Genomic DNA, 72,089 nt, shown 5'->3' on the forward strand with positions numbered 1-72,089 from the left:
AATACTGCTTGATCAAGGGGAAGCTGTGTAGTGGAGAGTTATTTAATCGGAATCAGTTTTCCTTTCAGTTTCAAAACCTTTTGTTGTGGCTGAGGTTCTGTCCATGGTTGTCCTGTAAATAGTTTCTGTTGCTCAGTTAGGAGGTGAACTCTTTTTCTTTTGACAAAAAGACTAAAGGCTTTCTCCCAACACCAAAAGGACAGGGTTGACTTTAAATATGCTCACCATGTTCAATCAGCCAAACTTTTCAATATCCTTTTCCATCAATAATAGTAGTTCATACCCATAAAGCACTGGCTTGTGGTGGGTTTACTTGTTATGAAGGGTAATAATATTAAAATCCAATATTAACAGTTTTTTTAGTAAAAAGTCTATCTTTATAAATATAATAAAGAATTAAAATAGAAGCACTGCTTCTGGTAAGTACATTATTTTTGTAGAATTTGTCCTGAGCTACTTGGTGTTAACTGAAGTGACCCACTGAGGTTATGTAAATTATCTATCATGCCCTAATTTAAGTTGGTTCTGACCTGTGGGTTTTACATATCTCTCCACAGCCTCCTGCTGTGTTTATTCTACTCTTTCTAACACCAGAAGGTGTTCTGTCAGTTTAGCTCTTTGACTCCAAAATGTGATTGAGCTTAAAAACCAGAATGAATTCAGACATTCATTTTTTGAAAGCCTTTATTAAAGGAAATAAAAACACTGCAAATTATCTCAGATTTATACTGGAAGTTAAACTATATTGTCTTGCATACCTGAAAAATGTTCCTATTCTATAAGGTTCCAAATGCTTCAGTAAAGTGGGAAGATTTTAACATTGAATTCTTTCTCTTCCCTCAAAGTGGGAAGCATTGTACACTTTTAATTCTGAGGATTGGAGTTGAGGAAAATTCCATCAAAATCAGGAGGAACCTCTCATGTTTTTGGTTTTGAGTGGGGTTTTTGGTGTGTGTTTGTTTTCTCCAGACAGACATTGACTGTGGCTGCTTGTAGCTTAAATGAATGTTTCTTACTGCTATTCTTAAGTACTCAGTTTTGCTGGGCAAGACCTTGGAGCTGCTTTCTAAATTTTGCAGTAGGATATGAACTAGACAGGCAGTGGGTAGGAAACCAAGAAGGAATCCATTTTTAGTATTAAACAAATTGTAAGCAGAAAAATACATTCATGTGGGCCCCTGGATAGTGTTGGGTGACACAGCTGTCTGGTTTACTCAGCAATCTTAGTCATCTGCAGGGGAATAGGAGGCACCTTAACCAAATGCCTGCAGGATTCTGCCTTCCATAAAGGGGAAACCTACAGAGTTTCCTCCTTCATTAGATTTAAAGCCAGGGATAAAGAGAACCCCAAAGAGAAAAACCCAGAAAAAGCTCCTCAGTTGTATGTTTTTTAGCAAAACTCCCTGCTGCTCTGCCAGAAAAGAAATGATTTTCACTTCAGCAGACTACAATATTCAAGAGGAGACATCAAAGTTGCATGTAGCTGGCTGTTTCACATGCTGCTTTCTCAGTATTTCTCACTCAAATTAATAAAGTCTGCTGCTGGTTTACACAGAAGATCTGTAAAAGAAGCAAGTTTTGAGGGCTTCATGTTGTTAAATGTGCTCTTCAGGTTACTAGCTGGTGGGAAAAAAATCTTTTAGCTAACCATATATTAGTTTCTCATGTTGTAGGAATGCTGGGGCTTTTCCTATGCTACCTGCTGAAAATGTGATTTAACATTGCAAAAATCAAAATAAATATTGCTTAATCTCTTACCAATAATTTAGTTTACTGGAAGATGGACTGGGAAGGTATCTTTAACTATTCAAGGCATTTGGGCACAGACTTCTGCCCTGGAAGGAGTTTTCATCAGAAGGCTCAAGAGACCACCTTTGCAGCTGGGGGCATGCCAAAGGCTGGGGAATGCAGCATGGCTTACCCTCTTCCTTTTCTTCTTTCTTCCAGTCATTTTAGGATTAGTCACTGCTGGATCTGAGCCTCAGTGAGAGACAGCATATGGAACAATGGCTGTCTGGTAAACATGGACTGGAGGTGGGAGTTAAAGGCAGTGGAGTCCATCTTTCCTATTCAGGAAAAAGGATTTCTGGGTCTTAAATGAAGAAGAGAGTCAAGACACTCTTGCTAAGGTGAAAACAGGTCATGCAGCTTTTGTGAGACAGTAGTAAGAGTGAGAGAAAGGTGCCTTGCAGGCAGTTGATAGTATGTAGGTTGTGAACCATCTGTGTTTTAAATAACTAATTCACCAAGCTGAATCACTATCTCCCCTTCCATTCCTGACTCTTCTGCACTGGCTGTATTTCTTTTGTCATCCTTAATCTTTTATTGTCTAACTGTATGAACAACAGGGGAAAGGACCCTTGTCGCTCCAACAGTTGGGATTCCTCTGCATTGAATGAAAAGGACAGTTGGCAGTGTTGTAGAAAAGTAACTGCACCAGGGACAAGGTAGTGCTAGATATTTTATCAGAGTAATACCAAGACCAGGAGCGTTCACAGTTCCTGCCCAACATGCTTTTTAAAGCTTTTGTGTTTTTGAGATGCTTTTCATCCCTTTATTCACTTGGCCATCAAAATAAGTGAAGAAAAGTTCTACTTATTACTAATCGTGCTTAGTAATTGTTACTAATTACTAAGCTTGCAGTCTGGGTAGTAAGGCTCTCTTTGGTATCTTGATAATAAATGTGCAAGTCAATCTTAAATGTTGCTGAAGTTTTTGTATTTGCTGTGACTTCTATAGAAAATGAAGAGAATAGTAAAAAAATCTTAACTTTCTGGATTAGGTCCATTCCGAATTATGATTAGACGGCAACATTTATTTCTAAATATTAATGGAATTAATAATATATATTATCATTATATATCCAATAAAAATATATCCTGTTTTCACTTTAATGAAGGAATTGAGACACATAATAAATAATGCCTTAGTTCCATCAGAAAGCCTAGCTAACAGCAATACAGCTAAGTGCAGCTATAATAGAGAGGAAATATCAATCTGTGGGAAAAAATTTCATAGAAGAGAAGAAATTGAAATCAACCTTGTGAGAGTGTCTGGCTGAAAATGGAGGCAAGGCTATTAGTTAGATTAACATATTTAATTTAAGAAATGCTTTGGAAATTGAAGCCTAAGATGTATTATTAAAATTACACAACCGGTATTAAAGTTAAAATACTTAATATGAAACGTAAAATCAATTCTAAGTTACTTTTATTTGCACTTTTCACATAAGAACCTATCAAAGAGGTGTGTAAATAACTTGGGCAGTTGCTGAGCTGACATAGACAAAGTTAGTATTTTCATGCAGTGTTAATAGAGACAAAAATCTGTAATAGGATTCTGCTTTTTCACGTGCAGTGAATTTGACTCTCCAGTGACATGACCGCTCAAAATTTTGAACCAAGGTGCTCAGGAGGAAATAGTTCATCTACAAAGGTATGTTTATATTTTTCTTTTATTTCTTAGTGTTTTACAATTTTTTTTACTATTGTCAGTTGTACTATTTGTAATATTTGTACTACTGTCATTTTTTACTATTGTCATTTGCAGTTTTTCAGGGAGCAACAGCTGAAGTTGTTATTCCATTACTTGTTTGGTTCTGTTTTTTGGTTTATTATATTCAAATGCACTTCAGTGCTTTGAGTGTATGAGAAAGCAGAAATACTATTAAAATATTCTGAAAGCTGACAACAGACGGCTGAGATTAAGGCCATGCCAGTGTGGAACAACCCAGGGAACAGTTTGCCTTGTGCTCTTCTCTTTAGATCCAATCTTGCCTTTGGTAAAGCAGAAGAAAATCTGGTATGCAAAAGAGAGTGCAGCCTTCAGTCAAAGGCCATAGGGATGCTGACTGCTCCCACTTATACTTGGTGAGGTACAATGAGTGCTAAATAATTCAGTGTTGGTTCAGCAGCATCTCCAGTGGCACATCCTGTGCCAAGTGCGGACTGGGGCAACTTGGGAAGGCGCTTCAGTCAGTGTCGGTGAGGAGCCCCAGTGTCAGTGGGCTGGAAGATGAGTGCACTCACAGTGCTGAGGGGGAGCACTCCAAGTTAGAGATTTAGCACTTCGGGATGTGAAATTCCAAAGATAGAGTGAAGATTTAAAGGATTTGAGTAGGTGGTTTTGGTTTTTTTTTTCTTCACAACCATTTTGAATAATAAGGAACAGCTTGTGTTGAATGTTGCTTATTAGGCTAAATTCCCCTTTAGTATGAATTGGGACATGTCTGCTTACATTTGGTAGAGACTGGCACAAGTAAATAATTTGCCACTGAAGATAGAAAAAAATTAATTCAAATCCAGTGGTTGAGTTTCATCTTACAAGTAAATCTCAAAATCCTGAATCAGCAAAGCTCAGAATTAGAGCTCTTTTATTGTCACCAAGTCTGTTGTTGGTTCATTAATTTTAGGTTGCTGAAACAACCATATATGATTCTGTGCTATTATTGCCTTTTCAGCCTGTTAGCCAAAGGAAATGCATATGAAATACCAGCAGCTGAATATACTTATACACACACAAATAAAGCAGGTTGTGTTGCTCTGTAGAATTTTAGTACCTTGACAGTCGCAGAATAGATCAAAACTTGTTCAACTTGGTGCTTTGTAAACAATGAGACTGGTCCAAAATGGGTTTAAAGTCAAATCTTGCAAGATAGACCTGGGGAGAACAGCTGCATTGATTTGCTGAAGGTAAAGGTCATGGCTGGAATTAGAACACTGTTACAGGAACACCTGAAATGAGATTTTCCTGCCTGCAAGCTCATTGTGCCTTAGTGGGCCTTGGTGCTTGTGAGCAACAGTTTCATCTTTCCAACTATCCCTCAAGGGAAAAATCAACACAGAAAACTATAGTTATGAATAAGGAAATTATTCTAAAGTATGTCATAAATTTTCATATTCATTTTATTTAATGTTTAACATTGTTACCTTCTTTTCAAACTGTCTTTGTTTTCATTCGCTTTCTGCAAAAAACAGAGGTGTGGGGTAAAGATAAGCAAGTGTGGGTAAAATAATTAGTATTACAAAGACCAAATCTAGTCAATGTTGAAATGAAAATGTAAATCTAAACCAGTGTTTTACAGATAATCAGTTTTGTGATATATTTCATGTCACAGCTTTAGGCTTCAGAAGTAAACCCTATTCTTTTAATTATTTTTTTCCCCTTCTGGCTCCCAGACTAATTTTCCACTGAATGGAAGCTGGTCATCCTTGCCCAGATAGTAGAAACCAGCACTAACATTTAGGCTGAAGTTCATGGTGGGAAAAAAATCATCCAGATTCCATAACTCTGGATTGTAAACACTTTTAAAAATAATTAGTTTCCCAAAATGAAGTTGATACTTTTTCTGCCTGAAGTTTCATGGCTTAATCTCTGGCACAACTTGTGAATACCTTTGTTTTTCACTTGGAAGCCTCTGTTTTCACATTTTCTTTCTGTATTTTTTCTGTGCTTTGTGAACATATGTCTGCAGGGCAGTTATAGCAAAGCATCTACTCTCCTAGGAGACTTTTTAAAAATAAATAAATCAAATCCACACACAGCCTTACTCCCCCTTGCACTTAAAGTTTTTAGGAAAAGCAAAAAAACTCGAGCAGAGTTAGAGTTTTAATAGTATTGTTAAAAAATGCATTTTCCCCTCCCCATATTTTAAAAGCTTTTCATAAATTATAAATTCATTACATTTAGAATATATAAATCTAAAAATAAAAATTTAAGCATATTTTGTAGCATATAAATATATATAATTTATAAAATGATCAAGACATTTAAATCCTCACCCTGATTATCTCAGAAGTTCTGTAGAATTCTTCATTTTTCTTGTGTTGAGCCATGGTCAAATTTTGCTGGCAGTGGAGTCTTTCTGTAAGGAAATACTTCTAACTTGCTCCTGTTAGTAAAGGGTAAAGAGCTGAGTTATGTCACAATTCTTGCCCTCATCTTCCAGGACAGAGCTGAAAATGGAGCTGTGTACAGTTATAGCTGTTGGACTACTATGATAAGAGCAATTTAGAAGTAATTAAATAAGATGTTTATACTTCCTAATCTATGCTTATGATTCCTTACAAGGAAATATCCTGATCTACCCAAAAATCAGCAATGTAGGTATTGTGCTAATTGTGTAACATTTAATTCTTGTACTGAAGCAAATTTTCCTGGTTTGTGTGGAAATCTTTATTTCTTGTAAATTAATATTTTAGATATTTCTATTGCAGATACACTTACTAAATGCACCCTGAAGCAGTTTGGGTTTTAAGGCTGACCCCTCTTTGCCCCCAAAATAACAACATGATGAATTAGGAAATGCTTCTTTTCCTCTATCAAAGACTTTTTGGTAACCATTGATTGACTTCTGTAATAAAGTCTGAGTACCAGAAGCCTGCTGTAGAATGAATTCAAAGTCTCTTTTAGGTAGAAATCTAAGTGGAATTTTTTAGGTGTACAGTCTAGTTTGGGTTTAAGATGCAATCGTGTATAAGCTTATGTCCTGCAGTTAGTTACAGTTTCCTGCCTTAAATGTTCCTGATAATTTGTTAGTAGAAAAGACTCAAAAGTGGCACACTAAAGGATTTAAACACCTGTCCTGTCAATGACACAGCAGTCCTTAGTCCAGACCTGGGTGTTCCCTCTGCCTTCCATTGCTAAATTTCATTTTCTGTCTGTTCACGGAGCTGTTCAGTTTGTTCCTCCTTAACATATAGAAAAAGGAGATGTGAATGGTTTATGGGGTGCAGAATGAGTAAGTCAGGAAGGCTCAAGAGCCAAAGGAGTCAAATACAGGCAATCAGAGAAGCAGAACTGGATTTGCTTTAGAGAGGTGAGGAAGAGTATGTCAATCAAAAACCCCCCAAAAACCCAAAACCAGGCTGTAGCTGGAAATGTTTAGTATGGCAAATATTCTATCCTAAAAGCAGAGAACTCAAAGAAAGAAGGAGGGCAGCTCTTGAGTCTTTTCCTGAGATACTGATACTATTTTGAGGTGATGTAAGGGGGTGTTAACTACAATTTTTGTTTCCTTCTTGAGTAAGGAAGTACATTTTGCTTACAGCAGCTTAAGTAATGGACTGTTAACATTATATCTTTCAATTAGAATGCAGAAAATTCCTTGCAACAATTAGCAGTCTTTTTACTAGTACATGCTTTAAAAGCTTATGTGTAAACCCTCTCATTTTTCTTTTGTGTGGTACATTTTACAGTGGGGCTCCGATTTTGTTGATTTTTTTTTCTCTCCCATCAGAATTAAAGCTGTGCTGGTGGAACCCCTCCAGACCAGTAAAGATGTAGATATATCTCCTTAAAAATCCAAGCCCGCAGTATATCTTCTGTTTTGATAAAAATTCATGATGCATTTGATAGTTGCCTCTCTGTCTTTTGCCTGTCTCCTCCATGCCCCTAAAAATATATGAAAATGGAGAAAAGGAAAAAAAAGGCAAAACAACAGGTAAACATGACACTGAGATTTAGTATCAGTCATTCTGGTTCTGGAACAATAATCCAATGCCTTTAGCATTATTTTGGTACAGTAACAGCCTAAAATTAAATTCCAAGTCTTCTGTGTTACGGTAAAGCAAATTAGACCTAACTCCAGAGAATTCTAATCTGTCAGTGTGCAAAGGCAAAATAGATATTCAGACAAATGTCCCAGTCCCCCAACATTCAGTTGGTGGTCCTGTGGAATGAGGTTTTTTCCTCAGGACTTTGCCAGCTGTGTGGACTAATCACTTTGATGTTCATGGGGTACATAATACTTGCATCTGCTTTGTAATTGATTTCTAAGGCTTACCTGTGTGGAAGAACAAAGCTTGAGCACTTCAGTGGTCCTTCTTCTGTTACTGGAATTTAAAGTTTTGCCACAGCTAAAAATGGGAATATTTAGTCTTCCATAAATGATAATAGCTATTAATTTCTTTTATGTGTTGGAAGCATATTGGGATGGTGGCACATCCCATGACGTAGCACAAATAGTTTAATCTAAAACATAGTAGCTGTTGGTCATTTATATAAAATTATAGTAAGGCAAAACCCCCATTGCTCAACTTAATTGCTACATGCTTGTAACTCTTTGTGGTCTATTGGGAGCACACAATAAAAACTGAATACTGAAATGGAAATGCTCTGAAGCTGAACCTCCATCACTGCTTTGCTGGCATGACTTCACTGGCAGGTGTAAAGGCAAATGTCATTGCATGCCCCTGCTGTCTGACTCTTGGAGCTTACAAGCTGGAAAACTGTTTTGTGACCTGAATGATGTTTTGAATTGGCCTCCAGGATATCATGAGACAGCAGGCACAGGTAAAGGTCCCTTGGCCTGGTTAGAGTATTTTTTCTGCCTTTGACCTGTGGGTGATCTCAAGTGTGGGAAGGGCAGTACTGAATCATCTGTCATCCTGTATATTCACATATAGGGCCTGTCCAGGTGCTGGCACTGATGGGCTATAGTAGCTGGTATTGCCTGTTACAAAAGGCAGAGTTTTGAACTCAGGAGGTGCAGGCTGGTCATTGTGCTACAAATGTTAAAAAGGCTTCACTGGCTCGTGAATGGCTGTTGTGTGCCCTGTGTGCAGCTGGTACATTGTGGGTATTCCCTGTGTTTGAGAAGGATGTTTTGTAGTCTGGATGGCTCTCAGGTATTACAAAATCTACTAATACAGACAAGACTATAGCTTCTCTTGTTCTTGAGTAAAGCATGGAAATATAAATTAAATGTGATTAAACTTATTAATATTTATTAAGTTGGAATAATTATATCTGCCTCTAACAGTGAGTATTTGAGACAGCAGGATTCTAGACTTAGCTGGCATTCTTGCTGAAGTCAGGTGTGTAAAGATACTTGAATGAATTATCTATCACCTAACAGGATTACTTTGTTGCTTTATTACTGTCTGTCTCAAGTGCAATCAGGAGTAGCAGCTAAAAATGTAGTAAAAGAGAGAAATAAGCTTGGTATTTACTGGTACAAATCTGTCTTGCTTTTTTTACTCCAACAAACTTTCGTTGATTTCTACAAGCTGGGTAAATTAATGAATACCAAGGGATACATGTGTCTACTGTAGGCTTCCTCCTTGTTAGTAGTCGTCTCTCCTTTAATAATTCAGTGATAATTGTGATGAACACCAAGTTCCAGTTGACTGAAGTGGCATTGATGCTGAGAACATCTGGGATGTGGGCTGTGTATCTGCTAACCACTTACCAGCAAAATGTTTTCAACAGTTTAGTAGCTGGCAATCCAAATTCCTGACTCTTGAGCAGATCTGGAGGTTTCACTTTGACCTCTTTGCTTCCTTCTCCTGTTGCTGGATGGTACAGCTCTGCATATTCTGATCTTGTGCCTCCACTTAAGGACTATGCCTTGTCTCCCAATACTTTGTAATTACTTTTCCTGCTATTTTAGCCTTTGTTTTCTAGCAAAATGAAGCAGAGACATTATCAGAATTCAGTAACAGCAACAATTTCAAATCCAGGGTTGTGTATTTGGCAATAAGACGTGCTCCTAGTTGTAGTCTATCTTACAGTGGTTTTTAAGGCACCAGACTTGCTTTATGGATTATGTCACACTGACAGCCATCTTGACTACAAATATATAAAGTGTAATTCACTATAAAAACTAAAATTTGTCAAAGCAATTTTAATACCCTACATCTGAAAAGTATTTTCTGCTTTTCACTGAGTCCATGTGTGTCATTTGCAGCATGAGAAAGAGCTTGGTCACAGAAACACCTGTTTCTGAGGGTGCGCTTCCCTCACTTATCTCTCCCCATCCATTTTTTGGCACATCCTGGTCATTAGTTCTGTACTTGTGACTGTAACATACAGAAGTTGCATCTGTGTATGAGGTAGAAGAAAATGGGAGAAGATCTTTCATGAGACTTGTATTTATCACTTAAAAACAACTTTAGCTAAAGGGAAAACATGAATGCTGTGTAATGACATGTTACTGTACTATAGGAGCAACAGTAAGATCAGCTATAGTATTTCCATCTGTTAATAAAACATGTAGCTCTAAATACTTTAACATATGCTGTTTTATTAGAGTGACAACACGAGTGTATATACACAGTTATCAGGAGTTTGTTTAGAAAAAATGTAACTGATCAAAGATTTGGTAATACTTCATGACTATCTTCTTTAGTTAGAATTTTCTATTAGTTTTAATGTGTTTTCTTTTTTTCTGCCTTTTTTGTTTTGTAGGTTTGTTGGTATGCACAGCCAAGTTCAAACATCCTTTCCTGATTTCTGGATCTCAACATTAAAATTCTTTTGACACAACATCTTATCCAAATAAATTATTTCGCAGATTATATATACTGACAACTCCTGTAAATAAGTTAATAGGCAAATGAAACACAAGTTACCTGATCCAGCCTAGCAATTACAAGGATAATGGTCCGATGTAAAGTAGCAGAATACTAAATCATTTAATAAAATTAAATTTGTAGTTAATTATATTCAAGTTGCCATAAAAATTTTTAACTTGCTATATCAGCTTTTTTAAATGATATCTCGGTAAAAATTATCACTGCTGTCTCTGTATATGTGTAAGTGTAATTCCTTTCCATTTGTTCTGATTGTGATTTCCCTTTGGTACTTTCTAACGTTATTTAGTGGCCAGAATTTTTATGTTGGAAGAGGTGGTGTTTCTTCAAATGCAGTAAGCACAGACTGCACCGTTGTTTCTCAACAGAGTCTCCTCTGAAGAACTTGCAGTAAGAGGAGCCTCTCTGAATGTTTTCTAGGGAAAGTAAATGAATTGTTTGTCTTTCAGAAACAGTACTTGAAATTTTTTCCACTGTTGCTCAAATACCGTCAAAAGTATTTATTAAAAAAATTATGACTGTTTTCTTGTTTTATCTTTGCTTCTGCTTAGGTCCAACTACCTACAACTGTTGTTTTAGCAGGAGTATTGAATTGATGTCTGCCTCTGCTTTCGCTCACAGCAGTGTAAACTCTGGTGAGTTTGTTTTCTTTCATTGTGAACTGCTTTGAGAACTCAGTTGATGTGACACATTTAGCAGGACTTAAAATCCTTTTATATTACACAGTTTCCCAAGCAAAGGCTGTGCACAACTTTTTATCTGGAAAGGCTTGTTTTATTCAGCTCTATACTGAGCTTTGTAGACTGTGACATGGGAAGACATGTCTGCTTATGTGTTTGACATGTGTTGTTTTACATCCAATAATGTAAGGGAAGGCAGATCCTTTGAGGCTGTTCCATGTGCAGCCATCCTGGGGAGTGAACACTGCACTTCTCTGTGCAAACCAAGCAGCCTTTGGTGACTGGTGCATGTGTGTGCACTCTACGCCAACAGGCATTGATCTGTCACACAAAACAACAATCCATCACACGCCTTAACAGGGCTTGGATGCCTGATGAGCAACACGATGGAGGTGGGACCAAAAATCCCAGGGCAGATCCTGAGACATGAGTTGTTGTAGACAGAATCCATCTTGCAGGCTGTTCACTTGCCTATGGTTTAAATCAAACTTGCCTAAGAACTAAAACAGGAAGCCTGACTCAACGCACTGAGGAGCTTTAACATAATTGATTTGGCTAGGAGTTAAGAAAAATCTAAACTGACAGAGGTTATTTAAATGCATTTTTGTGTTGCCACTGTCATCTTCAATATTAGGTGAAAGAAGATGAAATTCTGCATGGATGAATGTGGTTGTTGTCCTCCAGTCTTATACCTTAAGAGGTGTCCACCTGATATAACCAGTTTCGTATTTTGGATACACTTCTCTGGCAGCATCAGTATAGTGGACCTTTCTGATGGTTCTGAATAGCGCTCAATAAAAGGCAATAATGAAGGGGGCTTACTTATGTGCATGCACATATATTTGTTCATGTTTTAATAAAGGTTAATTTTTATGAAAACTTCTCTAGCTTTAAGGAAAAGGCACTAGAAAAGAAATGACCAGATTGGTATTCCTGAGCATCCTCTATCAATAATGTCATTCTCAACTATATGTGACCACTTAGAATATGTGCTTCTTGAAGCAGAAATTTGGATTCCAGTTTTAAGTGACACTAAATAATTTCAGCACAGCAGCTGGGTGCAGGAAAGCCACTGTTTGGCCAATTGCCAGTGTGAGAAAGCAACACCGTGTTGCTGCTATGCCTGTGAAATCGGCAGAATTACAAGCTACAGGCTCGGTAAACCACAACTCTGCTACAGTCAGCTTCTTTTCCTTTGTGTCCCTGGTTACTGCAGAGTGCAGGCTGCACTTAGGCCAGGAAGTGTATTATGATATGGGCAAATAGACTGAAAAGATTCTGCCTCATCAGGTAAAAATCAAGGTGTTAGAACATTATGTATATCTTTACACTTCTTATTTGTGAACTGTTGTCTTTGAGTATAACCAAAGTATAAGGATGTAAAAACCTTGTGGTTTTTTACATCTTGAATAGGTACAATATAGTTGTCAGTAGCTGGTATGTGGAATGTATAGGATTCAGAGGAACCTGATGTTGTGGTTGTCATTTGTTAATCATTTGGATCAATCCCTTCAATCTGTCCGTATAAAGGTTTTTCTACAACCGAGTCTACTGAACGCAATTTCCATTGTGTGTGCTCTGTTCTGAGAATTTTCTCACACATTTATCCCTATGGGATTTTTCAGTATATATGAGGAGATGGTGTGTTCTCTCACAGAAAGTTTTATGCCAGGTCTTTATAAAGACTCACATTTTAATGTGAAGAATAGCTCCGGATAAAAATCTGTTGTTGATTTATTCCCTTGTCTTGTTTTTGGCTCCTATCTCTGACTAGAGCAATAGCCTTGTTCAGTGCTATTTTCCTGTATTTTTTAAAAAATGCAGAAGAGTGGTGCTGGTGTTCTCTAATTTTTCTTTTGCTTTCCATGTTTTAGTTGATTATGACCAATATATAAAATGTGTTTTAACTTAATTAAGCTTTCAGTTAAAAAAAAAATTTTAACCAATGAAAAGAAGTTGTACTAACAATTTCAGACTCAGTAGGGAGTTTCATTATTTTTGTCTTTTTCAGTAATTTATTCACCAGTTGGAGTCTTTTCTGTAAAAAATCTTAATTGAAATACTGCCTAATTTCTTAGCTGGAATTCAGCATGTGAAATATGTACCAGGGAAGAGCAGAAACAACAAAAAAGATTGTTTTTTAGGAAAACACTTGCCAAGTAAAATGATCACAGAACATGTATTAAAATTGGGATCCTTCCATAACACTTAGGTTTATTCATGGTAATATCTACAGGAATAAGAAGACAAACTATGCTTTCCAGATTTTCTGGAAATATTTAAGCAGGTTCTCTCACTTATTTCATAGATGTCATCTGCAAGATTCAGGTGTGTGCCACCTAGGCCAGTGAGCCTTAAGATCCACTTGGGTTGAATTCTTCCTTCCTGAGTTTTGCCCTGTGATTTGGTGCTGTAGTGCTTTTGACTTAACGTAATCTTAGCAGAAGTCAAACCAAATATGTTGCAATGGTGAAGAAATTCAGGGAGGCAGTGCTAAGGTTTAAATGCATCTGATTTCTACTGTCTTGAGCTTTGGCTTAAGGATAATTTAAGTCACTTGTCCAAAAATTGAAAATATTTCTGATATGACCTAAGAAATAAATCAGACTGCAGAGAAAGGAAAGTGATTGCTATTTGTGTGGCTGGTGTGGGACACAAGAAATGTTCCAGGCATTGATACCAAGGTAAAACAAAGTATGTCATGATAATTCTTTGGAGGGATTGTGTGTCACAACTACAGGCTCTGTTTCCAAAACCATCATAGGCATGGATGATCAAATTGCAGTTAAGTTATATTGACATAAATTGGAGTTAATTATTTAATATAACCTGAAATACAAATATTATTTGTCTAGAAAGCTACTTAGGCAGAAAATTCAATGATATTTTTTCATATTTGGATGAGAGAGACATTTAAGAACACACTTTCTGTAGGTCACAATCTGATCTCGGTCATTTTGGTGTAGAACTGAATAATTCTTGTTTGCACAAACAGAATTACTGAAATTTTATATTGCTGTGAGTTGCATTTTCCCCTGTCTCTAAACCATTCCTGCTGAAGACTGAAAAGTATTAAATAAAATAAGTAGGTCACACAAGTGGGATGACACAGTCCCTTATCTTTAAACAATATTCTAATTTGACTTTAGCACAATGAAAAGAAATGAATACTGTATGTGCTCCCGTGTGAGCTGTCAGAAAGATAAAACTGAATATTCTCTAAATCAGCTTTTCCATGGACAACTGCTTCATCATCATTAGTATGTATATCCTTATTAATATCTAGGCCACTCAGTTATGAGATCCCAGACTGCAGCATTTCATAATTTACAACTACTATCATTTTCAGCAGGATTGTATGCATGACCTATCACACAATGAACCCTTGATGTGTTTCTCTGTGTTTTCTCAAAGTGTTATTTTGAAATAAGGGCTAAGAATAAATGTATCCATCTGTTGAGAAAGTTACATTTATGCACAGTATGGTGATCTTGCCAACTGTTTTACTGTGTATGAAATGACTGGTCACTGTACGTGTCAGAGAATCTGGAGTTAAGACAGTTTGGCAGATGAGAACAGACACATGAACCCTCTAGAGCATAATCAAAGAGTTAGGATCAGATTACAAAGAGATGTAAATTCTATATTCTGTAATTGCCCAGTAGTATAAATGAGAGTGGAACAGAGTGACTGTAGACAGGCTGGGGAACCCAATATGGAGGTGCCTGTTGTAGGCACTGGTTACTTATGCAAAGGATAACATAATACAGTGCAGTCTGTGCTAGTCTGAGTGATTGAGTGCAGTGACAGCCACTGTAAGGGAAGGATTCACCTCATTGTTCAATGCCAGGTGGAATTTGAGATAGAAATTTCTGGGATGGGATTGGCCTTTGGAGTTTTCAGTATGTTTGAAATGCCAAGTGATTTCTTTTATTCCACACATTTCTATCATTCTTTATCCAGAGTAATAAGAATTGCTATTTGTTAGTCTTAATAATTACATTAACTATAGCTCTGTCAAAGAAAGCAGGGGGTAAGGTGGGTATATATGGAAACCAGCCAGTCAGTTAACAGTAAATTCTGCTTAATAAGAAACAATTTCACTAGAGGCATGTCTGGTTTTATTTTGCTAAGGGAAGAGTTCTTACACCACAAAACTCTTCATCAAGTTCTCTCCAAATTATGCTGCTGTTCAAACCAGCAGCACATACCAGTTCTGTCTAGTTAGACTGGTTTATTGATGGAGCAATGTAACATACCTAAGAAATGGTGAAACCTGTTTTCATTACGCTGGCTGACATAAAAATGTACGACAATAGAAAAAAGTAGATGATCCTAACAAGGTTTTCTGAAAAAAGTGGAGCTCCTGAGTTTCACATGCATCAAGACACTGGCCTGTAGAAAAGCATATCAAATTGGAAACTGGAATTAAATCTTCCACCTCTCTGTTTATCAGCATTAGCCAGTATGCACTTTTTAGGCTAAACAGTTGAAATAGTGATGAGAGTATGTTATAAAATACTAAAAATGTAAAAAGATTTTATGAAATCATCTATCTCAAACTATTACCTTCCTCAAATTTCTTGATACAACCTGTTTGAAGCTGTCTTTGTGCCTTTTCTGGTTAGGTGCCATCATCCTGTGTTAAACAGCTTGTTCTAAAGCACAACTATCCTTAAGTAAAGATATTGCTTCATGTGATGAGTCAAATACACTCATGAGACAGAATGTTCTGTCAATGAGTCACAGTTAAGATAGACAGATGGTTAATACAAAAATTCTAATTGTTAGAATACTGCAAAACATGAAATAAAGAAGTTGTGAGATTGATTTGAGAAATAATTCTGTTTTCAGCACAGCCTCAACTGTAAATGCCCTTCAGGTTATGGGATGGGACACTCCTTTGTAGCAAGCATGGCCTGAATAAGACACAAGACTAAGTGTTTTATTCTGAAGGTGATCAGAATCTCTCCATTCTATTCCTTTTAAAGCATTTTGCTCTTTACTTTTAATGATTTTTCTTCTTTGTATGGACATGTATATGTAATTTCACTGTAAATCTTCAGCCTCAGTGCCCACCTTCAATGTACTTTTCCACTGATTTGATCTCTCCTGGTTGGTTGTTGGTTTTAGTATTTTACTTTATACAAAATTGCTTTGGTATTTCTTTTTCTGTGGTGTCTGTGTTTGCTAACATGCTGGAGGTGTTTTCATTGTTCCCAGAAGTCAAGAATCAGTCTCTGTGGCAATTTGTTGGTATACAAGCTCAGGAACCAAACTGAATAAAATTGCCAGTTTAAACAGAGCTACAGGAGAAGTGGACTTTGCTATAGGTGTCTCCCACAATTTAGCAGTTTTCTCAGAAGAACAAGTAGCTGTGGGTCAGAGCAGGGTACACTGATAGCTGAATTCAGGAAGATTATAAAGACAGCTATGGAGAAACAGAGTTAGAGGAAGGACAATATAATTTCCTGGGAAGTTTTTCTGACTTCCATTTTGTCCTGAGCAATTTCAAAAACAATGCTCTCTCTTGTAAGGCCATAATTTTCTCCTGGTGTAAACATTTAGTAGTAGGACTGACAGATTATTTTTGAAGTTGCTATCATGCTTTTAATTATGCATATTGTAACATTCAGACACTGCAGCTTTTGAGTTTTCAATCTATTTTTGAACTTGGGTTTTGTTTGTTTGTTTTGTGCCAGTTTCCCTTTTGTGTGACTTGCATGATGGTAATCTTTTTCCTAATCATTAAATGTATTGTATTTTCACTGAGAGCAATCATAGAATGTGACAGAAAGAAAAGAAAGAGAAAAATTGTTATAGAAACATCTACCAAGTAAACCAAGCTCAAATACGTGTTGAAGCAGCAGTAATTTCAAACACATTAACACAAGAGCTATCAGAGATTGAACTTATATAGTTATTGTGTTTGTACCTTAATTGTGTGTTACCAAAAAGCAACCTTCCTAATTAGGTGTGTTTTTCCGTAAACTGTATATTTATTGTAAGGTAAATCCCTCCTCCTTCCTGGTTAGTACTAAGCCACATCAAGCATCAGTAGGTACCTTTCTAATGCTCAAGAGCCAGTTCCTGCTCCAGAGGGCTATCCCAGATATACATGAGCTCTATCTCCTTGCCACCTTGAGACATATATTCAAAAGATGGTTTCCAGAGATACTGAGGCTGAAAGTGCTCGTAAACTGTGTGTGATTCCTCAGTCAGTGCGTATATAGAGGTATCAGAGGCTGAAAAAGGAAAATAGTCTCTGCATGAAGGTCACTGAAGGATGGAAAATGTGGGTGCATAGAGATCGGGTTTGTCCTTACAATTTTATTCCCTTCTAGGGAATTGCTGTTGGTGTGGAAGACTGTGTGTAAAATGAATGTGCTGATTGAACAGTGAATTTATACCATTGGTGTGAACTGATTGCCATGATATTTTTGGAAGGCTGATGCCTTCAGATTAGACTGAAACTGAAAATTGGCTCTATTCAGTTCTCCCCTTGAGGGAGCTGAGGGCTGAAACCTAATCCAGTTACTTGCTTCTTCAACCAGGAGCCCTTTCCTATTCCGATTAGGCCCTCTGTCTTCAAACAAGTTCTTGATGTTGTGATACAGTAGAAAGATTTAGTTTATTTTTCATGAACTTTACATCATAGTGGAATATTTGACAGGATCAGAACTATAGAATTTAGTGTAGAATGTCAGTGTTTGTTTTGTGAATTATTTGCCCGGTGACATCTGAGGATTTTGGAACTGTTACTTTCACTCAAATTTTTCTCATCATAGTTCATTTGATGGTAGATGCAGTGAGCATAAAGCCTTCATAAAGGATTATCATTTTTTGAGTTATGAAGTTTACTCCACTATGTTTTCAAGCCATATTTTACAATGTAATATTCTTCATTTTTACAAAAGCCAGCAAAAGAAAAGAGTTCTCACAAAACCAATCGTCATTACTTCTTCTGTTCCTCATTTGTTTGAGAATACAAATGTTGTGGCTTTTTATTCAAAGGAAAGAGATGTGTATTTCCTACTTGATTTTTGTTTTTCATTTAGAAGGTTTTTTTCACCAGATCTGTACAGCAAAGGTAATAACGTAGCTACCTCACTCTGCAAATCAGCAACACAAACATCTCACAGTGAAACAGTAGTGACATTTGGCTGTTGAAAAGTTGGAGCTGTAATTTGCATTTGCAGGATCATTTAAACTAGTAAATGGTATTGCCTCTCTTTGCATTGTCAAATGAGTTTGCAGAGTACCACACTCATTTCCTGGTGTGTTTTTGAAGCTCCCGGTGGTGACAGCACAGGATTCCTTTGGAGCCATTTGAACCTTTTAACCTGAGTTTGTCTTTTCTTGACATCTATTAAATCTTAGCTGTCACTCAACAGCTTTTAACATTACTATTAGACAGAGTTTAAATGCCTGTAGTTCAGAGTTTAAAAGCTACAATAATCTAAGAATCAGGTTGGAAAGAAGTATGACTTGACCAAACAAACATGAAAGACTTTCCCAGAAAACACAATACCAGCACAAATTCATGCAGCTCTACTGAAGCCGTTTCCAGACCAGCAAGCTGTGTCCCTCTTTTATTCTAATGATTTCCCAGTATGCAGATTCTGTTCTGCAAACCTCCAGAACTTAAACATGAAGGTAATTGTACGGAACCAGCAAGTAAGTGTGACTGCTAATATTTGTAATTTTGCTCAGGGAACATAAAATTAGGCTCTTCTTTCATGCCCCATCCGGTTGGGTCACATGCAGTGCATGTAAGAAGAGAACAATGCTGGAATTTTTGGCCATTTTTCCATCTCACTGTGCCTCCTAACAGTGGTGTACCTTAACGTTTTCAGTGTTTGTAGATGTATGTAAGAATACCTGAATAACTTGCAGATATTTAAAATTTGTTTTGGACTCAAGACCGACTGTTAAGCTGATACTGACTGCTGCTTTTAAAGCAGATATAAAAACATTAGGGAGCCATGCATGGAGATGGTTTCCCTGGTTGTTGCCAAGAGGAATATATTATTTTAAAAGAAAAAAATACAGAAAAGTTAGTAAAGTTGAAATCAGAGTGTGCAGTGATGACTGCTTTCAATAATATTCTAGGCTTCATCAAGCTTTTAACTTATGAAAGAAAAGCTTTTGAAAGAGCATAAAAAGCCAACCCAAACCCCCACCAAGCTTGGGGCTAGAGGCTTGAAATGACCACTGGCTTTTGAAATGTGAGCAGCTGGGATTTCCTACAGTACTGTTGCAGGCAGTAAGTTTGGAATCTTATTAGAAGAATTGTGTTGGTTTGCTTCAAAGGCATGAAAATTGTAGTTGTATTTGTTGGAAAACAACTTCCAGGAAGGAAATAAAATAATATTACCATTTTAATATCAGCTGTTCAAATTTATTAAAAATAATTAATGCACCTCATTAGAGAGAGGTAGAGTTCAAGAGAGTGTTCACACAGTGTTGATTACAAGCATTTATGTCTTCTTAATCCACACTGAGATGTTTGAGGTCATACCTTATTTCATTTGTTGTTTTTCTCCTACTTTTTCCCTCTTCCTGCATTTATGTAACACACAGGGAATGGTGAGGAATTCAGCTTTTGGACTGTTTTAAAAAGCACAGTTTTCTTTCTCTGTTTTTTATAATGCCAAATGACCTCTTAAAACTGTAGTTTCACTGTTATTGGCCACCTGTAGGCAGCCAGCCAGGCTGATTACATGCCCTAGATGAATGCGAAATGGATTCTGTTTGAAAATGTGATAAACCACCACTCTCTCAAACCTGCTATGAGGTGAAATTGTTGTTGTTGCTTTGGTTAATTTAATACTATTGTTTAAATTATCACCACTCTCTGCATTAGCCACCACCTTTAGAAAAAGCGCTTAGGAATTCCGTTTGAATACTTTGAAAATACCTTGCTTTCCTTTGATCCAAAACAGGGATAGTAGAAACCATCAGATTCATTAAGCAAAACCACACCTACCAAATTTGAGTGAGAAGGTAAATATTTTTTCATTTTTCTGCATGATAATTTGATTCCTAAGTGAATCATTATTTGTCCTTTGCCCTTATCATTTAGCACAGCTAAGAAATTGGATCATTGATGAGGACAGATAAGATAATGTAATTGCCCTTAAAACACAGATGAAATCCTTTAGGACATATTCAGTAAGTGAGATTACATAATGAGTGGTTTTGGAGAATGGAAGTTGATGCTTTTAGCATTAAATTCAACATGTATCAGCACTTCTTGTGTGGGAGATCATATTATCAACAGAAACTCTTAGATGGATTGAATTTAACAATTTTTTTATTAGTAGTATGATATATTCTGAATGGCCTGGGGTCAGTTCTTTATAATATGCAGTTGTGATTAGAACGTATTTTGCATAATTTTCCATTAGCCCTTAGTAGTTTCACTTTACATTCTTTTACAAGCAAAAATATCAGACTCATTTGCTGAACAAATGTCTGGCTGTTTCTTAGAGACTTACTAAGGCTTATGGTGGAACTTCTGTCTTGGGTGTCGAAGTGTTAATTGCTAACAGATCTTGAACAATAGGAGATACTTGACTTTTAATGTAATTTTCTTAGTAATAAAATATTGCTGAGTGAAGAAAATACTTTAGGTCCAGTGTGTTTATGTAAGGATTTTGAGGGTATATCTTGGCTGTTGTCATGGCAGAGTACTCTGTACAAGAAAGCTTGCTAGTTAGTCTAAGAGACTGTTATATTGGTTACATAAAAACTACCTTATACTATTGAACAAGACTATTATAATATTAATCCTTTTATAACAGAGATCAAAGGTAACCAGCAATTATGTAAGCTCTGTCAGACCAGTTACATCCTCAGTAAGATGGGAACATCCCTGTCTTAGCAGTGTCTGTAGACAGCAAACAGGGCCAGTAATTGTACAGTAACACAAACCTTCTCTCTGTGTCACAGGTGCATATGTACAACGTGGTTTGCAGACACTGATGCCGAGGGAATCAAAATAAATTGGAGTAAGAGCCATGCATCTCTCTTTGGTCCATATGATCCCAAGTACATCCCTTAAGCCAGATAAATCAGTGGGATGAGTTGGAAGGAGAAATGGTAAAGGTATTTCAGCTCTGTGGGAATCTGAAGGGCTTGTTTTTCATTGTTTGTCTCCTTTCTGAGCTTTCATTTCCTATTTTGGTTTATAATAATTCTTCTAAGATTTTGGACTTCTATGGCAGACAGGTTGATTCATCCTGCCTGAAACCATCATTAGTAGATACTGTTTTTATGTCACTGTCAGTCCCCTGTAATTCCCACTGAATTAACATCTGTTCTCACTGTCACGTTCTGCTGCTGATTTGTGGACATAAGGTGTAACTTGATAATTTGTAATTTACAGGAGTTCGATGTTGGGCTTAGCCTTTTTTTTCTCTATAACCTGGAATTTTCTGAAATGATGGAACAAATATTTTTCTACTGTTTTAGAAATGCATTGTAATTTCCCAAAATGGTTACTTAAAAAAGGGAGATTTTATATAACATTCTGCAGAAAATTAAGGTTCCCTCATGCACAGAACGTGGGTACATTTTGCTTTTCCATGGCAGAAGGATTAAATGAAAACTTTATATGAAAGTAAATTGGCATATAAAACCTGTTAAGCTACTGATTTGATACCAATAAAAAAAGGGTTTGGTTTTTCTTTAGAGGGGGACTAGAAAATCTCTAAACAATTATTTGGTTTGACAGAGGATCTCAGAAGAGTAGGATAGCTGCAAACTAAAGAAAACCTTCATTTACTTTGCAAACTGTTCTAACTTATTATGTTTTGGGATTCAGCCTAATGTTTTTACAAATTAAAATGATGAGTTTATATCAAAGGAAAAAAAAGGTTAATTGTAATGTGCATTCCTGTTTCTTCCTTTATAACCAATTTATTACAGGGATGTGTCTATGTCAAAAGTGAATCTTGAATGTCTAGATAATAGTCTTTGAAAAACTGCAATCATTGATAAGTCATACTGTTCATTATAAAAATGAAGAGTTTTTAATTTGAAATATTGTGAAGAGACTTCCTTGTAGTTATGAAATGAATCTTAATGCTCTTATTGTGGGAGTCAGCGGCATTGCTTTTGATGCATATCATTAATAACAAAAAGCCTCATTCCAGTTATTAAAACACTCTGGCATGTTCTGTATGGATCGTTTTTTAGTTTTTACAGTTTGTTGCTTGCATTACTCCCCAGTGACGTTATATGTGTAGATTGTTCTCTGAGCATGTTCAACTGAATAATAATATTAAAACCAAATAACTTCCTTTGAGTGCGCTGTAGAATTAAAACAGGAAAGCAGTTTTAAACCTTTAATATAGTGAAAAATTATATTGGGGTTTTCTTGTTGTTTTGCTTATGCTTCAGTTATTGCATTCATTAAAGTTTTAATTTCCAGAGATATTGCTTTGATAAAACTAAGTAAACATCTTTGGTTAGTATCTGTGTGCACTCTTAAGATTGTGGGCCTTTTCTGTCATTTGTTGCTCTCTATATTCTGTTTTAATTACTTTCTCTAATATACACATATAAAGCATCAAAATTTAATTAAGATAATTCATCTGTATAATCAATGAAAAATGTGTGAAGACAAAGATTATAATGCTAAAAATCAAGCACTATAGTAAAAGAAGAGCAGGTGAGATCTTTGTTTTCTTCATAGTAATGCTCTATTTTTCCATTGATATAACGATGGGAAGAATACTCACTGATTAAGTTTTCACTGTACTTCTAAAGGGTCTGTAATTTACCAATTACAACTGTTTTATAAAATATATGTGAATTATCCTATGTGATGCAGATGGGATCCCTGAAACCAGAAGAGGTTAAATCAAGACCTCAGTTCAATGAAGTCTAGTACTGGAAATGCAAAGTAATTGAAGAAGGAAAGCTGCCTACCCAGTCTTTTTTTTTTTTTAAATAGTAGCCTAAACCATAGAAGACAACCACAAATTATCAATTTGTATCCAGATTATATATTTTCAATTAGCTTTAAAACAGCTAGTTAAAATAATGTTACCTACATCTTTGTTTCTGTGTAGATAGAAAGAAAACAGAGTTATGACATACACCTTCATTCTTTGGGAGCCAGATACAGGACAGGACCTGCACTTGGGCTGCATTCTGGAGAAGGGATGTACACATGAGCATAGGTACTGAAGTTTCATCTTTGCCATGTTTATTGCCTACTACTGTGGTAGTTGTGTAAAAATTTATGGTTGATTAACATGGTCAGCCCAAATGATTATTTAATTGTTTTCTGATTTTAAATTCCCTTTTTTTAATGAGGCACATTATTGAGAATTAATATATTGGAATATATTTGCTCTTTTTTTCCATTAGCTGTCTTTGTGACTTTTGGGTAGTGTATTGTACTGAGTCTCAGGTTTCTGGTGGAATTACTGACATATGGTTCTATGTCCTCAAAAATCATGAATTAAAAAAAAAATGCTGAAAAGTGCTTTCCAAAAGCAGAAATTATTCCTTGTGATCAGCTTAAATGTGGGAAGCTGGTGACCAATGTATGTGCCATGAGTGAGGCAGAAAGAGTTCAGATCATCCCAAATAACAGTTTCAGACCACAGTAAAAGATTTTGTTGTGTTATTCATAAAGATATAGGCAATGGACATATTATTTATGAAGATACAGTGATGGAGCATATGAGGAAAAATGTAGTTGATTGTTTGGGTCAGTTGTAATATGCATGATCGATTTGCTCAATAATTTTTGCCATAGATCTCCTGTCATTATTAAAATATTTCTTCTGAGAAATGACAAAACAGCGTTCTTGCAAGCACCTGTATGAGCTGATCTCCAAGGCATGTTGAGTTGCAGAAAAACCTAACGCTGGGCTATTTTTGTACTTATCTTTATGTGACCCTAATTCTTCCACTGACCCAATACCACACTTGAATGCTGCAATCTGGCTGGTGTTTAGAGCAAAATATGTGTGTACCATATAGATATCTTAAGATCCTTTTATTTCTTCTGAATGAAGATTAAGACAGTATCAGGTATGTGCAAGTGCAGCTGAGGGAGTGAAAGAGGCAAGAAAGTAAAGGAATGAGTAGGTAAAATTTAATCTGGTAAACTCCTTTTAAACTGGTTATGAGTTAATATTTTATTACTTGTGTTCCCAGTGAAGAACTGAAATAATTATGGTGCATTAAAGCTTAGCACTTAGCCTAGTTTTGTTTGTTCAAAACCTCACTTTAAGTTTCCTGATCATACCTATTCTTTTTTGCAGAAAGTCTATCTTTCTCTGGCTTAGACTTTAATGAGGTCAAAGTATCACTAATTCTGGGAAGTAAAGAAAGTGAAACAGTGAGTTGTTCTTTACTGGTTTTGGGGCTCAAAGACTAAGTTTTCATTGCAGTCACAAAAGTGTGGGGTAGATAATCTTGTATGGATGATTTTTGGTATCAGTAGCTAAGTTAAAACAGAAACATCCAGACTTAATCTGGTTATCATGTACTAAGTGCATGTCAGAGTGTTTGTGAGAGCAGTGCCATGGCAAGTCTGTTATCAACAGAGATGAATATGCCCATGACACTGAAAATTACAATTCTGCCAGTTATGGTGGTGTTGACCCTTGATGTTCCTTCTAACTTAGGTGACAACAGACATGTCCTGATGAAGTCCTGTGCAGCATTTGAGGGTCTGTCTGGTTGCAACAGCTTCAGGTGCTCCGTGCTGACATGAGCAGTAGAAGCGGATACTCTTCAGAGCACATTTAATCTACAACAAAGCACTGCCTTTCTGTTCACTCTCTACAATAGCTACATCTACTTGACCCTGTAGTTATGGTTACTGGGTTGTATTAATTGTAGGAACCAATTTGGTGCAGAAAAACATTCACACCAGTTTGTATCATGTTGAAAGAACTGGTATATGATAAACCACTCTATATTAATCACTTCTCCCCTTAGCAAAAAGAGAAAAAAATCATTATAAACTGTATGGAAAAGTAATTTCTAATGCATGATTTTAAGGGGGATATTATTCAAAAGAAATTAGATGTTTGGGTGTTGTGCCTTTGAGATGAATAAAAATTGCTTCATATATTGGGCTGCTTTATAGAGAAAATACTCAGATTTCCAAAGGATTCTAAGAGATTAGGATGCCATCTTCCATTTGCAGCTCTTTTGTACTTCTTTTGAAAACTAGGTCAAAGTGCTTGCTGCTATTACTGTCATTTAAAGGGGATTTACTTCAATATTCATCCTATGAGCTCTAGAGAAATTTCATTGCAGCAGGGATTCAGATTTATGACTTGTCTTGATATCACTGCTTGTAAAAATCTAGGATGGTGATAAGCAATGATTCTCTCAGCCATGTAGAACACTACAGAAGGGCAGATTTGATCCAGTTGTGGGGTTCATTGGCACATTGATATTGGGAATAGTTTGCTGGTGACCAACAGATGGAATATTGAGCAATGTCCTGTTAATGCATGGCAATTTCTCTAGGGACTGCTACAAGAAGCTTGCTTGAAGTGATGAACAAAGATGTTTTTATACTGCTGTCATCTGGTTTTGCTGTCCTTCTTACAACAGTCCTGCAGAGATGCTGGAGGAAAAAGTATAGATTTCCCATATTATATCTGAGATGATGGGATGAGTGGCTATTACCTAAATCAGAAACAGATGGCAACATTAAATGGTGGAGGGAAAACTCGAATTAGTGTCCCAAATGCAGCTAAAGAGTAAGACATTTAATGAAATCCTTACATCGTTTCCTGTTCACTTTGGAAGAATGCTGGAGCATTCAGGCTAAGCATTTGAATATGTGGATGCTGATATAACATCTACCACTTAGGACTGTCTGCATGTCTTAGGATTAGCTATTTGCTAAACGGGCCTCACTATTTTTGGAAATCCCTACATTTTAACATTGAAGGGTCTGTAAACAGATTCTTCAGCATCTTGGATGATCTTATAAAGTTAATTCTTGCAGTTACAATGTTAAATCTCTCTGAAATCTGAATACAGGCTCTATTCATAACCAGGCCAACTATTTTGAAAGTTTTATGCTGTCAAGTAAGGCCAGGTGTTATTTCTCTGCATTTTATGACTTTTTATTATGTTATCTGGCTGATAATTGCAACTCTCCATTTTCTGCAACAGGTAATCCTTATGGTTTTAACTTTGCATCAACCAGTTGAGCTTTATCTGATGTTTTTCATTGTTACAATTGGCTATGGTATAAAACAGTTTGTTTCAGTCATATTAGCGACATCCTGATGATTTTTTACCCGTGTGGGGACTGTTAAATACTTTTGCTATATGTCAGATAGAGTTCACTTTCTTTAGTAGCTGTTTGGTACAAAAAAAGAGCATTGATGGAATTCTTGATTTCTTGATGTTTAATAATCGGGCAAAAAGAAAGGAACATTTCAGTGTAAAAGTATGAAATTTCACCTGGTTGTTCAGCATTTGGTGCCTGTGTTGCATTTGTTTAATTTAATGGAAATGGTAGTTTCATGTGGCCTGAAATCTAACCTCATTGATTAGGATCTAATTGATTCTGCAGTAGGAAAAAGCAACCAGCTGAGGAAAGTGATCTTCTTATCAATGTAAGTAAATACCTGAATGAAGGGTGTGAAGAAAATGGTCTCAGGCTCTTTTTTCTGCTATCCAGTAACAGCATTTGGCCCCCTAATACAGCAAAGATGTGAAGAATTGCAGTGAGTTCAGGCGAGAGCCACTGTGATGGGCAGGACAGGAGCTGAGGCCCTGTGGTGAGAAGATGAGGGAACAGGACATGCTCTGCCTGGCGCAGAGGTGCCCTCTCCTAAGGCAGCCCCCAGTTCCTGCAGTTTGCCAGCAGTGCAGCCTGACATGGTTTAGTTTGCCCTGTCACAAATTTTCAGACATCTCAGTATGGTAACAAGAGTTAAATTTAGTGCTCTCTAATAGTCTTTTATTTTGAAGCATCAGCTGGGAAGCCAAATTTTTGGCTGAACCAACCATTATCTTCTATTTGAGCCTTATTTTTGAAAAATATTTGCATCTTCTGTTGAAGAGGAGAATGAAAGTAATCAGCACTGAGTTCCAAACAGAACCTTTTGTGTAGTCTGTTTAAGCACCACTTATTCCCTGATGTCTTGTTTGTTTACACAATAGTTTGGATGAAAATGGCATTCCAAAAGTAATGGTTTATTATGAATTCAAGGGTAAAATTGTACTTCTCTCTTGTAACTAAGGACGATTTCAATATTCAGATTGACTTATGCTCTTGGGGACTTTTTTTCATGGTAAATAATCTCCACGTGTGTCCCAGAGTTCAGTTTTATGGACTAGCTGCACACAGAGACCTTGTCAGGCAGATGAACACAAGGCCAACAGATGAACTGGAAAAGAGTATTCTGAATTAAGTTGTCTTCTGACTATTGCATTAATCAGCCATCTTCAGAGATGACTTGTTATATTTGAAAGGCACGTCAAGAAGTAATTAATGATTTTAGAGTATTTTTTAAAGATGGTAAAATGTTGATGAAGTTGCTCCAGTAGTATATTTTTTAAAAAAGTACATAATCTTCTCTTTCTGTTATCTGTGTAGGGACAGAATTCTGTACTTAGTAAACATGAATAATTAGCTGAACACTTCAAACTTTTGAGAGATGAAATCTTGGTTTCATTACCTTCTGTTTTGTATAGGTCAAATGGACTTTTGCATAGAACAAGGGAATAAGTTTAAAGGCATAGGAAATTAATATTTTATGAGTGTCTGCCCACCAGTGCTGATGAATCAGACTGACTTCAAAAAGAAATGAGGTTTTCATGTCATCTGCTATTTTCAGTTTTTATGTTTAAAGGGGTGGGAGCTTTCATGTATCTCTCTCTCCCATATGCTGCATCTGATCCACAGCTGATCAAAGTCTTTCAGTTAATTCCAGTAGGTCCTCAGTAGATGTTAAAATCAGTTTTATTAATTGCTAGAAGGAAAAGATGGGATTTTCAGCCACCTGAAAAGTGCGTAATTTCCATCAAGGTCTTACGGAGATCGACACTGAAATAGGTAGTTGTGCATCAGTTCCACCAATAGCCAGTGGAGTAAATTACTTCTGAAGTAATTGTGAAGCCAGAGGGTTTTTCCAAGACCCTCCTTTAAAACAGAGGGTGTGAGGGTGAAGATGTGTCAGCTTCAGGATTCCCACACTTATGGCTTATTTACAGTGGGACTAACTGAACTGCATGCGGGTGTTTCCCGTGTTGTCTAAGGCCACATTATGTCAGAATAGTCAGCTGTACGACTGAATGTCTTGAGCAAGTGCACAAACTTTCTGGCAAAGAAAAATCAATTTTAATTTTTTTAAGAATCTATTAAACCCCTTCTCCTGCACTAAATATGCCATTTTGTTTCTTTGCTGTTTGTATCCACAAGACATGATTTTTAGGTTATGACAAATGACTGTAAGAACTACAGAAAGCAGAGAGAGCATGATATAAAGCTCAGGTTTATAAAAGCTTGTCATCATGGTAGAAATGAAGTCTTGCAGTTGAAAAGCCAACTACAACTCACTCCATCCCAGGTGACCCCTCCAGCCTGTCTATACTTGTAAGATTAGTCTTTATTTTGCCCAAGGGAAATGTGTGTGTTCCAACAGCTGCTCATATAAGCAACATAAGGCATTACAAGAAGAGGAAAGATTTATCTTTGTAGTAATGGATTAAAAACTTGATCTAGAAAAAATATCAGTTATTTAAAAACCCTTTGATGACCACTGCTATTAAAGGAAGAAGTGTGCATTGTTACACCATGTTTTCAACCACTTTGAAATTCACGTGACTGTTACTTTCTGCTACAACTGAATTTACTGTACAACTCATTAGTGTCCTTTAACTGTGACTAATAGGAAATCATGTTTATTCAGGACCTCTGTGGCCTCTGTCTAAAGGGCTAATAAGTATGCCATCTGTGACAGTAATTTGTGTCATGTATATATATATATATATGTCTAGAAAACTGGAAGCATAATGTGTTGCTTTTGCTTAGATTTCAGAATCTGCGTTTGATGGCAGAGTGACTTTCTGCTGCTGTCAAGTTGAAATGAAGTCAAGCCTGATGCCTGGATGAGTCTCTGGTCTGTTAACACTTCCCTGAGGTACTGCAACCTGTTCTGGTTTGAAATTTGGATTAGTTAACAGATGGCTCTACTAGTTTCATGTTAATAATTCCTAGACCTTGGTCTGAACAGGAAGACTCAGCTAAGATAGAGGTTGTGGTTGAACTGGGTAGATGGAATTGCTTCTGCATGACACTTGCAGAGTATTCTTCATGAATTTGAGTTTTGTCTGTTCCATTGGATGCTAAAATTGTTCTCTCATAAAAGATATTTCCTTCCACTTAAAAATATCGAACTGCCACACCATTTAAAACAATTATGTGTAAATATGTTGTGTGTATCAGAATGTTTCAGAGCATAGGTGAAAAAACAAAGTAGAATACAAAAGGAAATTGTGCAATCAGTAGTGGCATAAAAATGGAAAACATAACATACTCAGAAAACTTTATTGTTGTTTCAATTCTGACTTGTTTGCTTGTTTGTTTTTAAAGAAAAAACTATTACTGCTAGTCACGGAGTTAATGTGAAAGCCTGTGGAGTAATAAGACCAAGTTAACCTGAGAGATTTTTTGCTTTTAAAACAATAACATTTGTTGTGTATATGAAAAAAAATCAACCAGAAATTTTCACAGCAATGCTGATATCAAAAATAGTGTTGATAAAATCAGGTACTGTCATTACTGTTCACATTAGAACAAGACTGTAGATGGAGAGTTTTTGTCACTTTTAGCAGTTTGAAATATGTTTTGGGTTCTCTTGCTTGATTGCAAATAGGAAAGTTCATTTTGTGATTCTAACACACCACCTCCAGTAGCAATGGGCTTCCTTCAAGCAGTTGAAGACCAATTTTGCTCTTTTTAGGCAACTACATTAAGCAAGTTATATTACTGTTTGCTTCCTACCTTAAATCAAGCAGACTTAGCATATATCTGGGTGTAGGGAAAACAGGGAGAGTTTCACAAATAGTTCTTCATGCTGGTGTTTTAGCTCTAACCATAGCAATGTGTCCCAAACCTGCATCAAATCTATAGTAGTGATTGATGTAGCTCTTTTTACGGTCCTGTTCTCCACATAGGATCACCAAAAGAAGAATTTTTCTCTGCTCTAAATTCTTAGCTTTTTCAAAGTAAGGCACACCCATAAAATTTAACAGAAACAGCCAAATGACATGTACTAAGCTTTGCAAAGGCTGCTCAAATGATTGTGATCTTTCTGTAAATGATACCAAAAGCAGGCTTTATTCTTAGGTTCATAAAATTTTGTTTCCCATGTCTCTCTGGCTAGGATGGGGTATGAATCATGCACATGAGCTTAGTCATGTCTGTCCTCTACCTGTGCAGTGCAGAGCAGTGGTATCCCCATTCTAAGGCACAGCTCTTACTCTCTGGAGCAGAGGTGTTTGCATCCCTGTGTGCTGCTTCTCCAGTTTCTCACCTTTCCAGCCAGTGATATACTCTTTAATGATGTAAAGAAGGCTTGGGGATAACTTAAAACTTTTGGAGCTGTGAGAGGGCTGAGACACTCTCAGTGTATAGCTGAGATTGCTAAAGCTGCTCTTATTTCAAATTCACTAAATGCTGCTGTCTTTGAAACCTCCAATTAAAGTCATTCTTGGTGTTTTCTGTCTTGTTAGACTGAAATGATATAAGAACACTTTGGACAAAAAAATCAGAAAAAGTATTATGTGTTTCACATTGAATAGGTGTCTTTAGTTATCTATATCAAAACAGCTGATAGACAGCAACTTCAGAAGAAAAAGTCTCTTTTATTTGGTCCTCCCTCATAATATATGAACTGAATTAAGATGTATCAACCATGTGAAATTCTTATTTGATCATCAGAAAGTTTTATCTTTCTCATAATTAGTTTTAAAATCTGTGCTTGAAGTTTAAAGCGATATTTCAAGTGCCAAAACTACTTCTCTGAAACTATCAGGAACACTCCTTAACATCTGTGACCTTGCCCTCTTGAGGTTTTTCTTAATCATTTTCCCCTTCCATCAGGCAGTCAAATGTGCAAGAATCTGATTTTGTATATTCCATCAATACATCATTCTCCCAAGTGATTGGAGGCTTTCAGAACAGATGGAAAAGTACTAAAAGCTAAATACTTTGAGAGAGACAGGCAGTGTTTGTTCTTTGTGACATCCTTCCCTCAAACACTTTTTAGAACAGTTTTTGTTTGCTCTTTGTGTGAACTGAACCTTGAGAGTTTTAACATATTTAATATTAATTGATGTTAGAGCATTTTTGTTAGCACTACTGTATTTACAGACAAATTTTATTTTAATTTTTGAGTTTGGTACCAGGTGTTTTCTGGAAAATTTACCTTGCCTATGGAATTTCTTTCTGTTAGTTTTCATGGCAGAAATTGAATAGGTTTTATATGTTTCTTTTTATATACTGTGGTGTCCTTGAGAAGAAAAGCTGTGCATATAACAGACCTGACCTTGTCTTTGTTCTCTGATAATTAGGAAACCTTGTTTAAAACTGGTCATGGTCTTTGTTCTCTGGAGATTAGCATCTTTCAGATGCATGAAGTTCATTTTGGACTAATTAAATTCATAGGGATTTTTCTGAACATATGGTGAAATTGCATCTTTTTTATTTGAGGTGTGCTCTTGAATGTGAACCCTTCCTGGCTCCTGATTTATAGCAGGGAGAGAGGAATGGTATCATTTTTGCTTGTGATGTAGCACCCAGAGTCTGTTGTAATTGAGCCATGTAAACAGGAAGGTAATGGGTACCAGTGTGAGAGAGGGGCTGTTTTAACACAAAAGGGGAGGGAGAAGAAACAATAGAATAAAGAGACTTGTTGAAGAACTACACTGCAGGTTGATAACAAAAAATGGGAATTCACATTATCCCATATGGCTCACTGTTTACCTACAAAATGCTGTGGCAGTCAAGATCAGAGCACAAGCCCTCCCCTGGAGGTTCAGGTCACCTCTGATACGGCAGAGCTCTGGCCTTGAGGATCCTCAGCAGGGACCTGCCCCTTCTCTTTCAGGGGCTGCCTTTACCCTGCGGTTCTTGCCCTTGGTCTCTGCCCGAGCTGTGCTGAGGGTCTGCCCATGACCAGTCCTGTACTTCCCTGACTGATGCTGAGTCTGACCCAGCCCTGCCCTGCCACTACACACAGTCTGGCCAGGTGGCAGAACCTGGGCACCATCACTGGCCCTGCCCTGTGAGCCCTGCTTGGGGCCCTGTGTGCTGCCCCTTTGTTGGTGAGGGCACAGCCCTGCCTGCTTTGCTGTGGCTTTGGGTTCCTGCCTTGCTTTCCTTTACAAAACTACCTGCCCTTGCTGCTTCTTGTCTTCCTTTCTGCAGGTGCTTCTATCTCAAGTGCAAAACCAGCAAACCAAAAATATCCTACTGGAGGTATCCTCCAAATGCCTGTATTGCAAAGTATATTTTTCTTTCTCTGTTTAGTTATTAGCTTATGTTTTGATGTAGACAATTTTAAACTCCAGTTATTTTTGTTTTTCACCTTGCATTATTTCACTTGTTGTGCTTTTTTCTTTAAGGTAGATGCTGTCTCTTTGTCTCTTCAGTGCCAGCCTCATCCCTGCTACATGCTGGAAAGCATTTGATCAGAATGAGATTTTAAAGGAAAATGAAGGGTTTATCCCTTAACACATTATTTTTTGGTATTGCTAATTTAGCAGCATTCTGCGATATAATTGACAATCAAGAGATCATTAGAGCAGATCAGACTTTGGTTAGGTTGTAATAGTTTGCCTGTGGGTTGTGCTCCCTACATTATGGAAGCAGTTGTAGAGCTTGGAGAGAAAAAGGAGTGCGTAATTTTGTAGTATCAGACAAGCATAGTATACTTTTATTCAGCTGCTAAACAAAATCCTTTTAAAATCTTGTTTCAATTTTGGATTCAGTGTTAGTGAAAAAAGCAGTATCTAATTTTGAAAAAAAAAAAAAAAGGTGTTTGAAGAAGCTTCCTCTTCAGAGAAACTGGGGCACTCTAATCTGCATGCACTAGTTTTTCTGCATGAGAAATGTATAAAGGATTTTCCAGTTTCTGAACTGTCAGTTAGATCCACACTGAAACATTTTGGCAGTCGCTTCCTGTATGGTTCATCATATGTCTCCTTGATGATTTCTCACTCTGTGGGAGAAAGGGGTGAGTGAGGAGGAACTAACAAAAAAAAATCCTCAGTGTCTGTCATTTAGAAATGTCATGTACACCTTGCAAAGAGTATGTTACCTTTGAAGCCAAAGTGCTGCAAGTGTGGGTGGCAGGGGAGATTCTGCAACTTCTATAGAAGTGCCCTGGCAAGGCAGAGTATGTATTGATTGTAATCATTCTCTTAAAAGGAAAAAAAATAAACTTTTCAGACTGAATGCAATTAACAGGAATGCCAGTTTGTTGATGCTTCTGAGTGGATTCCCCTGTGGAATAAAATATACTGTGCAAAGCTGCCAGGAAAGGACATCACTGAAGTGGTTAAGTTGGCAAAGCTGTTCTTATGGCACCTCCTCCCCTGTGAAACTCTGTCAGGAACCAGAGTGTATTTGCAGTTCCTGCTAGCACAGACTGTTACTCTCTGTGCGCTAAATAATGTTAGTTACTGATGCAGTTTCTGAAAGACCAGCTAGGTTTGACTGACTGACAGAGGAAAACTAAAGTTCATTTCCATTTAATTAAAAACATCATTTCCGATTTTTACAGATTAATGCAGTTACCAAGTGATGATCAGAGAATGGGTCAGATCCATTTTAAACTTCTGGTTTCTGATTTTAGGCATTAGAAGAGCCCCACATTCCTCTGCAAGGTTCTAAGTTGTTATTTAGGATGGATGCAAAATAATCCTCCAGCATGGTAGTTACAATTCATGGTAGTAAAACCAGTTGAAAAAAATAATTCAGAAATACCTAAATACAAAAAATATTTCACAAAAGAAAAAGAGAAACACTTAAATTATCTCACCAGGTATGCAGGAATAGTCTTGAGATGACTTCCACAGACTTCATACAGAAAGCTCAGGTCTAGTTTGTTTACAGCTATTGATGGGTTTGAGCACCTGAATACAGGTTTCCAACCTTCATGAAGACATTTTAAAGCAATGAGGCCTGGAATATTGCTTTTATCTTGTAAAGTGAACAAACAGGAAAGAAAATTAGAGTTTCTATGACAAGCTTTTAAAATACCTTTACAGACATAATTCCTTGACCCTTTCTCTGATAACATGTGATCAGAAATATTTATTTCACAGGAAGAAGAGGGCTGTGAGGTTACTCTTAACTATTTCTTTTTTAGCATTCCGGTGACCTACACAGATTTCTCCACCTGATCATTTTTTTTCTTTTGGGGAGGGAGGAGGGTGATGGGGGGCAGAGCAGTTGTAAATATTGTGCAGTCTTTAAAAACTTGTGATTCTTTTCAAAAATACAGCCCATTAATAGCTTCTCTACAGAACCACTAGGACTGAAAAACAGAATCCTTATGGAACAGTGCAATATTACAAAAATGTGTGTGTTATATTGGTGTTGTAAGGGTGTCAAGGCTATCAGAACTGCAGAGATCAAATGACCTTTTCATACTCTCTGGGCAGCCAGAGATGGAAGTGGAAGCAGAAACTTCTGAGCTCCAGCCTGTGCTTACTCAAAACATGTTGTCCTATTAGCTAAAAACAGTGTTGTATTTTCTGCACTGCCTGAATTTGTGCTTTTTTACATCAAAAGTCTCTGTAACTCCTTCTAAGGGACTCTCTCTGGTTTCCTTTGGTCTGTATTGTGGTATCTTTCCAGCATATCTGTTCTTATATTGTGGCAATAATCAGTCTCACTGAACTCCAGAGGAAACCACCATATTTTTGATGGAATCAAAGTAGTTCTCTAAAATGGTATTGAGTTTCCAGTCAAGTAACATGTTTTGAAGTAACTTCAGTTTTACTGAGACAATACCTCATTCTCCTAACAATGTCCCTTCTATTTGACAGTAGCCTTGGAGCAATTTATTGGAAGTGTTGTTATTATGTTAAGGAACTCAATTATATTAGTCTGAAATACTGACACCAATAATAAGCTGCAAAACCTAATAAGAAAATCGTAAAGCAGGGAAAGAGCAGATTCAGTCCTGCTTTTGTCTAACTGGTGGTTAGTCAAAAGCATAAATCTGAGCTGCCATCCTATAGTGTCACTGGTTTAACAAATACCTCCCTTTGTCATGCATCCTGTCAAGATAATAAAGATTTAAGCCCCAAGAATGTTCTCTCTGTGTCTGAGAAACAAATTTAACAGGACTACAATTTCCATTCTTTCAAGACATTCTTCCTAGCAGTTCAGTATGGATCTTTAGGGATTATATTATTTCAAGTGTGGTTTTACTCAGCACCTCCGAGACCAACTGCTGTGAAATCAAGTACCTGTATGAAGAAATCTGTCTCCTAATCACATTTTTCTTGCCTCTGTTAACTTTACAGTTCTTCCATCGAAGAAGAATCATCATCCACTGTGAAGCCACATTATGCAGCTCACATAGACTTGCCCTGCCTGTTGGGTTGTTATTTTAGCAATGCTGTAGTATCTCCAAAGGCCCATTAAAATATATTGCCTGTTAGGCTACATTCTGCAGGAAGGCCAAGAATATGAAGGGAAGAGAGCTTGGAAATCTAGACATGATTGTGAGAAAGAAGTCATTTAGGAGGAATCAGGAACTGTGATTCTTTCAGATGAATGTGTGTGCAGCCAGAAGTGAAGGATGACATAAAGCTCACATGCAACTTCTGGCTGCTTTAGTGCATATATATCTGAAATGTGACCATGAGATAATTCAGATGTTTTCTCTCCAGCAACAGATTATTTGTAAAAAAAATCAATGAGATGAACTTGAATGCATGACTTCAGAAGTTATCACTTCTAAACTACTGTATGGAGATGATATCATAATTGTGAAGTACTGTTGTTCATATTTCTTTGAATGAGTTTCTCAAACAGGAAGCTACTCAATAAGATATATATGCCTGCTGTTAATTCCAGCTTCCATATAGTATCATACTCAGATTCCTTTTCAAGAGTGTAGTTTTAGAGTGTATAGGCAGTCAGTTGAAGAAAAAGAATGGATATTTTCCAAGAAATGTGTAGCGTGATCTGAAGGTGAGAATTGTAACTTGGCGTTTGGCATTTTTGCTGGTCTTACTGGGTCTTCTGGTTGTGTTATTAGCAAGTTGTCTGAAATGATCTGATTATTTCGGGAGGCTGTTGTGAGAAGAGCAGATACCAACGGTCACCAGAATGGAAGGGAGAATTAATCTTCCAATAGACACTTTAATTTGGTCTAAAAATACTTGTGATTTTTCTAAAACAAATGTTTTCTTCTGTCATCAAAGAAAAGTAACTTTCTTTGCATTTTACAAATTGGGCCAGTTTCATTGACTTGCCTGGTGAGAATCTAGAGTGCTTTTGAACTGGATTTAGAGGATTTTTAGGATTTCTTTCTTTTCAGTTCTCAGCAGAATGTCTCAAAACTAATTAATGCTTCAAAATTTTTAGTTATCTTAAATGGACATTGTGACCTTGCCCATTTTGAGACAAATTTTGGAGTAAACTTTTTGGTAATGAAAAGTTCATCCTAACTTAATTTCCTCATGAACTCTCACAACTTCTCACAGGGTTCTTTATAAAAATAGGTTTTGGTATTTGCAACCTGCCATCTTAATCCTGCTTTTTATTTCTGTCTTCTCAGTATTCATGATGAATATATGCTTCAGTTGCAGACAGAGCAATTAAAAGTAGTGCTTTAGGAGAAAAGCAAGTTATCCCAATGTTCTGTTCTCTCAGGTAGAATCAAGGTATTTTGTAGCTTATGCATTTAGGGTTTATTCCCCTCTCTCCCCTTTTTTCCAGCTACTATAACATCAAACTTAAGCTAGTGCATACCAAAATTGGTAGTGTCCTTTTCTACCAGTATTGTGCATGGTAGAACTAGGTCTATGATGCTATGATGTTCCAAGTTTTCATTGGGTTTCTAATAGAAATTGCAACAGTTCAAATTTAACAGACTTTAGCAGTGTACCTTGGGTAATGGTGTGAATGCCCAGAAGCAGCAGATTAATACGGACTGCTACAGTAATATAAACTTTCACAAAAGTAACTTTGTAACTTTTTAAACTTAGGAAGTGGGAGGAAGGCTCATTATCAGTGTTAAGGCCCTGGCCTTGCTCTTTTAAGCCAGCCTGTTGCCTTTTTTTAATTTGTGTGTGTGTGCTGCATTGTTGCAGCAGTGTTAATTAGAAATGAATCAACCATGGCAGGCAGGCAGTCAATACCTGATTTAATTATATTATCTTTAAAGAACAGAAGTAGGTAGGTATTGTGCAGGATTCTGCAAGAGCTCTGCGAGGTACAAACACCCAAAGTACTCAGTATGATTTTAAAGCAATCCTTGACAAGTTAGTGTTTAGTAGAACCTTTTGTGAGGTGAGGAGGGGCATATTTGTTCCCTGCTCTTTCTCCCCCCTTACTAATTACAAAGAGACTTTTAATGAGGTTAATTTTCAAATTAGATTAATTTTAATTCCTCGTTACTTTTCTCATAGTGCAGTTGGTCCAATGCTTGAGGGTATTAGCAATGTGAAAGTCAATTTATTTTCCTGTCCTGCCATTTGTTACCCATGGGGGGTTTAGGTTGTTTCAGATTCCTAAAGGTGAGGTGACCTCAGATTCAGCAGGGGTGACCCTTGTTATTTCTTCCAAGACTGGGAACTATAATTGGATGCATGTTCTGGATGCAGACTCAGACATTAATGCTAATAAGATGATACAGAATATTTAACATTCCAGGATGTTTACGTTTGTTTCAGGCATCTAATGAAGATGACTGGGGTGACTTGAAGGTTAGGACCGAAACAATTCATTGTGGTCAGTGAAGGTAAGGGTGTTTATAGAACAGTTCAAAACTGAGAACTTTAGCAGCTGGCAGGCAACAAGTAGAAGTCTTGTTTCTAATTCCAGGGTTTTACTGGTTTATTCCAACAAAAGAAATGTTTGGTTAACTCTCATGTTACTATTCAGTAGAGGAATTCTTCAGCTTTTATATTGAAGAGAACTGTATTTAAGAGTGTATTTTCCTTTGTGTTTGATTCTTAAAAACCCAGAATATTTTGAGGTGCTGTAATAAGGCCTTGGAAGGCAGTGAAGGTTTCCTTTGTGTTGGTAGCTGATATTTCATGGGGAATATAATTTCTGATGAACCAGTAGCCAAATGTGTTGTATTAACATGAACACATGTGGCAATTAATTGGTACCAGTTGAGGCTCCTGTGCCTTATGGCTGCCCAGCTGCTCCGAGCAGGGTTAGGTTAGAAAACAGAACTTTGTCTTCTAGGCTTTGAACAAGAACATCTGCCCAAGCAAGCTGCTGAGTTAAACAAAAAGGGAATGTGTTGGAATGGAAACATTTAAAGACAGATTAAGTCCTGCTGTTGCAAGCAAAGCTATCAGGTGTTCCCTTTGGGATGCTGTTTTACCTCCATGTTTATTTCTGTGGTGCAGGTAAATAGAGCAGTGAACCTTTTTTTGAGTAGCCTGCACTTGTGGTAACAGCTCTGGAACAAACAAACATAAGATAAAGGAAAGAAACCAACAAACAGAAAAACTCACCAAAACCCCTAAGAAAAAAAGAAACAAAAAAACCCCCAAACCAAAACTACCAGCATAACACTCAGATTTCAGAAAGCAACAATGTAGTAATGTGTGGATATGGTTGGTGTTTGACACCTGAACAATTGTTTTTAGTCAGAACACAGTTTGTATTTCCAGAATCTACTATTTGCATGATTTTCGTTTGGGATTATTTTCAGTAATTTATACAGTGCCATTATTTTAGTGGCAAAAAAGAAGACAGGCAGACTTTCCTGTACTCCCCAGCTACATTGAAATTTTGCAGACATATTGAAGGGTTAAAATAAACAAAAAGGTTTTATTGAACAAGGACTTAATTTCTGTTGATAACTGGCAGCATATTAATTATCAGTAGAATAGGCACCTTCTCTGGTATTCTCAAGAAAGGTCGAATTTTTTAGTTGAACACAGTTACACAGTTCCTTTTTGGTAATAATTTTATTGCTCAATGTCCTTGACAGCTTTTAAAATTTTAGTCTGAGTGCAAGAGCCCTCAGTCTTGAAACAGTGTTAATGCAGTATAAAGGAGACATTGGTTCTTGTCATTACATAACTTCTTATTGCACTAGTTCATAATATGAATCCAATTTAGCTGTGAATTTTATTTGTCGGGATTTTCATTATCTCTGCTTCTTTTTAGGTAAAGCTGGTACATCCATGAAAAAACCCCAGTAGTTAAAAAAAATGCATGTATTTATGTTCATGTCATGGGTTTTGCTCCAGAAGAATCAAGAAAGAGTTAAATGAATTTATACAAATGCTTTTCCTGCCTCAAAAGGGATTCTCACAAAGATTTAAATCAGCAAGAGTATTTAGGTTACTTAGAGTTTCTGCTTTATTACTCAGTTGTTGTTCAACAAGACATTTGGCTCTTTCTGTGTGCTATTCTTCAAATAATTGCAAGTAGTATCCCAGAAAAAGAAGTACTGAATATATAAACTAGAAGCACTATCATATTAAAGACCTCAAATTGTCAATTTTAAATAGACTTGGCATCCCTCCTTATGTTCTCATGTGTTCTGTATTGAGTCCTTGAGTTTCTTGTGCCATATATTTCTGTATGGCGATTTTCAGTGCTTGGTTTTTTAATGTTTTGAGTGAAAATTCTGCTGTGGCCCAGGTTAGCACAGCTCCCTTGGCCTCAGAGAGTCTGAGTGCAGGATTCCATGTATTTTAAAGTGCTTTAGTATTTGACAGATTCTTGCTTTCACTTCTGTTTTAATATTCTGCAAGTGACACAATAACTGTAGAATAAATATGTAAATTAATAATCTTGCTAATCATTGTTTTGTGCACTTTAAAATCTGAAATAGCAACATACATATAATAAGAATTTGTAAGTAACCTGAGAGTATTAACAAAAGTTCTCATTTTCCTTGAGAATACTTTCCTTTACACCAAAGTGTTTTGTTCCTAGTAAAACCTGAACTACCACCTCACTTCTGAACTGATTTGGAAATCCTTTGTGAGAATAAGCCAAATAAACCAAAAGTGCTTTGTGACTTTGGGAAGATGCTTCTGAAAAGCCCAAGAGTGAAGACAATTAAAGATATTGTGAGGGCCTTTAAAAAGTAGTAATCTAAACAGGTACTTTAAAAATAGCTCCTGAGAGCAGGCCATCAATCAAGGCAAAGTTGTTAACTTGGAAATGGTAGATTATTAATAATTTGCTCAGACTTTTAAGTTCAACTATTTCATTAGCAATTAAAGGAAGAGAAGCTGTTTTTCAACATAAACTAATCATAAGCTTATATGAGTGTTTCCTCACTGAAGAGGTGAGGCAGGCATTTACTTTTAAGATACACAGCTCTCTTGCAGCTTCTGATGTACTAATTAGTGTGTTTAATGCTTCCTATTTATGAACTCTTTATCATTTTCTATTAGTCATCATTTGAATGTTACATTTGGGTTTTAATTATGTTGTGTAGTTTGATTTATCCAAGCTGCATACTTCCTGCCATATCACAAAAGAAATACAATATATTAGCATATTTTTAATTTGTTTCTCTTTCATGTCCTGCTCCTCAGCATATTCATAACTTCCACAGAGAGTAAGGCAGGTGATAAAAGTTTTCTCTTTGATTTTTAAACTTGTTGCAGTCCTTGTCACCTGTCAAGAACTGATTTGCCGTCTTTTCAAGTTTGGATGAATCTCATTCAAGTAGAAATTGAAATGTAAAGGATTCCTTTAAAGAAAATAGTATGGAAGTTTCAGATCAGACAGTGCTTGACACATTGAGCATGATTTCACCAAAGCTTTACCTTTAAGTTTTATTAAACAAATCCAACCCAGTCCACATCCAAGCACAGTGGTCACCTTCAAAGGCTTGTGCTTTCCACAGCTTTCCAGCACCTACTCCTATTCCATGGCAAACATGGCAGAGCCTCTGTTTACACTTTCACTGTTTTCCTCCTATCCTGTGTGTTTAGCCTGTCTGTAGAAAAGGCAAGGAAATTGTTCACTTGTGTTTTGTGAGGTGTTGCACAGAGAGCTTGGGTAGTGTGGTTTGTATTGTACATAAACCCCCCAAAAACACAGGCTGAGAGGGTTGTGCTGTTCAGCCTGGAGAGGAGAAAGGTCCTATGAGACCTCTCACACCTCCCAGTGTCTGAAGGGGCTCCATGAGATCTGGAGAGGGACTTCAAGGGCATGGAGTGACAGGATAAGGGGTGATGGCTTTAGACTGACAGAAGGCAGGGTTAGAGTAGATATTACAAAGAAATTCTTCACGGTGAGGATGGTGAGGCATTGGAACAGATTGCCCAGAGGAGCTGTGGCTCTTCCATCCCTGAAAGTGTTCAGGGCCAGGCTGGAAGGGGATTGAGCAGCCTGGGATAGGGGAAGGGTCTTTGCCCATGGCAGGGGAATTGCATCTGCATGAGCTTTAAGGTCCCTTCCAAGCCTAACTGTTCTCTGATTCAATGAAAATGAGGTATAGAACCCCACATCTCCACCCTTGATCCAAACACACATATATTTATAAAACATTTGAGATTAGTTCAGTTGGTTAAAACTTGGTTCTAATAACACCAAGGTCATGGGTTCAGTCCCCTGTATGGGCCATTGACTTAAGAGTCGGACTCGATGATCCTTGTGGGTCCCTTCCAACTCAGAATAGTCTGTGATTCAGCCTGTGATTTTTATCTGGAATTTTTTTATAAGTTGCCATTTTTTATTAAGAGATGTATTTGGGAGATATCTTGTCAAGCTTTTTCAGAAGTTTATTATTACCATGCTAATTTATACAATTTAATAAATATATTGCCTGCAGTGATTTCATATATGGAGTTGTTTTGTACATTAATAAGAATAATGGGATTTGAAATATTTCATATATATTATGTGAATTGATTTTGTGTGAAGGAAAAAATTGCAGTTGAGTTGTCTTGATGACTAAAACAAGGAGTGAGTAATGGTACTTAAAATGTTGACATTTTTATCAATCTAAAGGTTTATATAAACCTTAAGTTTCAACTGTTTTATTCTTTATATGCAAGACTTCACCTCTCACATGATTTTACTTTTGAACAAACCTTTCTGTTATTTGGAGATAGAAAAGTTAAAAGCTACAGTTCAGTTGCTTTATCTAAGTAAAATTAGTTGCAGGCACATAAAGCAGAATAATAAACACTATCAGAATCAAGGGCAGTTTCTGATGTGTGCTTGATTCAACTTTTAAGTGAAAATGGGGAAATTAATCACTATGGAGAAAAATCTGGTCTTACAAAAACATTTTCCAATTTCCTGTGTAACTATCAGATTAAATCATTAATTTTAAATTGAAATAATATTTCATCCTAATAGTACAAACCCCTCAATTTTATTTTTGTATTAGTAATCTTTCCTAGGCAAACTAAACCTGTTTTTATTTGTAAACTTAGTACCAAAGCAAGACAGGTTGAGAAAGTAGCAGAGTAGAAAGCTTAGAAACATGATAAAATATTCTTTGTATCCTTTATGATTAGAGAAACTCTGAAGATGCATGTTTTGTTTCTTATTATTTTCAGTGGTCATTTAGTTGCAGTAATTATGTTGAGGATAGCTTTTGAAACTCAGTCAAAATTTTAAATTTTATGCTTCAATAATTAGATAGAATTGGAAGAATATTGGTTTGATTCTCTTTATGCTATAGATCCTTCTTGAACTTTTCTTGTGAGATGCCTTTATTTTATTTCTACCAGAGTTGAGCTTTCGCTTCTGCAAGCATTAAAACACAATTTTTGTTACTATAGTGAACCTATTTCTAGGTGCAAATCTAATGGTTATTTTTTGGATAGAGAAAGACGCAAAGTATCAGTAAATTTTTGACCCTAGCATTTAATAAGAGGGCTGTAAACATAGAGGAAATGCAATTGTGGCACCCTTAGCTTGGTGGAAATGTGGACTCCAACAGTCACTGACTCTTTCTAACTGGTTCTCAGAAATTAATCTCCTTAACTAGTCTAGCACTGGAGATTAGCAAACAGCCGTATTTATCACATAAAGTTTGTAGGTGCAGAAATTAATCTGCAGGAATTTCTTTTAAAGGAAGGCATTTTATGTCACAGTTCTAAATGGCAAATCATTTGATAACACAGGAAACACTAAAAACATGTGGGATTGTGAGGTCTGTCTTTCAATACCAATAATTTATTTTGCTATTAACGTTACGTATGGCAAGACTTTGGCAGAGAGCCTCTTGCTCATAACATGGACATTCTTAGGGAAAAATTCCTTGTTTGATGGCCTATTATAGGAAAGACTTTTTTTTGTACTTGGGATATTTGTGGGGAAAAGTTTAGAAAAATAGATAATAATCAAATATCTTTTTTCTATAGTTACTTGATAATCAAACAAATTTTTAATAAATTGGGTCATTCCACGGACTAAAATTGCACTGTACTCTTGCTTCCCCTTATAAAAATGATTAAATAGAAACATGAGAATTATTTCACTACTCGTGGTGTTTAAATTTATATGTTTGTGTTTATTCTTGGAAAACCTAAGTCCAAATTCCTATTTGTAGACCTTTGCACTTCTTAGAGGTTCTGTTAGTCTGTTTATCCACCTTCATTTGGTGCAGTTTGGGAATAATGAGTGGCATCTGTGTTAGCTGGAAGTTTGAATCCCCAGTGTCTTACCACCTCTATCCTGATAGCAGTGATGAAAAAAGAAAGCAAACTTCTCTGCTTAAATCAGCAATGATAACTTTATTTTTCATCTGCTGCAACATCTTTGTGCAATAATTAAGTAATGATGATCATGGTAATTAAGCGACAATGTGTTATAGAAATGCTTATGAAGTTGTAGTTCATTATGTGGAGTTAGTTTTTAATATTTAAAATTATCAATATTTGATAACTTTACAATATATTAAAGGATGCAAATATTGAACGAAATCTTATGGCTTAAAATTATTGCATGATCAGAATGCACTTTACCTATAACTTCCTTAATTTTCAATAACATCATTGATAAAAGTCTGTGTACCTTAAGATTTAAAATTCCTGTCTTTCTCAACTCTAAGGAAATAGCTACTCTGAAATGAAGCCTGTGAGGATTTGGCCCTTAACTTGGTACAGCACAGATCAGAAGGGAGTGGAGCTGTGGATCACCTGTGGACAAAGGCTGACTTTTTGGACAATTAATCTGCTTATCATAATAGTGCAAGAGTTTCCCTTTCATGCTAAATGTTTGACTACAACTCATTTACAACTTATTTATCTTCAAATAGCACTAGAAACACTTCAGAGGAAAAAGAAGTTCAGCAAGAGAGAGCTGAAAGGAGAATAAAATAGCAAAAGCTGTGGGTATGTGGAGCAGGGAGCCCTGAAGTGCCAAGACATGCAGAAGCCAAGACTTTAGGTAGACTTGCTTTCCTTCTTAAAAGGGATCACAATGAAGTAATGTTTCATGGTTTTCCATGTGATATCCAGACTAATTATGAAAGTAACTAGAGTTTTGATAAAGTTTAGCACCTGATCACTATCATTTTGAAGAAAATTAGGGGGCCTTCCATTCCACCAAGCAAAACAACAGTTTCAGCTGTAGTCATTTCAGAAACTGGCTGGGCCTCTTTGAATGGCAAGTGAATAAAACAAAACCTTACCAATCACACCAAATATTCTCTATTTCTTAAAGCTATTTGAGACCCAAATGTGTTACTTGTGCTTTAAAGTAGCAGGCAGTATTTAAATGAGAACAAACCAAAACCCCAAATCTAACAACAACCATCGAATGTCAAACTGCAGATGGTGGATATGGAGTGCTGCCTGCCATGGGTAAAACCACCCCAAAGAACACAATAAATTGATGTATTTTTATTGTTTTTGTTGATTCCCAAATGCTGGAGTGATACTGCATATTTGAAGAGAATATACAGAGAGGAAATTTTTTAAAAATTCCCTGATGTCATTTCTAAGAACAATTATTTTAAAATGCTTTTTCCCTTTTCAGTGTCAGATTTTGGATCAAAACTTTCATTTTAAAAGTTCTATTAAAAGTATGATACTGCATGCTGTTGACATCTACGAGTTTAGCCTACCTAAACTGAATTTCAAGAACAGAAGATATTTCTTTCCATGTTATTCTTTCTTTGACTGTGATTATAGCTTCTTCAATGCAAAATAAAAATATGAAATGGTGAGGCATTTCCCAGCCATAGATATCTTCCTGTTTCATTTATCTGTTCCTTTGAGGACGATCTTTCCAAAATTCATTTTTTGTTGAAGATATGGACTGGGAATTTAGGCACAGCCTTAGGCAAAAGTCCTTTTTGGGACTATCATGGCTGTCTCTGATGTGCAGTAGCTGTAAGATAATATTTCTCCATCTACTCACCATTACTTTAATCCTTGCCTGAAAACTCATGTTGTTTTCAGCTAAAACTTGCTAACCTTTTAAATGGGGAACACCTTCAAATGCACTGGGTGTTGTAAGGCTTTGTTTTGTTTCTAAAAGACTATTCTGTTTCTCTGAAATCCCTTGTGGAGGCCAAATTGCTCACCCAACACTTGGCATGCACAGCTTTGCCTTTAGAACATGAGCTGCTGCAAGTTCAGAAGCCAAACAGATCGTAATCTCAGAGTAAATAAACTGCTGAGTGATGACAACAGATGAGGAAGGGTCTCTTTGCCCACAGATCTCTCACCTGACTTGGAATAATGTTGTGTGTTGTATAGAGTAATGCAGCTGTAGTTGTGTTTGGTGTAACACTGTCTTCTCCAGGCACTCGTGGACAGCTGCCGTGTGCAGCTTAGAATTTCCAAGCTTCACCAGAACACTGCATTAAGCAGCACTTGTCTCACTGCTGTCTAGGGATGGTTGATATAAAATAGATGAGAAAGGTAATTAGAAAAGAAAGTTGTCCAATGTACAGACATCTTTTGGAAATGTTGAGATTACAAGAGTTAAAATCATGTGAGGGATAAAGGAGAGATGACTGCTGTGTAAGTTACATCATTTGATATAACTTGGAATGAAGTATGCTGTGCTTTGCTTAGAAAGATCTATTTTTGCCTGGGTTTCGTTGTTCTTGAAATTAAATTGTGTTGAGTCTTGTGACGTTAGACACTTCCTGGGAAATTTTAGAAGCCATTGACTGCTTTTCCAAGTCCATGATTCACTTCAACTTTTTATTATGCTGGCAGTGTACAAAAGGAGGGAGTGAAGCAAACAAAATAGAAATTGTGTAAGAAAGGAGAAGGTTGTAAACAGGTAGAATACACCCAAATCTGTATTAGAGAGGTTATTTTCTTTTACAATAATGAGGAATATTAGGATTCTTAAATGGTTAAATGTTTATTATCTGTTAAAAATTATGAAGCTTTGATGAATAAGTTCAAAGAACACAACACAGTATTTACCTATAGATAGAAAATCATAATTCCAAGCACAAGCTGCTCTCGGAACAGCGCTAACCCAAAATTATTTCCTGCTGTTTCTTTTAACTAGACACTTGCAGTTCCATTTTATCTTGTTCTTGGGAGCAGTAATTTAAAGAAGGTAGGAGAGATGAAGTCCTCCTCATTTCTTGTCCATGTCCTCTCATAGGAAGCAATTTAAGTACTTTTGCGGGTGCAAGAAAACAGTTCATGTATCTATATTTAAACATCTAACTGCTGTCTAAGAGATTGTAGTCTCACAGGCCACTTCAGACAGGCAATGACAGGATGGAGGATGACTCTGAATCACACTCCAGAGGACATGGGGTTAAAGCCAACTTGCCTTGGAGGAGCTGCCGTCTCACTGTGGCCACAGAGAGCCAGAGGAGGCTGAGCTGCTGTTTTAGCTGCCAGAACTTGAAAAGTCTAAATACTGCTCTCGGCACTGATTAACCCAGTAAGCTCAAACTGAGGTAAAAATAGTTTGTGGTAACAGAAGCGTAAACACAGTTTAGTTAGTAATCTAGTTTAAAGCCAAGAAATCTATGTAGTATTACATATATCCCTGCGTTAAAATTCTGGGAGTCACTGATTTCCTTATTTTTTTTTCTCATTATTTTAGAGAGTATTATTATTATTACTACTATTATAATTAATTAATTAATTAGGACAACTTTTTCTTGTAAGCCAATTAGTACTATCTAGGATTGTCTCGTAAAGTGAGTACACATAATGAGTAATCTTTGAGAATCTTATTCCTGTTAATTTCCATAAGAAATATGTAGTAGAAGGTACTGCTTTGCTCGGTACAGGCTTAACAGGAGGAAATTGAATTGTTTGGGGATTTTTACACCTGTAAAATGTATCAGAGATACCCAGCATGCCAATATAGAACACTAATGCAGTCACTACTTCCCAACTACTTCTCTGTTTCCAGGGAAGGGCTTCACCACTGTAATGGTTACTTAGGTAGACAAATGCCTTAACTCTGGACACTCACCTCCCTTCCTTGTTCTTCCCTCAGCTTTTATTGCTGGGGGAATAGTGTGGAATATCCCTATGGCCAGGTGGGGTCATCTGTCCCAGCTGTGTCCCCTCCCAGCTTCTCTTGCAGCCCCAGCCTTGCTGATGGGCAGAGAAGGCCTTGGCACTGTAAAAGCCCCCAGCAACAGCTGCAACATGCCCATGTTTGCCTGTTTTGATCTCAAATCCAGAACACAGCCCCAAACCTGCTACTGGGAAGAAAATAACTATCCCAGCCCAAACCACTGTACATATGGAAATGTAATTGAAAGATAATGCTCAAAACTCACTATAAGTATATGAAATTCCATATATGTTATAGCTATATTCATGGTGATTCTAGAATATATGGGCTTGCTTTTTCTCTTTTTAGATTTGAAAATAAAATAGAAATGAATTTTTGAGAGTTTTGCAGTTGACTAAAATAAGTGTGTCTTGATTATTAATTCTTTAGGAGTGTTCAAGAAGGAAAAAACTGATTATATGCATGCAATCAAGTATTTGGGTTTTTTCTTCATTGATAAGGTACTGATAGTAGACCTTAGACTAAAAGCTCTGTATGGTTAGACAGTTTTGATCTCTTTCTCCATATATGTACCCATACGTTTATAAATTAGGATATAAAGACATGAGAAAATAATCCTCTCTTGTATTACTTGAGAGTCTGCCAACTCGACTATTACACATTCTTTCACACCTACACCAGTAGTGGTGTAGGCTGGATAAGCAGTAGCAGTTTTTAAATTATGCAAGTAGATTATGAATCAGAGAGATGTTTTGTCAAATGACTCACTCCCTTAGATAATTAAGCTGGGACAGATCTTGGGCTTTCAAAAGTCTTAATGGATTTTGGAAACTTAAGGCCCTCAGGAAAAAAAGTTCATCAACTGCATATCAACTTTCATCTATTTATGTCAAATGCTGAAATGTAATAGAATTTACTACAGAGAGATCCTGTAAACTGTTCAGCTTTATTATAATCATTTGAATGAGCAGTCCGTGAACACTGGTTTGAGCTGATTTTGCAGAAGGTTATGCTTCAAAATCCTTTCTGAAATTCAGTTTTACTTTGAAAAGAAATATGGTTGCATATTATTTTACAAACTACCAGTTATTCAGCTGTTTGGATCTGTTGGTACAGAATACTTTATCTTCAAGTGGTAAGAAACTTAGTGGAATACCCAGTTACTGAATTGTTTTCATCTGCTTTCCTTTGACCCCAGGCTCACCTTGGGTTACCGCGGGGCGTCAGTGCTCACTGTCATTCAGGAATGAGCAGAAATTGCTGGCAATGATATTATGCACAGTATTACAGCAAGTAACTTCTTTTCAAAACTAAAACTCTTCAGTGTGTCATCAGTTAAGGAAAGAGTCCCAGACGCATGCAAATGAATGTGAAATCTCTTGTTAAGTTTTGCTAGTAAAACAACCTGGAACAGTGTTCTCTGTGTGGGAAGATGCCAGTCTGTGAAACACTGTTAGATTGAGTTATTCCATAAGGAACCTAACAATGGAGGAAGTGATTCAGGATTTGGTAAATAATGTTGAGGTTTAATTACTTCATTGGTATATGTTACTCTCAATATCTCCAGACTGGTATTTATTTTCTTCTTCTAAACTCAGCCTATTAGATGTTTTTAATAGTATATGATATGCTTGGAAATTAGATGGAATTTATAGGCACATGTTTAAAAGTTCTTTATGTCCTTCCTAAGAGTTGAAGGGGAAAAAAATATACTGCTTGGACGTATGGCTGTATCATCTACAGCTTAATTGCATGGAACTGGCTGTGCTCCTTATTTATAAATTCTGTTTCCAGATAGAAATACGGTCCAAGCTTATTGCATTTCTCATCTAGATTCAAAGGTTTCAGACTAACTTTTTTTCTCCCCTTAAAAAGTATATAGATATTTTACTTACATTGCTCTTATTTTTAGTGGCTTTTAACAAATACTTTAGTGAATCCTAACTGTTGCTGCTCTTGAAATTGTGACAGCCAGTCTTATCTACTGCAAAATAATTTATGAATTAATGGGAATATGTATAATCAGTGAGATGACAATGTCTATACCTTTGAAACAGAGCAGTGATTGTGTTGGGGTTGTCTTTTTTACTTGACTCCTTTCAGTTCTCTTGCTTTCCCCCCCCCTCTGTTTTTAATAGTACATTTACTAAGGGTAGCAATTTAGCTTTTGTTTTAGTACCGCAGGGTCTATTCCTACTCCTTTTTCGTTATGTCAGATACATGTTTTCAAAAATATTGCTTTCATTGATTTATTTTTGCCTGAAAATATGGAGACAGTGTGCCTAATTGGTATCTAAAAAGGAGGCAGAGTAAGCACTCTTACTGTGTTGAATAATTACCTTCTTTTACTTTCAAGATGGTAACCTTTTAAATTGCACTCCTTTTTCTGTGACTTTCTGAAATCAGGCCAATGACAGCACTTGACTTGCAAGAAACTGAAAAATGAGTCTGTTAATCTGTGTTTTCAAACTTACACCATCAACAATTCTTAAACTGTTTTTGATATACCCATAAATATGAGAGTATCTCTGCACCTTTGTAGAGAAATAGTTTTTCAATAGTCCTGAAATAACCTGAAACACTTTTTGTAATTAAAGTAATAAATTCTCAGTAGTGAGGAGCTTACTCAAGCAATGATAAAATAATAAGGCTTTTTTCCTCTAAATGAGCTACTGAAATTGTGATATTAGTAGCACTGGAAGCGTTTTATTCCCAGCAGCATTATAACTATTGACAAGTTGACACACTGATGATGGCTTTGGTTTCAGGGGTGGATTGCTGATTTAACAACTGGGATATGATTTTACTGTAGTATTTTTGTTCAAACAACAGAAATCTGATTAAGAGTTTTATTATTGTCATTTATAAGCTCATAAATAAAATATCATGCAAAATTGATGCTACAGTAATCCTTTATTAACATGATTTCAAAGGAAGATTTTCTGATATTATTTCCATTGGCTTCAGTAATACATGAAAAAACAGCAGTTTTTTAATTGACTTTTTATTTCAGTCCAGGCAACTGAAATCCATATGCTGTATGTGGATGGACGGTTATTCATTGTTTATTGACTCATTTATTCATTTATTTTAGAAAAGTGAACTCTGCTTTCATTTCTATGTATTTGTTCTTTGTTTTGAAGTAGTTGAATGTCCTGAACTTAAAACACAATGTCAAAACAAGGTTGTGAGCTGTGTATCTTCACACAACATTCCAGAGTTAGCAGAAATGCATGTCTTAAGGAAGCCTATTTAGCTGAAAGATAATCTAAAGCCTGTTCCCTCCAGTGGCAGCTTTTCTCACTAAGCAGCTACTGACAATGTATTTCATGTCCTAAGAGCACACAGGGGCATGTTTCATGTTTCCCTCCCTTGTTGTGTGGGTGAGCTCGGAACAGTTGTGGCCACACTCCTAAAGGTCAGCCTTTTCCTTTGTTTTAGTTTGTCTCTGCTACAGTACAGACATTGACCTTTCCTGAAAACAGAAATGCCATTCCTGGAATTACGTCATCATAAGAAATATGTTCAGATGAAATGGCAATTGTTAGACTGTGATGTTTCTCAGGATACAGTGTACATAAAAAAAGGCGGAGTCACTGCTGTCTCTAAACTGGAATCCATAATTAGATTATGGGTGTATTTAGTAGGTAGCAGTGAACTCTGGGTCACTGCCTTGATCACCTAAGTGTGTGCGGGGACACACTGGTACATGTGATAATTTGTTGGTGTTGCTCAGTGATGTACTCAAAGAGTTAGTATTGCAAAGAGTTCTGACCTGTTACCCAGCATGTGGCTGGAGACTGTGGAACCATGTGTTGCTCATAGAAATGGCTAGAAATTTCCAGTTACGACATTTCCTCCAGTTTAGAGACACACCTAGTCATTCACCTACTTCTCAAAGGTACTAGAAGTTGGAGTCTTTCTTTCTAGAGCATGCTTAACCCTTGGTATCATGGCATGTCTTCCTTTAATAAGCTTCTAAATTATCTGTGGGTGGATATCATTGTAAGAGAATTGGAGAAAGAGAATAAATGGCATTTGTCAGTTGTTTAGAGATTTCTAATAGTTTATTGACAAGAAGGAAGGTTCTAACTTATGGTCAAATAAAGGAAGAATGAGATTTGGAGGAATAATTGTAGCAGCTGTGAACAAAAATATTTTGATCTCATCAAAAGGTGGTCCTCTGATCACAGGCTTTATGTGGTAATGGTAGAAATGTATGTATGCAATGGTAGAAGTCATACTATGGTAAGAAAAGCATCTTTCCCTATGCCTAAATAATTTTTAATTGCATTTTATGTTGTCTTAAAATGTTTTCTGTGACCTTACTGCTTTCCAAAGCAGTGCTTTTCTCAGCAAACACCAGTGCTGTACTCATGGCCTTGGACTGATTCTCCTGTTCCTGCAAACAGCCGCTCCTGGGGTTACTTCTGAGTTGGGATGGATGATGAGAATTCCATGTGCTTCCTAAGCACTGTTGCAGTAGCTCCATTTTTTTCAATAGTTGTAATATTTCCACAGATCTTTCAAAGACTAAGTCCTTTTTTCCCATGAGAGTTGTTACACCTAATTAAAGAAGATTTTTGCAATTCTTTTGGATGGAGTGAGAGTAAGAACTCCTTGTGGAAACACCTGGGTGATGGTGGTGGAGACATCAGTTATAGGGAACCTATTTCTGGCAAAAATTTCTAAAATCTCTCCAAGTATTTTTCTACTTTAGAACAATTATTGCACTTCAAGTTAAAGGCTTGAAGGTGTTAGTGGTGTTGTCTTGTTTTATTTGTTAAGGTTAGCTAAATATGAATTTTGTAAGAGGGCAATTTGTGCTCAGGTACATCTGGACATTTGAAGTATTCACCTGTCCCATACTCCACAGCTCTCTCCTTTCAGTTCCTGTACTTGTAGGAGGTTGCCCTCTTGGAGTTCTGCTGCTATTTCTGCAAATGCATTAGGAATTTAAGCAGTGCACAGTGTCTGACTTTCAGCTCTTATAGCTAAATTTAGAAATTGAAATTATGTTATTATACCTTACATTCTGCCATTTTCCATACTTCCTGTCATTTCCATACTGAAGGTAATTATTTTCTTTAAAATGCCCTTATTTTAGGTGCATATCCTAGTTGTCTGTAAATATTTTTGTAGAAATCCAAAGGAGAATGCCTTGTGTAGAATGCTTTTATGTTGTTATGCAGAAAACCACCAGAAAAAGATCAAAGAGTGTATTCACTCAACAGCCAAATTTCTCACTCTAATCTGTAATTAGAACATGCTATCTAATTGAAACTATGTAAATCTCTTTATTAATAGTGATTTCTACAGGTACAGTATGGTATTTTAATACCCTAACCAAGTGGACATAAATTTTACTCTCTTTTTCCAGATAAAATGTGTTTTCATTTTTGTTGAAGTAATTTTTCATGAGAAGTGTGTGATAAAAAATGTACATTGAATGTATTGTTCATGAATTTCTGAATAGTTTACAGGTCTGTCTTTCCCTTTTATCTGTTCTAAAAATTAGATTTTTCTTAGACAAGCACAGCCCACCTACTGAATATTTGTCAGGTTGAATAAATTTAGACTTCAGATTTGTTTTGTCCTGAAATGTTGGACACTGAGTTTTGCAAGTGTTATAGGAGTTCATTTTCCACCTTTAAATATGTGGTTATCATATTTGATTATGTGTTAGACCTGCCCTGTTGTGCTTTTATTGCACTCTGAAGAGATTTGATTTGTATATTAAGATAGTTAAATATACTTCAGAATATATTAAAAGAAGAGAGATGGTTTGTAAGGTATTGAATTAACTGAAAATAACGTGGGTGGTAACCAAAGTAGTGTATTCAGTACACACATAAAGACTAAATTAGAGCTCTGTGCATCCCATTCATCCCCAACCAAATGTACTTGAAAATGATATTAGCAAAGGATCCAAGCCCCACATATGCATGACATTTTTCAAGCTGCATTTCCACAACACAGTTTCAGGATAGCTCAGTTCCTAAACAGAGGAAGCTGGAATTTTCCTGTCACTTTCTGGTTTCTGTCTTTTCTATGAGGAGTCATATTTACACAACTGAAAAGGTGTGTTTACACATATGTACAGTCTGCACTGATAATGCAGATAGGGTAGACTTCATTAGTCTGCTTTGCATAATACATCAGTGTCAGAAATAGTTCTCAGCAAATCATCAAATGCCAGAGCAGGAAAGAAAACTTTGGGTTTTGTCCCTTCCTCGTCCTGCACCAGGGAAGGTCCGTGCTGTTTCAGCAGAGTGGGAAATAGCTCGGTGCCTTTGCCAGGCATTTTGGTGTGAAATGTGGTCTCACTGGAATTCATCTGTACTATTAGAACTTTGGAGCATTTGCTTCAAGGATTTCTATCCCATTTCTAGGTCTTCAGTACCTTAAGGACTAATTGAAAGCCCTTAGTTACCTGAAGATGGCCACACATATCTCTTGAACCTGTTAATCATGACCATCTGTGTGCAGGTGTTTAGGTAGATCATGTGGGTTGTTGAGATCCGTTTTTCAAGCACTATGAGGGTTATAACAGCACATTATCCACATTAATGTACTGTTCTCCAAGTAAAATAGAACATTCATGTTTGATTGATGTTTAAATAATGCCATTATCAAGAAGAATAATGGGGTGGACATCGACAACTTCCCCAATTACTGTACTTGACAGAAAGCCAATGCTGATTAGAATTACAAATTTATTTAAAGAAATTATTACACTGTTTGTAATCAGCATAACATGCCTCAGTTTAAACAGTTTGAATAACTACAATGTTGCCCTTTAAATTTTGTGTTTATAAGGAGAAGGGAATTATCTGTCCTTTTTAGAGCTGGAGTTTAATAAGTGTATTATCCTAAACCAGCATTTTTCTAATAGGGGCACTTGTTTTGTGTGTAAGAATTTTAAGTGAAGAAAATTCTATTTTAAAAAGCCATTTTATTTCCTTTGTTAAGGACTTTTCTATTAACTATCTATTTCCAAATTTAAATGAAGTAGGAGTAGCACAGACTTACAACTATATCTATACTTCCCAGAATTGCCCCCTAAAACTTTGGTATTAAGTGCTTAAACAGCTCTTTCAAAATCTCTCCTAGCTAAATTCTATAATTGAGTGGAAAAGAAGATACCACTAATCTTTAGCATGTGCTCTCTAGGGAGCTATTGGAAATGTTCATAAACTCTCCTTTAATGCTTCTAGTCTTAAAAGGAACTGAGAGAGGATGAGTGCCTGAAACTTCCCATCTAAACAGGACATCAGAAAATGCAACACTTAGCAAAAAAGTGTTCAGCTTGCATATGAGCATCTTCAGAGGGGACTGTGCAGTCATACTGATTTCAGTGTGACTGCTTAGATATGTAAGCATTTGCAAAGTAGATAAAAAGGGCTGATTCTCAAAGACTTTTTAAAATTTGTGTTCTTGTGAAGGAAGTAACAGTGAATCAGAGAAATCCAGATTGATTCATATATCAATAAATACTACTTTATTTGTAAACATCTGATTAATGGTAGGAGCACAGTTCAGGTACGCTGACAGCAGTCAAAACTAGTTGCAGCTCTTGTTCTTACATCCAGATTTTGAATTTTTAATAGACAACCTGTCCCATCCAAAAATTTAGTTGAGTCTACTTGAGAGATACAGGTCCAGATCCCATTCTGCCCAAAATAGCTCCTGGAAGAGAGTGTTTTGTGTCTGGATGGAGATGCAATGTCTAGCAGTGAAAGCCTCTGAGTTGCAAATTACTGGGAAGTGCCATTCCATGCTCCCAGTATTCCCATGGACAGCTCCATGGCAGTGTTGGAGGCTGGGAGTGGCCCATATTTCAGCACAGCCCAGAGTAGTTCCACGGCTCCTGCATGGGCTGCTCACAGGAGCACACTGCACTTTCCAGGCACAGCTCAGCTTTCTGCCTGTGCATAACTTTGCTGGCTTTCTGTATTGCATGGTCGTATGGGACAACATGTATATTCTATCTTCTTTTTTTCCTATTTCCTCTGTGTTTCTGCTGCAATACCTCAATGTACAGATTGAGTGGCTCCTGGAAGGAGGAATGGAGCACCTTTGTGCCCTGTCCTCATCCTTCCAATAACCATGGTGAAGGGTTGACAGCATCTCTGTGTGTGACAGACACAGCCAGGGGCATTTCACAGAATCATAGAATCGATTGGGTTGGAAAAGACCTGAGATCATCAAGTCCAACCCTTGGTCCAACTCTAGTCCTTTTACCAGATCATGGCACTCAGTGCCATGTTCAATGTCAGTTTAAAAACCTCCAGGGATGGGGAATCCACCCCCTCTCTGGGCAGCCCATTCCAATGCCTGATTACTCTCTCTGGAAAGAATTTTTTTATGATATCCAACTCAAATTTCCCCTGGCAGAGCTTGAGCCCATGCCCCCTTGTCCTATTGCTGACTGCCTGTTCATGATTGGATTATTGTTTTCCAGTGGCTCTCTTATTTTTCTTTCAATGTAGAATTGTGATTGCAGTAAGCAGGACAGTAAAAGACAATGAGAGGGAAGAAACAAACCCATACAAAACTACTGGAGAGTATAGCTGGATCAAAGGCTTCTGAACTGATGTAAAGCAATTTTCATTATTCAGAGTAAAAGAAGCCAATTCCATTTTTGTATTTCACATCAGTTTTATTTTCATAACAATTCCAATGTAAACAAGAGTTTTACTGATCTACTGCTCTAGCAGAGAAATGAGAGCTCTGATGTTACCTCTAAGTTTCATTATTTCTTTGGTGAATAATTTGAATTAACTGTATGTGTAGCTCATATATTCTGCCTATGAGAGAAGTATGTTTTACAGGAGTCAAGAAAACAAGTGTTGAGCTGACAGTTCCTCCTGTAAGAATACATGGCAACAAGGCAATTAATTTTCTTTGAAAGTCAATCAGTTAATTTAGGAACCTCTTGATGTTCCACAAGGTTGATTTCTCTACTAGCAGTATTGATAGTTTTTTCAGAAATACCAAAGAATTCCTGCTAAGAATTTAAATCTGTAGCCTAGCTCTTCTAAAACACATTTAACTAAAGGGAACAATCAAGCAGCATTTGTAAGTAAAAATAACTCTGTACTTAGTCTTACATTGCCAGCTCTTCACAGAATACTCAGGAAATAAATGATTTTACTGCATCTTCAAGAACTCGATGTAGTTAAATTTAACATTATGCCTTTTTACTAAATTCATCTATCCTTTTACAAAACAAGGGATACATTCTTTCCTCAGCTCCATAAGCTTTAATGAAGCTTAAAATTGGTTCAGCTCCATTTATCTCAATAAAATTACACCTATTTACCATAGAAGGCTTCAGTGAGTCTGGCTGAGCCACACTTTTACCCAGGACAGATCAGTGTTTTCCTTCCTTTTTTGTCAGCAATATATTTAAAATAAAATAAAATAAATACATGGCAAAGAATGGGATTTCAGTAATATAAAGCAGTTAAACTATCTGCTTAACACTCTTTATTCTAGTATATGTACTCAAAGCAAATGGCATTGGAGATGATGGGCAGGTGCAATAATCAGTGTCCTACAGGAACTGAATTGCTCGTGGTGAAGGTATTTTTCTTGCAAGCTGCACACTTACCCCTACATCTTTTATTCATGCCTAAACTGAGCAGTTGCTTTGCATTGTGTCTTTGCTTATTTTAACAGGGATTTCACAGAGTACACCTACACTTATTGTTAGATATGTGTCAAGAAACTACATCTGTAGTTGCTGTACCGGAGTCCTGTAATGCTGTCTTTCCAACTTTATTTTTTCCCACTTGCTAAATAACCCATCTGCATTTTGCAAATCATTAGTTCAAACCAGCTGTTGCAGTGATAGTCAATTAGCTATTTTTAAAACAAGTAGAAATCACTCAAAGAAGGTTTATACTGTAATGAGGATTTTATTTATTATGTCTTTACTGGTTCTGGTTTTTATATGCAGCGAAATATTCAGGTCAGCATTCTATCTTTAATAGGAGAATATTTGCTTATCATATTATAGAAAATGAAAGAGAAATGTCTGTTCTGCCACTTTGTGAATTGTCTATTAAAAGACAACTACCCAGAAAGAAGTGGCTGGAAAGGTCTTTTGGAATTTGTCAATATTAAAAGACTTCTTGGAAAAATGAACTGAAATGGTGACAAATACCAGAAAGTTAGCAGTACTTGCTTTTGTGTTCTACTTCCCCACATCTCCTCCTTCAAAATGCACTGGTAAATAGATAAGGTATGTTGTGCTACATTTAAAAGTTAAAAAAATGAAAATGGACTTGATTATTGTAATAAGTTGCATTTATTTTCATCCTAACATTAATGTGTTTCATGCATTTAAAACCAAAGGAAAAAAAGAAATGTATACGGATCCAGTAAGAGACAGATTTTTATTAGCTTGGCTTATAGTTACTTAAAGAATATATTGCTCGAAGCTATTCTGTTAGTTCATATAACGCACCTTTCTTAGGTACGTGAGTGTGCAGAGACAGGGGGCCTCCATGCTGGGGGTTCCCTGAGGCTGCTGCTTTTCCAGGCATGACCTAAAGAAAGATGCACAGAAACCCTGCAAGAGTGTGCCCTGGATGGGGCTGTGCAGGGTGCTGGGGATAGGGAGATGCTACTGCTGTGACAGGGCAGGGGGAGCCCAAATGCCCACCATTCTGGGGGAGTTGTGTAGATACAGCTCTTTCTTTAGCTCTGTCACATTCAGTCAGTCCTTGTTTTGACCTACCCTTTTGTTAAATAAGATTTTTATTGATATCTGTATCTTGTAATTCACTTGTAAATTTTAGATATCTGCCACTGTGTTCTAATCTCTAAGTAAATTAATCTCTATTCATTAAAAACATCATTTTATAGCCCATTAGGTATCATTTGCAAGACTAATGCAAAAGAGGAATAAATAAGGAAACACACATGCACAAAATGTTTGACAAAAATTGTTTCTCCAGCACCAAGCCTGCAAAATCCTCATTGACTTTGCAGCCAGTTTTCATGGGTTGCAGGCAAAACTCTTATGCAAAATATAAGTAGATTTTTGTTCTGTGCTTTACAATTTGTATTTGCTGGGAAAAACAGGGAAGAGATTCTTATGCTTCAGCTCCTTAGCTGGAAAGAAGATTAGTTTCTTTTTCCAATAAAAGGGATTGAGAATGAAAAACATTTGCCCCTGTTGGGCCCAATGGAGAAAGAAGCAGTTAAGTCTGTTTGGAGCGAACGGGAACAGAGTCTGAGTCCTTTGTAGAGTCAAAAAAATTTACCAAGTGTGGAAAATGAGATTTTGGGGCTCAAATGTTATAATATTGGTCCTGCTCTCTTACATATATACAGCCACAGAAGAGAAACAGGGGTTTTTGCTAAAAAAGAGGAAAAAAAAGAGTATTTTATTTAATTAAATTGAGGATTTGTACCATTGTAGTCTCTTAGCATTAGGAAATCATGATTTTTTATGAAATGATGATGTTTCTTTCTAAAGCAAATGATTTCTCAGGAAAAGAATTGTACTGTTGAAAGTAGCATTTTCTGTCAAGTACTTAGAATAACTCCTCAGCAATGATGTTTTCAAGCAGCCATTAACAGTCATTAGAGTTACCAGAGAAGTCATGTTGTATCCCAGGGTTTGAACTCAGTGCTGCACACCTGTTGTTGACAGTAAGTTATGAGACAACTACGTAATTGATATTCTGAAGGTCACCTGAAAATTGCAGGGAAGAATGGAGCTATTCCTATTGTTCCAAAATGAATGGTAAGATTTCGTAGGAATTTATGCTTATCCTGCTCAGTCTTATTTATAACATTTATTAGACTGAAGACTTATGATCATTGATGTGCACCCATGAAGATGTCAAGGAAATACCTGTGGTCCACATGGCATTATTTTATTTTAATAGTAAATTTTAAACATCCCCAAGATGTTTACAATGACAAATAGACAATTATCACTGTTCACTCAGTGCATGGTCTTTCTTGAAAAGGATATTTCCAAGGATGACTGTTAAATAGTAATTTATAACATTTAATGATTACCTTGGAATAAATGATGCAGCATGTGGGACTGTTATAAAGGAATTATCTGTGGGAAATTTGATTTGAAATCTGTTGGGTGAGTGGAATGACCTTTCAGCTACTGGAAATAATAGACTTTCAAAGAGCACATTTTTCTTATTAGCGTGAGATAAAACATTGTTTCATATTTGACAATGCTACTTATAGCAGAAGCTGAACCTTCTGAAATTGTGGTAACTAAAGGTACAGCAAATCTGTGTGCAATTCCTTCAGCTTTCTACAAATTAACTTCATATAATGTGAGTTCCCAAAACAGGTATGAACTAACCACGAAGAAATCCTTGGGAAGACTTCCTTGAAAGACGGAATTTGGACCCGAGCAGTAGCTATATAAGCACTTTTTTTTTACCAAATATAGTTATTTTTGAATAAAATGACTGTCAGTGGAATCTTTGTCATAACTCTAGGCAATTTCATTGACTAGATTTCTCATTATTTTTCCCTGCAGAAAGACTGTTTGTAAATGCTTATTACATGTGAACTGTAGATATGGAAACATTCCTGCTCACAGTAGAAACTTATGCCAAAATAATATTACAGCACTGAGCAATAATACTTAAGGACATTAAGATGCCATTAGAAAAAAAACAGGCAACACAAGTTAATTCAGATTTAGGGAAAGAAAACAGGGCCATAGGCTTCATGCCATCTTCTTCCACTCTTCATGCAGTTACTGTCTTTATTATCAAAGCGTACTGTGGTTCATCTGAGGGCAGTACAGAACTAAAAGCATTTTTCCCATTTTTTTTTATGTAAAAAAGGTTCTATGTAAGAAAAAAGTACTTTCACATGCAAAAGGAGAGCATTATACTGGTTTTGTGTGGGGCAAATTTTAAAAAGACCTTTTGTACCTTGGGCGAATCATTTCACTTGTTCAGTCATCATTTATATTTTCAAATTTTTACAGCGCTATCTATTATGAAACAACCCATGGCAGGAAACTTTCGCCACTTGATGCCTGCGTGGTGGGTGGTGCAATATGATCTCCTGTGGCTTTTGCCCATGAGTATGACTGAAATGCAATTCATATTGTAAAAAAATCCCAAAACATCCACATGCAGTTCTGCATGGGGTAGGAATTTCTTTATAGTCAAAGGAAATAGCCTAAATAACAAATCTGTACTCACTGTCCCTAAAGGATTATCAACCTTTTAAATCTGATCACTTGTAAAGAAAAAACATTAATTACTTCAGATTCCTTTTACTTCTGTGAGTCACCTAAGTATTTTTTTTGTGATGATAGGTTATCTTTAACCTGTTGCTAAATGAATACCACCTACAAAAGGTGAAATTCTTTCTTGTAATAATTCCAGGCACTGAGTTGTAAAAGCAGCAAACCGCAGTTTGTGAGGACACGGTGATTTTAAGGAAAGTTTCCTACTTGGGTGTTGCACTTTTCTTTGTTGGTTTATGCCTCCTTCTTCTGTCTTCTGTCTTCTGTGGAAGTTTTAGATGAATTTAATGAAAGCAGTAGTGTGATTCAATCAAGAACTAATTTTAAAATTATTTTTACAAATCACCAAAGAAGGTGTCAGTAACAGGTTTGAAAATGGTCTATGAGTGATAGTTGTCAAGTTTATTTGCTCCTTCTGTCCTTACTGGGCCCAAGAAAACCTTTTAACACTGAGCGCCCCCTTCAGGCACCCATCTCAGGACATATTTAATGTTTATGAACTGGTAATTTAGGAATGTACATCTAGTGGCATCCTTGTTACAAGTGGATCTGAGCTCTGAGTGCTCTCTGGTTTGCAGGCTCTAGAAAATAGCAGTGGAGACATCAATTCAGGGTAAAGATTTGTGCTATTGGGTTCTGTAGTGTATTCTAAAGTCCAGAGCTGGGTGAGATGAAAAACCACTGACTAAATGTTAGCTGTTTTTAAAATATGTGATTATCCATGGCTTTCTGTGGAAGTTTTAAAATCATAGTGTTCAGGAACTGCAGATAAGAGGTGTGCATGGAGTGACCTCCTGCCACGTGGTGACAGATGGAGAAGTCCTGGGGAAACTCTCTGACTCACTTGACTAAGAAAACTATGTTGTGATCTGGCAAACTGTAGTCGTTTTCAGATACTGTGGGAGGTATAAACTGAGTTTTCTAGTAAGCTTAGTAACTTTCATCTTTATTCCAGTAATTTTTAATTAAAAGATTCTTTGGAATTTTGGAGAAAGTTGATCTGGTGCAGAATTGCTTGTGCATATGTGATGTGACAATTGTAGGGTTTTTTTGTTTTGTTTTTGTTTGTTATTGTTGTTTGTTGGTTGGTTTTTTGGTGTTTGTTTTAAATTTACACTATTTTACATTTCATCTTCTTTCTACATGCTCCTTGTCTCTCCTGACCCTAAGACCTTTACTGCTTGCCTTGAGATAAATCTTTCTTACCTAGATACTCATGGTTATGAATTGTTGCATGTTAGATCTCAGCAGTGTATTTACCAAATTAAATTACTTAGCAGACACCTGGGGTTGATAAAACATAAACTGAAAGCTGTAATAATGGTGGCTTTCCTGTTCTGAAGTTTAACCAAATTGCTTCCTGAATCTTAAGAATACAGAGATATCTTCTCAAAAGCTTCATGGATTAAAGGAAGTTAGGATAGATCAGAGAAGAGTGGTGGATTATGTACATTTCATAGGCCCTGTCGTATAGTGCCTTAGCCACCTTTTTCTGTGGAAATAAATTAATTTTTTTCTTTTTACAGAAGAATGTAAATAAAAATTGAACTGAAAAATTCCATCAAACTTTGAAGGTGGTATAAGCAATTTCGTAGAGAAAAGAAGATGCTGTTACAGAAGGGATAAATCATGATTTTATTGCTTTAGTACACAGCTAATACATTGCAGTTTTAATCCATACTACCCTTTTGCTTTTCATATTTCTTCTCACAACATATATTTTGGCTGATGTCTTCTTTATTCATTAAAAGCAGTTGATATATCAATGTGATATATCTTTCTGAATTTTTGGATTAGGTTCTGGGATGAGTTTGTACACCATCATTTGAATGTAAGGTGAATTTGATGTATTTAAGTTTGATCAGCAAGGGTTTTTTTCCCCCTTCCTCTTTTGCCCTTTTCTTTTTCTTCTCCAAAATTGCTTTTTTATGCTCTAATGTTGCTGGGTACTGATCAGTGGGGCATTGAACATTTTTTCCTGTCTGTTTATCAGGAGCATCAGTTGTGCAGGTCTCTAAATGCCTGTGCATTTTTCACTACACAACCTACCAAGACAGCAAGAACATCGAATTGTTTCTGATTTTCTTATCTGTCCTATGTAAATATGGACATTTTCATTAAAGGAATAATTTATTGAGTGCTCTTTAAAGTAGAACAATGGCAGGGCTTGTAAGGACGAATCTTTTTGTTGTGTTTTATCATTAATAAACCTCAGGTTCTAATTTTTCACTCAGTCGTTTGGGTCCAAGGATTTACTTGGGCATTGCTGAAGAAAAATAACATAGGAGTCATTGAAATAATTGCTGCTGTTCCTACTCTAGATCAAGATACCTATATGTAGTGTCACACGTGCATTCAATAAATGGAAATGGAGGTAACTAATAAATTCATAGACTGATTAGAATGACAGCAGAGATAATAAACTGTAATAGATATTGAGACTTCAGTCTGTCAGCTGTGAAATAAATTTCTATGTATTAGTTAAAGATATTAATTTTTATATGTCTATTACTGCTGCATTTCACTCTTCTTACTGTGTACCTGAATTATAGTTTTGGTGTTGTTCTGGAATTGTGCTACTACTGTGGGCTAATCTAAAAGTAACGGTGTTATGGGAAACGGTTATTTTTCCATTAGTAGCATGTAAGTTATAAATGGTCAGCTTTCAAATGTAATTAATTGCTCTTCTAAATATGTCTTGGACAAGAATTTAGCTTATAAAATATACGTTGATAAATACTGCATGATTTCAGTGATAGAGGCAAAAGCACCAGTCTGGCATAGTTTGTACTAAGGTCTCTGAAATCCACTCTAGTCTTATTTTTGTGAAAGGAGAAACATTACACAACCTCCTCTCCACACCATATTCATGTTTCTTGTGAATTCCGTAATTCCATGCACTGTTTTGTTTTAACAGAAAACAGCTTGGCCTTCTGCTTAACTACTAATACGTGTAACAATGGAAAGCAATTAGACAATCTTAACTGTACTGCCTGGAATTTGCTGTAGCCCGAGGGCTTGGGCTCCCGCTGTGGGTTGGAAATGCCATAACCAGGTTAAACAATGATATGTGCTCCTGGTGGGATGTGCAGCGCCTGATGCAGGAGACAGATCAGACCTCATAAATGCATCACCTTTGCTTTCTCAAGGTACCTTCAATTTTTTTGTCCAAGTTCTTATTTATATGGCCTATGTCTGTGGTTATGAAGGATTAATTTACAATCTGTTTGAAACAGAATTTAGGGCAGTTTTATGTATGATCTAATCATGTGTATTATTTGATTTATTTTAACAACTCAGTATGAGAAGTAAAGTCAGGTTTAAAGCAATTGTGTTTTTCTGGTTTGTCTAACTTATCTAAATTAATAGGATTAATTAGGCAGAGGAAAGTTATGATTCATGCACTTTTTAATTTTCTGTGACATTACAAACGTATTGGGAACCCAGCAGCCAACATTCGAGGATGATCTGCTGAGGAGCATTCTTAGAAGCTGCTTATGTGTCTGTCTGAAGTGAGTGTGAACCTGCTCTTGAGCAGCTGTTACATTCCAGGAATATCTAGAGCCTATGCTGGTTTAATATTTAGTTTGAGGATAATGCAGAAATTTATAGCATACTAAATCTATTTAAGACATTATCTGTGATTTTTTCCTAATATTGCAATCTGAAAATAAATTGTTCACATCTAAGGAAAATGAAGGCAAGCAAACCAAAACAAACCAAAGGGGCCTGATCTAGTGAGTGGCATCTCTGCCCATGGCAGGGAGGTTGGAATGAGATGACCTTAAAGATCCCTTCCAAAACAACTCATTGTATGATTCTGTGAAAGCAACTGGCGTCTGCTGTTGCTATTCTACACAAGAAACTCTTGAGATACAGTTTGGTCAAAGAATCAAAGGCAAAACAGCAATCTTGAATGGATAAATCATTGATATTAATGATTGTATTAAATAATTTTTGGGAAGAAAACAAATTTCATAAAAAGCATCATGTCTTACCTAGATTCAGTTAACCCCATTAAAAATATTGAGAGCCATATTCCTGGGTTTCTGATGTTTAATCATTTTAATCACAGAGTTAACACAAATCTTTGTGTTGTTAAACACAGCTGCTGGATTTGGGGTGTATTCAGGACCTTGATACTTCTTGTTTCTTTTAAAATGTTGTTCCAGACACAAACAGGTGTAATGACATAAGTATGTCTAGAGAGTCTGTAACACTATTTACTTTACCAACTTACTGCAGAGATGCACCTTGCTGTTAATGAGGGTGATTTATCTGCTGAGGAACACACTGCATGAATAGTACTTTACAACATGGGTTACTATAGTAACACTTCTGTAGTTTTACACTCATATCCCAGTACATCTTATTTTTCAAATGCTCTTTGTGAACATTTTTAAATTAGCTTATCGCTTGAAAACATTTGTGAAGGACTTTTTTCCCTCAATATTATTTAATATGGTTGTTATGGCAACAATATATTTCTCTTGATATTTTACCTATGAAAAGACAGTGGCTGTATCTCAAGCAAATGAGGAAAATAATAATTTACTTTGCTTCTACACACATGGCACTGTATAACAACAGTGAGTGGAGCATGAAGTACAAAAAGGGTGTGGGCTGTGCTTCCCTGACACACAAAATCTTGATTGGTAAGATTGATTAATGGACATGATGAAGTTGCTGTTGCAGGCTTTATGGTGAGATAATTAGCTGATATGAGTTAGTCTGAGACAAAGCTTGCGGAGCTTGAGAAATAGGCCTGCGTGAACCTAATGAGGTTCAAATCCAAGTGAAAGGTGCTCCACCTCGGTTGGGACAACGCCAGACATGAGCAGAGACTGGGAGAACTCAGAAAGTGAAGGCAAATGAGGGGGTTCTGGTGGATGAAATGCTGGACATGAGCCAACTGTGTGTGTCCGCAGCCCAGAAGGGCAACAGCATCGTGGACTGCATCAGAAGAGGAGTGGCCAGCAGGTCGGGGGGGGGGGGGGGAATTGTCACCTTGTAAGAGCCCACCTGAACTGCTGTGTCCAGGTCTGAGGTCTTTAGCACAAGAAACACATGAATCTGATAGAGCAGGTTCGGAGGAGGCCACAAAGATACCTGGGGGTGGAGCAGCCCTGCTGTGGAGACAGACAGAGCTGGGTTGTTCAGCCTGGAGAAGAGGTGGCTCCAGGAGGCAGACCTCATTGAAGTTTTACAGTGTTTATATGGGTGCTTAAAGAGAGGGAGAGTGTCTTTTTACATGTCCAGATAGTGATAGGACAAGGGGAATGGTTTTAAACTACAAGAGAGGAGATCTAGATTAGATGTTAGGAGAAAATTTGTTCCTGTGAGGTGGTGAGGCACTGGCACAGTTTCCCCAAAGTTGAGGATACCCCATTTCTGCAAGTGTCATGGGCAGGGAGGTTGGAACTTAGATCCCTTCCAACACAAACCATTCTATGAGAACAGTAAAATGAAGAGCAAGGTGTATTGCAAAGGCTGTTGTGAAGTACGTTAGCAGAGGGTGCAAGGAGCAGCACTGAAATTAGAATGAAGCAGTGTTGTGATGGCTGACAGCCTCACTGGCTTGGTGGGCACTCTGGGAAGCTGCAGCTGGGATCAGTCTGCCTGCAGAACTTTTTCTATCTAACTACATAAAGTTGACAAGTATGTAGTGCAAGAGGCATTGTTGCCAGTAGACAGGTCTCCCTTATTTTAATTCTTGCTCAAGAGGAAGATGATCTTAAATAGAGGACTATGAGGTGCCAGAATCTCACAGTCTCTAGCATGGGTCTCTAGTGCCCTACAAACGTTCATATTAAAATCATTTTTGGAGGAAATGAAAGAAATACTTTGTCAAAGCAAATTCTGAAATCCTTGGTGTATCATATCTGTTTACCAGGCAACAGTATGTATATCCACAATCCTACTTTCAGGTGATTCAAACATAATTAGATCTTGGGATTTGTATTTGAGAAGTGTGACTATGTGGATAGAAATCTTTTCCCCTCAGATTCATGCAGTTATGGAACTGTGTGTTGCTATGGAAATTTAGCACATACTTTTTAGATAAGAGGTGTTTCAAATAATTTCATTACTGCTACTTATGTTAGTCAACTCCAACTGCATATTTCAAATTAAAGTTGCCACTACAATAAAATTATCAGTCAGTGTGACTTCATGTTTCAAAAAAACAGTCTAGAGTTGTATGAGGCATCATTTAAGTTACTTGTTTTGAGTAAGGACTAGGCATTTTCTATGTTTATCAGAAGGTGCATACTCTTTAATTAAAATGAGCAGAGCAGCAATATTAAGAACAACCTACTATTGCTTGAAATGAGAACTATAATAAAATGTTGTAATAATTATTCTTAATGTGTACCAGGGTATTGAAAACTAAGCTTTTGGATTCCTTAGCCTGAGAATTAATCACTACTAGTTAATTGAGTTTGTGATCTGACAAAGCCCTATCTGCACTATCAAAATCTCTAAACAAATACTGACAATCAGCTAAAACTTAACTTCCTATGTAAGTAAGAGGAACAAGAGTATGTTCCCTGTATCTCTGCTGAGCAAAGTGGTTACTGCAACTTGTAATAATTCAAGTTTTATAAGACTGAAGAATATTTTTGTTAAAAGGAAGCATATAGCCAAAAGAGAAAATTTTATATACAACAAGAAGGTATCTAGTAAATAGAAGCAGTAACAGAGAGCTGTGTGTAAGATATGGGAAAATTGTTGTAGTAAAAGTTGTTTACTCTGTTACTGGTTTGTATTGTTTTTTAATGGGCTGTGAATTAGGTATTTGTCTCTTTGGAAAATAAGTTCAAAATTGAATAACACAGAAAGCATAGTAACTGAGGTTAAATCATTCATGGACCAATCTAGAGTTTGTAGGAATTTGTGCAGTGCTGTGATGTCACCTGAGGAGCAGCCCCATCAATCTTTGTTAATTGGATAAGCTTGCAGGTGTTCCTGAAAGTATTGCATTGGGTCTTCAGTAGTGGGTCATTTTGTGTAAATCCTCCCTCAGTTTGGATGATTTGACAGTAAATGCTCGAGCACTGGGATTATTTTTGGAAAGTGAATTAGCATTGATTTTAAGGAAACTCTGTACTCTAAGATACAATTCTAGTTTATGATGAAGAATATGCTACTACTTTCTGATAATGAGATTTATAGGTTGAAAATCTGCCTGTGCCAGGTCCAATAGGAAAAAGATTTTAAACAAGGGGTAAAGCATCTTGGGCTCACTTCTGTGTGATACTCATTTATCTCTAAAACAGTGCCTTTAATTATATTCCTCCATCAGGAGAAGGGTGTGCTTGCAACTAGGATCAAGCAGAAGGATCTAGGAGAGATTCTGGTGTTTTAGTGGAACTATGTTTGAGAGTGTGTTATCAGAATGCTCATTTCTACCTCTGTTCAGATTTAACAGACACAGCAAAGTGAACAAACACTTCAACTGTGCCCATTTCTTTGAAAGTTGAAGCTTCTGCTTTATTTTGAAAGAATAATAAACAATGAAAAAGCTTTGTAGCTTCAGGGAGTTGAGGGTTTGTTATTTGTTTTGTTCTTTTTTCTCCTTTGTATTCTAACACTTCTGTTAAACTAAGGCGACTATGAGAGTCTCAGGCTACAGCACAGTCCCTGCTATTCAATGTCAATCATTTAGAACCAAGAGGTCACTTGTAGATCATTCTGGAATCCCAGTCTCTTCTAAACTCAAACCACTCATCTCTGTTCTTTGCTGAAAAGGCATACAAAATAGTGAATTTTACCATGAACTGGTTTTATGCCTGAACTAGAGGATGTAACTTTGGTTTGATGGGGGGGTGGAAGGGGGGGGGGGGGGGCAGCCTGTTAGACTACTCCATTACAGTTGGCTGTTTAGGCCAGGTTTATAATCCAGGTTGAACATCTCTCTCACAGCAAGGACTGGTTATATCAGTTTATCTGCATAAGCTGTGTCAACTCCCAGCATATGAGTGACCAGACAAATACATGTTACTTGGATCCAGAGAACTGCTAGCAATATTCCATCATGTTTGACTTTTGTTATATTTCAGTAAATGTCTGACTTCCAATCAAGTCCGTTATAATATACGTTCACTTTTGATGTTCTGAGGCAAAAATAAATCACTTTTCCATAGGGAAAATGTGAATGCTTAAAGTACAGCATAATAAGAATTTGTGTGGCAAATCTTTTTCATGGGGATTTGTCTTACCAAATATTTAACTAAATTGAGGTGAAATAATGTTATTCAAGTGAACCAGGTTTGTTAGAATAATTCAACTGCTTGAAAAAGATTTCTCTGCACTTTCTTTCCACATCAAGAGCAGATGTATTTGGGAACCCTTCAGCCAAGAGTGGGTTCATTTTCTAGAGGTCATTAATAAACACTGGCTATGTACCCTACTCTGGAAGCTGGAAAAAGTAATTTAAGGTGAGTAGTCCTCAATGAATGACAATTACTGACAATGTTTCTTTTAAAAGGAAGAGAATAAAAATAGGATAACATAGGAAAATTAACTCTGCTTTCCTAAATACAAAGATAATGTCGAGTCTTCTCTGACCTCATTTTGGGCGGCTGCTAAACAACTGGCTGCTTGCTACCTCCTCCAGTAACATTGCACTTATAGGTGAGCCCCTTCCAGCTACAGGCTGTGCCACTTGTTTGGCTGGGCAATGAGACCTCCTGTAAGCTGAAGCTCACTGTGGTGGGTACTACTGTCATTGAGCAGCTGTTGCAGCTCTGGAGTGGTTTCCCTTAAGCAGCACTACACACACCCCTACTGCCCAAGAGAGGTTTTTATGAAGTCTCTTCTCTAAGTTTTCAAGCTGCTATTCATTAATGTGAGTGCTTACCCCAGGCATACTTCAGAGGCCTTGCCGGGCCCTCACAGTTTCCTCCCAGTTATGACATGACTGGTTCTTAACTGAAATAAGAGAAAATATACACACAGGTGTGTGTGGTTCAGGTTTCCCTCTTAGTTTCTTTTGCTTTGTAACTCTCTCTGTGAGATCCTGGCATTGCTCTCCAGCTGTCTGGCTGGGGGTCCCAGTGAGCAGGCTGGCATGGATTTCAGTGACAGAGGGAAGCAGTAGTTTGTGCAGTGCAGATATAATTGATTCTGCAAGATCATGTTCTGAAGGAGAAAGCCTAGTGATTTAGAAAGATGACCTAACTGTAGAACAAGCTAGAGGTACTGTTCAGAATAAAGTAAAGCTCTTTTGTTCATGTGAAAATGGTGTTCAACAGTGAACACAAGTTTATTTTGTAGGTCTTAAAAGTCCTTCAGAAAAAAAAAAAAATTCTCCATATCACCACTGAATATTCCTCAATCAAATTCATGTGATATATAACCTTACTGGTTATTTCCAAAAACCAAATGTAAATGTGTCTCTGCATGTCAGGACATTGATACGTGAGATGCCTTTGGGCTTTAGGCAACCTAAACGTTAAACGCATGTACAACAGAATATGCTTCATTGCCTTTGTCTGTGAAAAAGCAAAAATCTGTTGTGCTTTGCTGTGTTTCCTGCCTGGAATGGCTGTGCCACTGCCAGCCTGATCACCAGCTGCACATCCCCCTGAGCTGCCCTGCATGTCTGATGGGAGCTGGTGTGGGCACGTGTTCGTTAATCACCCGCTGACCCGGCTGACGTCTGGAGGGACTTATAATGCCCAGTACAAGACAGTCTGCAATTAGGTTGGGGTAAATTTACTGTGAAGCTGCACTTTTGGTCTGCGTATTTGGCCTCAGCAAGTACAATAATTGGCTTGATGATGCAAGAAATAAAATTTCTATGTGCTGATCTGTAGGTAAAACTTAGGGTCATTGTTCAGGCTTTGTGCTGGGTTTGGGTTTAATCAAGTTTGGGTGCATATTGCTTTTTGGAGATAAATACAAAAGCTTCCTAGTGAATTGGATAGTCAAATTGTCACAATGATGACTTTTGCTGTGAAAATATGTATCAAGAAATGAGGAAAAATATGTCCTATATAAAAACAAAGCTCTGTGTTTAATGCTCTGAGCAGAACTGGTGTGAACTATCAGCTAGTAGGGCTGCAAAGAAGCAAGCAAAGAAGAAAAAGCACATTTTAAAGTATTATGTTGGTTATCTGGAATCAGTATAGTTCATTCTATTATTCCTTTACTTTTTAAAAAAGTTAAGACTTCTGCAGCTTTGGCAGATGGAGTTGGTGAAAATACAACTGCTTCCCTGTTTATGACTGTATTGCATCTAGTTTTTATCAGGAAATTATTTCCCTGGAAAACTGTATGTTGGTCTGCTGTGAGAGAAAGTATTATGTAAATCTTGCAAGTATTCTGTTTATAAAACAAAATGTTCATATACAGGGATTGCAACCAGTAAAAAGCTAAACTCTGAAGAGCATGGTAAATTCTGGACTCAGCACTTATTGGTGGTTTAATAGTGAAAAAAAACCACATCCAAAAAGCACAGGTTCTTGTCTGCCTGTAGAAGTGGTCTTTTTCAAATTAGAATGTAAGTCCTGAACAAACATGTTTTTAGTACCTTTGCTTATGGTCAGAAGAGAAAATACTACAGGTTCTACTCTAAGAAGTGTGACTCAGAAGTGGACAGGCATTGCAGGAGGGTAAATTCTGTGTGGTGATAAAATATGTTGTTTTTTCCTTTATGTGTTATTCTGTTTTTTTCCTTCCTTCTCAAGTCTGTTGTCTTACTGTGTACAAGCTTGTTGCTACAGCAGGGAAGAGAGCAGCGAGGCAGCTCTGGAGCTGCTTCACCATCTGTTTCTCAGCTCTTTGTTCAAAATCCCTTACAGAAACTCTGAAACCATGTTGTCTTCTGTCACAGGTGAGGATGTCGAGGCCTTTCCTATTATATGACTATTGCTTTACTTCTAATATCTTTGCCATTTTTGTAAACAAATTATTCCTCAGTAGAAAACAGAAATTCATCAGCACAAACTGTATAGGAAAAAACAAGGGTTGCTTGAAGTCTGAGTAAAAATCAAGTTGATGTGTATTTGTTCTAAATTTCTACTATGGTCATTAATGTCATATTTTGTCTTTAATGAAGAAAAGGGCTTGGACCTCTTAAATGCACTATTTGTATTTAACATTTGATCAATCTCAAAAAAAATGATGACAAAAATTGTGAAACTTTATCTTTTATTATAATGTATTGGACTTTGCCTTACATA

Source organism: Pithys albifrons, chromosome 10 (assembly GCF_047495875.1).
Source record: "Pithys albifrons albifrons isolate INPA30051 chromosome 10, PitAlb_v1, whole genome shotgun sequence".
NCBI lineage: Eukaryota > Metazoa > Chordata > Aves > Passeriformes > Thamnophilidae > Pithys > Pithys albifrons.